A 72,089-nucleotide genomic window follows, 5' to 3' on the forward strand; every position below is an offset into this window, starting at 1 on the left:
AATGCAAGATTAAACGTATCCCCTTGACCGTAAGTCAACTTGCATTTTCTTGATGATTTACGATGAAATTTTGATATTTTGTTTTTTCTTTCCAAAATGCTCTTTAAACTCTTAAATTACTTAATCAAAATTTGGACGATATCAAAATTTCATTGTTAAAACATCGAGAAAAAACAATGTGGGCCTAAAGTCAATGGAGGTAAATCTAATATCATTAATTTTACAGGGGGTATTGCTAAAATACCCAAATAAATTATTGCACGTGGTGGGGATCAAAAGTCACGCACCACGCCTCACTGACAAATGGTCCGCTTCAAATAATAATTTTTTTCTTTGATGGGTAGGTACGAGTACACGACAAACTGGGCACAAAAGATCCTTTTCAAACTAGGTCAGAAAACCATTTGAAACTTTTAATTTTTAAATATTTTTTTTAATATATATAAATACGGTCCTTGATCCAAATGACTCATCGGGTCGGTTCAAATTGGTCCAGTCGAGTAGTTAAATTGATCTAATCTAAAAGTGATATATTAAGTAAGTATTTTTAACTTCTTCCATAAATCAAACATCTCCAACTTAAAAAAACGATCAAATGTTATAAGGATGTAGATCAAAAAATTTAATAACTTTAAAAAGATAATTTGTTAAAAGCACAGGACGTTCGTTAAATATGATCTAGACCATGAATTCTAAAAGTTTGTGGTGTTATTTTGCTGACGTCAAAACTTAATTAGTCACCTAATTTGTCAAGAGCACGGGCCGTTGGATAAATCTCTTGTTTTTTTTTTTAATGGTGCTTCATTATTGACAAACTCACCGTTTTTTATTTATTTATTGTCGAATTCACCACATTTTATTTATTGTTGAACTTGACGCTTTTTTATTTAGTGTCAAGTTCACAAATTTTATAGTCGAACTAAACGCTTTTTATCTACTGTCAAGCTCACCACTTTTAAAATAAAAAATGGTGGACTTGACATAGGTAAAACCCATTGATTTTCAATTTTCAAATTTCAAATTTTTTCGACTAAAATACATAGAAATATCAACTAAAAACTTGGGATAACGACTTATTTAGATGATTTCAACCCAAAAGAATCTTTCTTAATTAATTTTCATAAAAGATCTAAAAAAAAGTGAAAAAAATTATAATTTTTTACATACATCTTCAAAATGATTGAAAAAACCTTCAAAATGACTTCTTCTTCCTTCTTAAATACTTCCTGACGAATGGGGTCTTCGAAATTCAATTGAAATATCAAAAATCTAATTTTTTGAATGAAAATGATGAGTTCGAACAATCAAAACATTCAATCATGAGAAATATGGGAGATGAAGTTTAATAACCGTTAAGAAAAGAAAAATTTACTAAATAAACTATTAATTAAGAGATTGCCCAAAACTTAGGGATTATATTTTGAATTTGTATTTATTTTATTTAATTATATATAAAATAATTGTTCATATTCAAGAACACATTACTTAATGCATGTTATTGTAGTGATGATGTATATCTTATATCTATATATTATGGAGAGATTTACTATGCAAACCTATTTGTTGCATTTTTATTAGAACTCGAGAAAAAAAAAATCTTTTTTGAGCTTATATCATCTGATCATATTTTGGATACTGTAGATGCACGAAATTGCTCTACACTTTTTCCTCTCTTAGCTCGGGGGACCTGCAAATCAGCCCACTCCGACGATCAAGTTAGACAAATTGGTCAGTTTAATTTTTAAGAGAAGAAGATTTCGAACCTCTTTTACTCATAGTTTTCCTCATTATATAGGCGTTACACTTGATCGTTTTCTGTGCCACCCTCTGAGGTGACCTAGGGTAGTTAGCTCACTCCCTGACATGTCAGCTGCAGGTGTTGTTGCAACTGCCCTATCACTTCTGAGAAAATCAGAGTTGATCTGACATGATGTGGGTTGTCAGGACTGACTGTCTATCATTGGCACATCTGTCAGATCTGTCCTACCGACCTACACTGCAGTTGCCCGGACCACTTCATCGGCTGATGGCTTAGTTCCGAGCCTCGAATCCGTGCATCCGTCGAGGTTAATAAATCGAGCAAAAGTCACAGTTCGTCCGACCTTAAAATCGTTAATCCTGGCTCTTATTTGAGCCACGTGTTTGTGCTCAAGAATTTTCCCCACAGATACCACAAATTGATATGGTTAAGAAACTTTCCCTAGTGACTTAGTAATTAAAGTGTACTTTTATATATTAAAATGAACAAAAAGATAAATCTCTTTATACTATATATATAGGAATGGAGAGATGGGGGAAATTGCCCACTTGTAGTTGAGTTGACTACATGCATGTGAGAAAGAAATTAACTACTTTCTTTTTACACGTGTCAAGCATGCAAAGTGCAACTGAACATATTCCTAAGCAGCTTAATTGCAGGAGATAATTTGTGACTAGGACTAGGAGTACCTCACGAGTCACGAGTTTACTTACGTTAAAAATAAAGTGTTTTTGTTTTTTTTTTAAATGAAAGATACAACGCAAGTGGACCTGTCGAAAATAGTGATCGGTTGGGAAGATAAAGCCCAGAACCAGAGATATTATATTGTGTGGTATGGCCCACCATAATAGATAGCTACCACTGACTCAGATCCTACTTGGGCATAACGCATTAACTGGTTCGGTGACAACGTTGGGAGGGCCCACGTGTAGGAGTAATTAATCCCTATGTTTGGTTAGGTTCGAGAAGAAGAAAGAAACAGCAAGAGTAAGGTACACTGAACCGGTTTGACTCGCTCGAGTTGACTTGTTCATGTTAAAAAGAACTTGATAGGTACGGATCCGATCCCAAAAAACCAAATTTTAGAACCATAGGATCGGAGTATGATTTCAAAACTCGTTCGAGATCGAGACGTATAGCCCAAATCGTCTCGATATCAGGCATGGACGAGATAAATTAACAAGTGAAGTTTTCAAACAAGACTTAAAATCTCACGTTCATTTTTCTCAGTTTTGAATGATGTATTGAAAAACTTGTCCGAAACAACTTGGTATCTGGCATGGACAAGATGAGACCTGAAACCGAATTTAAAAACGATGGATTGGACTTGGACGGACAACCGTTGTCCTCATCTTTTTGGATGATTTAGATATATCCCTCCATGTTTTGCAAATATTATAGATACCTCTTGAGTTTTAAAAGTGATGACATGATGCCTTGATCATGGATTCATGGTTATGTCTAAGAGAAAAATACAAAATGACCAAAATCCCCTTATTTATCTCTAGCAAAAGCTCCTTTATTAATTTCTTTTGTGGATAATTTAGTAAAATCCCTTTAGAAAATTAGTAATATTATACTTACCCTCTGCAACATTAGGTTTAACCCTTGACCAAAATTCAATGTCCCTATTTTTAATGAATTAATTGTGAAAATTTGATTTCGTTTTTTCAAATTTTGACTTAATAATTTAAGTTTTGATTAGGGGTGCCAATGGGTACCCATTTAACCGAATCAGAATCAAAATTATTAGGTTCTATCTGTTGGGTACCCGAAATCGATTTATTTTGCCATTTCTTTTTATATTATACTAGAAGGTGGCATGTGCAAACATACATGTATCTAAAGAGTTTATTTGTAATTTAAAATATTAATTAAAAGTGATTTTGAAGATTACATAATAAAAAAAGGTTATTTTTGTAATTTTAAAAACTAACAAATGTGATTTTTGGGATGCAGGGTTGTAATTTTCTTAGTTTTAACCAAAATAACCCTGATTATATTAAGTTCAAATGTTGAGGTGAGGGGCATTTTTGATTTCCAAATTTTGGTGTCAAATCACTTGTATTCTGCCTTATAATAGTAAATATATGATTTAATATATTCTTTAGTTTCAAAATTAATGCATGATCTAAAAGATTTTCAATTTTTCATATAAACTATGGATTGGAGCTTAAAATAAATTATCTCTTCTAAATTTTTTACTTAAAAAAAATAATTTATATCTCTTTTTCTTTTTTTTTTCTTGGATTGGTAAGTTTGTTTTTAATTATTTCAATAACTCGATGCTGGCGGAATTTGAATCCTATTCTCTAATATCTTCACTCAAAGACTTTACCAACTAAACTAGTTGGCACCTACAATTAACTTATATCTCTAGTATAATAAATTATAACTAAATAGTTAGCAGATAATATGTTAGTTTTTTTAAAGAAATTTTTTTTATAATGATTTGAAAAATATGTTTTCATTTAATTCTTAAGAATAAGAATTGATGGATACTCGTGTTTTTTGATGATTCTGGTTCTGATTCCATTTATTTTAGAGCCAAAACCAACGAGAATCGAAATCAAAAAAATATATAATGATCATGATTTTGAGTGCCTTAGGAACCGACACATGGATACCCCCCAATTTTGATGTGTATTTTGAAAAATAAATCACCATTAATTCAATAAAAAAAGGGATGTTGACTTTCAGTAATCTTCCTTTTTTGGTAGGGTGTAAACCTAATATCACCAATTTTGGATGGTTTTTACTAAATTACCTCTTTTTTGCGCATGCGCACACTCACACACACAAAAACAAACAAAACAAAAAACAAAGAAAACCGCATCTTTTTTCTATATTAGGTCTATTTTAAATATATATATATATATATATCATCTTCAAAGATTTAATCACAAATAATACGAGAACTTTCTCCCAAAAATCCATCAACTTCAATCTCACAAGGTCCCAAGGGCAAACGTCATCAGTTTGGAAACACAAGGGTATCTAAAATATTCACAAAAATATGGAGTAGTTTGTCACTTTGTGTAAAGGTTATGATTCATTGACTTGTGAGAAAATACATGATCCCAACCATTTAAATACAAAATTCAACAATTAAGATTTATGCGTACTTTAATAACACAAATCTCGAAGATACTTATTTTGAGGATAAAATTCAGAATTTTGTGTTTAAACGATTGGGATCATGCGTTTTTTCCATGAATCAAGGGATCCTGACCCATTTAAATACCTTTTAAGAAAATATATTAAATAGATGCAATTTAAAGGCTAGCCCCCCTAATCTAGGATATATATATATATATATATATATATATATATATATATAAACCAAAATCTAAATGATATTTGTGCGTTAAGTTCAAGTTTGATCTCATTCTTTCCAATTAAGATGACAAACGCGAGGCTCTAGGTCTTGGAAAAAGTTGGGGTTTTTCATTGATGGAGCGGTTGTAGCATTGGAAACACTCTTCAAATGGAAAAGAATAATTCAAATAAGACTATTGCTACCTAACATTAGGGTCCAGAAACCAAAAGTTTACTCCAAATTTGAATAAGGTCATAGTCTCGATCCTCAATTCATATTAAGGTAACATGTATTAGATTGTGGAATCATAGAAGTAAGGTACTCAGACCCCCAAGGGTTGGTGTGATGGCCAGACCACACCTCAAGAAGTAGAGGTATTGAATTCGAAGAATTTATCCTATAAATTAAGGTGAAGGGAGAGAGAGACTACACGTGCCTTGAGGATTAGTCGGGTACCCCCAAAAGACCCTATACCTTAAAAAAAACAAAACAAAACTCATTGAATGATCAAAAGATCACTTAATGGATGCTACTCATCTACACCAAGATACATTCAACCCACTCGAAACTTTTGGGGTAAGACTTCTATGACTACTTAGATCCTTCTCTCTTCCTAATTCTTTTTACCAAAATGAGTGAGTGAGATTCCAAAAGTAAGCTCATTGGATTACCAAACAAAATAAATACAACCGGCTCCATTCCCTCCTCTCCCAAATAGAAGAGATGATTAAAAGTAAAATATCATTTAGAAACTATTTTTCTTCATTAAAGAAAAGAAAATATTTTGTTATGAGTCGTGCTGGAGTGACCTCAAAATCGTACCTCATATCGCTCATCCTCACTTGAAAGTGTGTAGGAACCATTATGCTTTTTGAGTTGTATCTTGGAGAAAAGCATGTATAGTTCCTACACACTTTCACGTTAAGATGTGCGATATGTTCTTGATGTCACTTCAACATTATTATTTCCGGATAAAGTCGTGCTGGAGTGACCTCACGATTGTACCTCATATCACATTTTTCTTATGTAGAAGTGTGTAGGAACTGTAAATGCTTTTTCACTCGTATGAAAAGCATTTATGGCTCCTAAACACTTCCACGTCAGGAAAGTGCGATATGAGATACAATCTTGAGTAAGGGCAGATTTACAATGGGGGCACTTGCCCCCACGATTGTACCTCATATCACATTTTCCTTATGCAAAAGTGTGTAGGAGTCATAGATGCTTTTTCACTCGTATCTCGACGAAAAGCATTTATGGCTCCTAAATGCTTTCACGTCAGGAAAGTGCGATATGAGGTACAATCTTAAGCAAGGGCAAATTTACAGTGCGGGCACTTGCCCCCCTCCCACCACCCACACACACACGAATTTTCAAAGTTATAGATTAATGAGCTATTGTAGAAGATAAAAAAATCCATCACTATTGTCCCCACAAAATAATTTCTACTCTTAGTTCCCCTACATGGGAAAAATCCTAACTTCGCCCATGATCTTGAGGTCACTTCAGCATTATTCTTCTAGATATAGTTGGAGAAAATGTTTTTTGAAAAAAATATTTTCTTTTAAAAGAAGATATTTTACTTTCCATTCGTACTAGAAAATATCTTCTTTTAGAAGTTAAAAAAAATACTTTCTAGAAAACATTTTCTAAAGCCAAATATGCTTGCCATTTTGTTAACTTCATATGATGGTTTGGGCTATTTCTCAAAAAGACCCAATAGAAAGAATGGCTTCTTCCACACTAGCCGTTACAGGGATCAATTTCCCGCCAAAGTCAAATTCAAGAACCAAGAACTCCCCAGTTCGGAACCAAATCATCTCTCTGTTGCAGAGATGCAGAAACATCAATAAAATCCCCCAAATACATGCTCAAATAATCAAAAACGGCCATGAACAAGACCCTTTTCTTCTCTTCGACTTACTTCGTCTCTGCTCCAATTACAACTCCATGGATTATGCTTCCAAAATTTTTGAACAAATCGAAAACCCAAATGTCTATCTCTACACTGCTCTCATTGACGGCTATATCTCCTCTGGTTCTTACCTAGACAGTATTCGTTCTTACGTTGGAATGGTTGATAAATCGATCGAACCTGACTCTTACGCAATTGCATCAGTCCTCAAAGCTTGTGGATCCCAATTAGCTTTAAAAACCGGCCGTGAAGTTCACGGTCAGGTTTTGAAGATTCGGCTCAGTTCAAACAGATCCATTAAGATTAAATTGGTTGAATTATATGGTAAATGCGGGGAATTTCACAATGCTAAACAGGTATTTGATGAAATGCCAGAAAGAGATCTTGCTGCTTCAACAGTTATGATCTCATGTTACTTCAATCATGGTTTGATTGAAGAGGCTTGTGCGACTTTCAATTACATCCAAGCAAAGGATACGGTTTGTTGGACAGCGATGATCGATGGGTTCATTCGAAATGGGGAGATGAGTATGGCATTGGAGTATTTTAGGGCGATGCAAAGAGAGAATGTGAGACCTAATGAAGTTACCATTGTGTGTGTTCTATCTGTTTGTTCTCAATTAGGAGCATTGGAGCTTGGAAAATGGGTTCATTCCTATGTGGGTAAGTATAAAATTAAGCTCAATCATTTTGTCGGATCTGCTTTGATTATTATGTATTCGAAATGTGGTAGTTTGGACGAGGCGGAACAGGTATTTATCGAGATGGAGGAAAGAGATGTGACCACGTATAATTCGATGCTTGTTGGGCTCGCCATGCATGGGAAGAGCACCGAAGCTATCAAGGTATTTGAGGAGATGATGAAGCAAGGATTGAAGCCCAGTGAGATTACCTTTGTGGGTATTTTGAATGCTTGTAGTCATGGAGGATTGGTGGATTTGGGTTTCAAGATTTTCGAATCTATGACGAAAGACCATGGGATTGAGCCGGGGATTGAGCATTATGGATGTATAGTTGATCTTCTTGGACGTGTGGGTCGTCTTGAAGAGGCGTATAACTTTATTGGAAGAATGAGAGTGGAACCAGATCATATAATTTGGGGATCTTTACTTAGTGCTTGTAAAATCCATGGAAACCTCAAATTGGGTGAACGGGTAGCGAAGATTATTGTCGATAGAGGGGTAGCAGATTCGGGAACTTATGTTCTATTATCGAATGTCTATGCTTTGTCAGGGAATTGGGATAAGGCAGCACAAGTGAGGGCGAAGATGAAGGAAAGAGGAATTCAGAAGGAACCAGGTTGTAGTTCGATCGAAGTGAAAAACGAGATCCATGAGTTTCTTTTGGGGGATGTAAGACATCCACAAAGGGATGAAATTTATAGGAAGTTAGAGGATTTGAGTCAGATTTTGAGGTCGAATGGGTATTCTCCTGCTACAGAGGTTGTCTTGCAGGACATCGAGGAGTGGGAGAAGGAATGGGCTTTGGCAATCCATAGTGAGAGGCTTGCAATATGTTATGGGTTAATTGTGACTGAAGTGGGGACAACGATAAGAGTTGTTAAGAACCTAAGAGTGTGCGATGATTGTCACTCAATGATCAAGATCATTGCGAAGATCACAAGAAGGAAAATTGTGGTGAGAGATCGGAATCGGTTCCATCATTTTGAAGATGGGTTTTGTTCTTGTGGGGATTATTGGTGAATCAGAAGAGTTCCATAGTTAGGGATATTAATTAATCAGATCAGACATGAAATTCGATTCATTCCGTTCAAAATTTTAGGTCCAGATTGAAGATTTGGGTTCTAGTAAATGTCCAATCTGTCAAATTATTTTGGATGGATGAAAATGGAGAGGATCCAGAAGAAGTGTAAACAATACATGACTAGAAAAAATTAAGCATTTCTTATGCAATTCCAAGCAAGGTGAAGGCTTACAAAATGACGTGATTTCTTTCACTACGAGGATTATCATTGCATAAATCTAACTATTTCAATAGTTTAGATTTCTCAATTTTCATAATGTTAGAAATGTCAGAATGGACTGAATTTTTGTATTATAATAATGATCTCTACATAAAGTCCCGCAAGTCGGATGACAGGTAGGGCATCAAAACATGACCTAACTCTACTATTGTGTAGTTCATTGTTAATTGTAAAGAATCGACTTTGTAAACTCTCATTATGGGAAATTTTCAAATTGATGAGTAATTACTTTAATGGGTACCACTCCAACAATCTCAGCAAGGATAGTTTAAGTATTTATATTTTTATCACAAACAAACTCTCAGGTTGAAAGTTATGATATTTTTAAATATCTAAAAATCAAAATCAAAATAAAAACAAAAACAAATCCAAGATAGATGGAAAGGAGGGACATGTGACTTGATACAAGTTGTAGGAATGAAGTGGTTGGGAAGTTTTATGAGTTTTGCCAACTTAAGGATGATTTTATTTTGTGAAGAATTAAAGAACAAAATACCCTAAATTAATTGTGATTTAAGAATCGGAAGAAGAGAACTTCGACGAGAAAACTCCTCTCAATATATTAAATATGGTTGAGTAAGAGTAAGAGTATTTGGGCTCAACAAATTATGGAAGAAAATGATATAACAAGCATTGGCACAGAGGAAATTCAAGAAGTATAGATCGGAACCATCAATCCCTAGAAGAACGTGAGAAAACAATGAACCTAGCTAAAAAGTACAAGACGAATAGTAGTTTCATCAAACATAAAATACCCTTATACAAAGAAGTGAGGCCTATCAAACAAGATTCATCGAAGATCAATGAAGTAAACAAACAAATTAATTTAAGATTCTTCGCCATCACGAAATATCCTGAAAGGTTCACAAACATTATGCCTGCATAGACCAATGATGCATGCTGACTAAAAGTAGTGCCAAATGATTTCCGTAGAGAACCTAGGGGTCTGCAATGATTGCCCCTCAGAGCAAGCAATCAGAAGGGGAAAAATTGTGGTGAGAAAATTAAAAAAAATAAAAAAAAAATTCCTTTGGGCTTGATCCAAGGTTTTGAAAATGGAGGACTACTGAACTTCCACCTAACTCCTAAAATTAAAATTCAATGGTGAAAAATAACTTTTTTTGAAAAAAAAAAGTTTCAAAGTTTATAAAATTTTGTACTCTACATCCTTAAAGCATCAGAGGATGATTTTGGATGCCATAAGGTGAGCACAAGGACCCTTAGTAAGGCTAGTTGGACCTATTTTAAAAATATTGCAAAAGCCATATGGAAGACCGGGTTACAACTTACAAGAGTAGGGAATTCGGCTGGAATTTGGAGTTTTGATGGTAACTTTGAAAATGAACAACAATCTTTGGCTATCCGTGTTACACAAGCAATACAACTTAGGGGATGCATGCATGTATATATATTTTGAATTAATCAAGATTAAAATGAAACAGTCTAATCCTTCGAGTTTATAAATCTGTCACCTTGTAATCTTGACTGTCAAAATCCCATCTACTTCCAACCCCCAACGAAGAATCTACGGCGGAAAGCAAACTCTCACGCTTATTGAAGGTACCTCCATCTTCGGAATCAATTTCAGAACCTGACAAACTTTCATCAGCTTCACTTCCTGACAACTCCTCATCTTCAGAATCATTTTCAGTTTGCAATAATTCTTGATCTGTGGTATCGAATTCCACCTCAGAATGATGTGTTGAAAAGCCATCATTTTCTGTCTCCACCATTTTATGTGATTCTGGTTTGACAGAGCCTTTTATTGTGCTGATAGATGTCTCATCAGAATTCCGATTACTTGGGTCGCCATAAAGTGCAACATGCCTATAATAGAGCTCAAGTTCTTTCTCTGCTATAGCGATGAAGCGCCTCACGGACTCAAGTGATTGCTCATACTTGGATTTTTCCAACGCCTGGAAAAAGTTCAAAGATGATTTAGGCATATAATTGTAAGTGAGAAACCAGTTTCTACATATATATTAATGAGTGTAATTTTATTAAGAAAAGAGAGGCTACAAAGATATTGAAGGCAGTCAAGATGACCACCCACAAAGCAAACAGTACTAACTACTACACAATGTATCCCATCTAAAACAAAATCCTCAAAGAACACGCCTTTAAAATCACCACAATAGACCTAGAATGTTAAGAATGAGATCCTGGTTAGATGTCTCCAAGCCTTTGAAGATCCTCCTATTTCTCTTTAACCCCCAAGTAATAGCAAAAGAAAGAATATTCCAAAGAATTTTCGTTCTCCCCGTGAACATAGAAAGATCCCAGCTCTGAAAAAGAGAGAGTTGAACTAGGAACCACCTAGGAAATCTTGAAGAGGCCGAAGAAATGAGACCACACAAAAGAGGAGACATTACAGTGAATTAAAATGTCAACAGTGATTCGTCATTCAAGTTGCAAAGGAAACAAAAGTTTGGAGTCACAAAACCCCTTTGAATTAAAAGATCAAGAGTGAGCAGTTTTCCGAGCACAACTAGCCAAGTAAAACAAACTCACCTTGGAGGGGATCTTCGAACCCCAAATAAGAGTTGTGGGAAAATGTTTGAAAAAAATATTGGACGTGTGCAATCTGGAAGCAAAAGACTTAATAGTAAATATATTACCTCTAATATGACTCCACTCCCTTCTATCGTCGTGAGTTGTCAAGTCTGCCAAATTCTGGAGTTCCCAATCATTAAAGTCCCTCCTGAATCCCAGGTCCCACGTAGGCTCAAATCTTTCAAGGTTCAAGAAGGCAGTTCACAACATTCATTTTTTTGAGGAGAGCTCATAAAGTCTTAGGAATTGATGGCATAAGGCTGAGGCACCACCCCACCAGTCCTCCCAGAATCTCACCCTATTGCCTCTACCCAACTTGAATCTAATTCACTTTCTAAAGTCCTCCCCCTACTTTCAGGATCCTTTTCCAAAGATTGTAACCATACGATAATCTCACCTCTTCACTTTCCTAGCCAAACCACTCTCCCAATACTTTGACGTAATAACCTTTCTCCACAAGATAGAAGTTTCCACTCCAAACCTCCAAAGCCACTTCCCTAGCAATGCCTGATTCGATACCCTGAAACCCCTAATTCCTAAATCTCCATTCTTATTAGATTCACGAATCACCTTCCAATTCACTAAATGAATCTTCTTATCCCCATTTTTATGATTCCGAAGGAAGTCTCTAATCTATCTTCCATACTCGGGATTGTAAACAAAGAAAGGTGATAGATTGGGATGCTTGCCAAGGTACCATTGATTAAAGTGAGCTTACCCCTCTTAGATAGGTATCTTGTTTTCCAAGAACTTAGCCTCTTGTCCATGCATTCCAAAACTGAATCCCAAATAGATTTGCACCTATACTCCGCACCTAAAGGCAAGCCTAGGTAGGAAGTTGGAAGGGACTCCCTTTGGCACTCGAACATTGCCGCCCATCTAGAAACTCCCGTATCACAGCTAATCCCAAAAAATTTGATTTTCCTAAAGTTAATCCTCAACCTTAACACAACCTCGAAATAGCACAACACACCCATTGAGTATCTCACTTGGTTATCAGAAGCATCCAATAAGACTAAGGTGTCATTGGCAAATTGAAGGAACAACATTTTCGCTCCAACAAAAATGCCGAAAATCTCTCCTAGGTTCTCGGCCTTTCTAAGGAAACGACCCAACCACCAAAACAAACAACAATGGAGATAGGGGGTCCCCCTATCTTAAGACCTTGAGAGCTTCTAAAAAAAATCAGTCGGGCTACCATTCACCAAGATTGAAAACAAGTCATGGTTACATATTTCATCATCCCCTCTATCCATTTCTCCCCGAAGCCCATGTGTTGCATCAAATAAGTCAAGAAATTCCAGTTCATACAGTCGGAAGCTTTGTGCATATCAATTTTGCACATAAGCCCCGATTTCATCAACTTTCTCCTATAGTCAATGCACCCGTTAGCAATAAGGACCTCATCTAGGATGTCTCCCATTTACAAAAGCCCCTTGCTCTAGACCAATCAGAATCCCCAACACTACTTTCAGCCTATTTGCCAACACCTTACCCTCTAACTTGTAAGTTGACCTGGTCTAAAATCTACTAGTTCATCGGCTCTTAGTTTCTTTAGTATCAAAGAATTGACGGAACTATTAAGGCCATAATCCAGGTATTTCCTTTCTTGAAGATCCACAATCACATTCATAAAATCCTCTTTTAACGTATCCCAACATTTCTTAAAGAAAGCCATGGTGAAACTATCGGGACCAGGAGCTTTTTCCCCACTCATCGAAGCTAGCACACTTACAACCTCCTTCACCTCAATTTTCCTCTCCAACTACTCTCTCTGCTCAACAAAAATTGAACCTAGATAAAAGAGTTTTAGGACATGCCAAAAAAATTTATCCTCCTCGAACATTTTCTTATAGAATTCTACTATTTCATCCTTAATCCTTTAATCCCCCCTCAATTTGCACTCCATTGATCCTAAGCTTTCAAATGATATTTTGGCTTCTTAGGGCATTTGCTATCTTGTGGAAGAATTTTGTATTGTTGTCACCTTTCAGCCACTTCACTCTCGATTTTTGCTTCCAACTCACTTCTTCCATCAACGCCACCTTTTGAAACTCATCCATCAAATTATTCTTCCTCATCTTGTCCTCCCCTGAGAGCCCAACGGTTTCCTCCTTCTTCAATCCTCCAATTTCCTCATGGATTGATTGCTTCCTTAGCTTTATGCGCCCAAAGATTTCCACATTCCATTCTTTGATTTTTCCTTTCAGCGCCTTAAGCTTACTTTTGAAGACAAAAATCAGGATCCCCGCTAAACTGAAATTTTTTCCACGACTCATCCACTTTTTCACAAAAGCCTTCGTGCAAAAGCCACATATTCTCAAATTTGAACGGTCTAGTGTGAGTAACTCCTATGTAACGAACAATTGAACGGTGATCTAAGACTGGGTCAGAAAGCGAAAACTGTGACAAGCTAGTAAAGTGTTCCTCCCAATCACCCCAAATCAAGAATTATCCAATCTTGATATCCTAGCCACCATTTGATTATTGGACCAAGTATAAGATCTTCCTTCCAGAGTAGGGTCATCCAAAGAGAGATCATTTATGAATTTTCCAAAGTCCCTCATGCTTTTAGAGATGCGATTAGTGCTACTCCTTTCATGCGAAAATTGAATTGTATTGAAATCCCCTCCTAGGCACCATGGTTTGTCCCAATAACCAGCCACATCACTCAATTCGTCCCAAAATTGTTCTCTCATGAGATTTAGTGGGACCGTAGATGTCCAAAAAAACCCAAATGAAGTCTTCTTCAACATTCTTACACAAATGAGACATCGAAAACGCTCCAATCAAAAAAATCCTCCACAAGAACTTATCTTTATTTCACAACACAATTCTTCTAGAAGCACTTATTGTCGGTTGCCAACACCAACCTAAATTACTAATTCAAAGATTCTTGATAATTGAATCATCGTACTCTTTCAAGTTAGTTTCCTGAAGGGCCACAACATGAGCATTACTAGATTCGATAACTGCCGACCTTTTCTTTCTATCCCCCAACTAGCTAAGTCGTAAGACTTGTGGAGGTTGTTCCCAGGTTCTACGTTCAAACCCGTTAAACCCATACTTCTTATGCTAACTATTAACAATTAAAATATTCATGTACTAACCAAGCATTTACCTAAAAAAAAATATTTATTATGTAAAAGACTAAAAGAAAAAATCAAGAAGGGTATTATTGGAAAAAATGTGATGGAAAACACTAACGTGCCCCTGAGGTCTTGGACATTAACATTCCCTTACATACATATCGAGTCGGGTTCAACAGCCAATAATGTAACCAAAGTTGTTGTCAAAGTGTTTTGTCCTATATGGGCTAAAAGTTTTGAAATGGGCTGATTTTTTGTGAGAATGATCTCTATATGATGAGGAGATCATCCTCACAAAAAATCAACCTAATCCAAAACTTTTAAGTCATATAGGACAAATTTTGTTCACAACATTGTCCCCTTAAGATTGTTTGTTGAACACTTCCCTATATATAGATAAATATGTATGGGTAGCATTCGGCAGCCAAAATTGGGAGCCAAGTTTTGTCCTATATGGCTAAAAGTTTCGGAATGGACTGATTTTTTGTGAGGATGATCTCCTCACCATAGAGATAATTCTCACAAAACATCAGCCCATTCCAAAACTTTTAGCCCATATAAGACAAAACAATTTGGCAATGTTATTGGCTGTCGAACCCAACCCTATATCTATATAGGGGAATGCTAACGTCCAAGACCTCCTAGGCACGTTAGCGTTTTCCACCTCATTTTTTTTCTAATAATACCTCTCCCAATTTTTTCTTTCAATCATTTACATAATAAATACATTTTTTTTTTATATAGGTAAATGCTTTGTTAGTACATGAATATTGTTAATTGTTAATAGTTAACATAAAAAGTATGGGTTCAAGGTGTTTGAACCTAGGACCTAAGAACAAACTCCACAAATCTTACCATTTAGCTAAGTGACATATCTTATAATAAATACATTTATTATGCCCTTAATAAATGCATTTATTATGTTGGCATTGATTGCCAAATCATTTACTACAATAACGGCATTTAAATAAAAATACTAAAATACCTTTAATATTTATTATGTAAAAGACCAATATACCCTTGTTTTTTCACCAAAAGACAAAATGGAGAGGAGTGTTATTGGAAAGTGAATTTGATGGACAATGTTAACATCCCCATGAGGGCTTGGATATTAACATCCCCTATATATATATAGGGTAGAGTTTGGCAGACAATATTAGGAGACAAAATTTATCCTATATGGCATAAAAATTTCAGATTGGACTGATTTTTTGTGAGGATGATCTCTAGATAATCTCTATGGTGAAGAGATCATCCTCACAAAAAATCAGCCCAATTTGAAACTTCTAACCCCTTCTAACCCCATCAAAAGTGGTTTACAAATTAACGGTAAACAATCGATGGTCCACAATTCTAAACCACTTTTGATGGGATTAAAATTTTCAGATTGGGCTGATTTTGTGTAAGGATGACCTCCTCACCATAGAGATCATCCTCACAAAAAATCAGCCCATTCTGAAACTTCAAACCCACAAAAATCATCCTCACAAAAAATAAGCCCAATTTGAAACTTGAAACCCACATAGGACAAAGGCATTGGCTACGTGATTTCTCCCTAACGTTGTCCGAATCAGGTGACAATCCAGTTGACAGCCCTTTGCCTTATATGGGTTAGAAGTTTTGCAGTGAGTTGTTTTTTTGTGAGAATGATTTCTATGGTAAGGAGATCATCCTCACAAAAAATCAGCCCATTCTGAAACTTCTAACCCCATCAAAAATTGTTTACAAGTTAAGAGTAAAAATTGACAGTCAATGATTCTTCAACTTGTAAACCACTTTTGATTGGGTTAGAAGTTTCAGAATGGGCTGATTTTGTAAGGATGATCTCCTATATTTCAAAAATCAGCCTGATTGACAATTTCTAACTGTTGGATTCAAGTGTGTTTTTTTTTTTTTTTTTGGTTCTGTTATAGACTTAGAGTCTAGTGTTTTTCATCACACTCGTATTCAACGAATGGTAAGTGACATGGCATGATTTATGTGTCCTACACAACTGTAGGAAAAAAAAATCAACTCGTAAAGTGCTTCCTATTTTCTAGATTGATTTAGTTTTCAAAAGTCCACTGTTTTCTATTTTATTCTTCTTCTTTTACCCTATTTTTCTAGCTCTTTTAAAAAGATATAAAAAAGAGTTTGAGGGTGGTGAATAGAAGAGAAAAGGGTACAGAGGTATGATCTCAAATTTAGAAATAGCAAAAGTCTACTTTACCCTTAAATGTATTATCATATAAACAATAATGTAACTAATTTTATAAATAGATGAGGATTTTTTGGAATGAAACAAGAGGTTTCAATGACCTACAAAGAAGTATGCTGAACACACAAAATATTAGGTTAAGAGTGTTAGCATCCACCCATGGTAGTCAGTGTAGCAAAGTTCGCCCATGGTCCTAGAAAATCACACCACACAAATAATGTGTTATTTTGTCCTAAAATACTTTTTTAGTAAAGAGGCCCTAAATATAGTAGAAACTAGGCCATGTTTGAAACTTTAGAGAAAAAAATGGAAAAATATGTTTTTCCCAATATAATATTTCTAATATCCAACAGAGTTTTCTTCACAGATTTTTTGTCGTTCTGTGGGCCCAAGAGAAACTTGGTAAAAAAATTCTTCAAAACATTTTGCACCAAACAACAGAATTTTTTTTTTGAAATTTTATGGAAAAGTTTTCTAGGAGCTACCATATGGAACCTAAAAATTACAGCAAAAGAAAATCTATGCAACCTGGTTGAGCATAAAGGTTTCAATTAAGTGTGGGTCAAGGTGTCCAACTTGTTTGACCCTTGAATATCAAGCTATAGGGACACACTAAATAATAAGACTTCCATAATTTCATAATAATTTTTGACTTTTAAATATTATTTTGACATGAAATTTTCAGATATTACTTTTGTAGCATCCACTTGAGCTTAAATACAAATCCCAACAAGAGAAGATGGAGTTGGTTTATATTACTAAATTAGATTGCAGCCAATATAAAACTTGATCCAAATCCTTTGCATGAATAACAATTTGTGTTTTTAACTCATGCCAGGGAATCCCCTCGAAGTGGAGCACTGTAACGCAACCCGCATGTAGTATTAAGTAACAGACCAAAGGTTGGCTCAAGTGTTCTCTAGAAGCAATGCACAACAAGGATCCCACACTACGCTTAAAGAGAGTAGGTGAAAGTTCTAGTCCATGAAAACAGGATTCATTTAGCCATTTTGAAGGCAAAGTGAAGAGGTGGAATTGGTGGATAATATGTTTATAGGAGATCAAATATAATAGAAGATTGCGCTCTAGGATGACTACAAACTTTTTCACAAATGAGATAAAAATGCTAAAGAGAATTTTGGGGAAGAATGAGTTAGTGGACACATGCATGGTAGCAAATGGAAATGAAATTCGAGTCATTTCCCCTCCAAAATTGTTAGTTCTCTCTAATCAATAAGCGCAACTCCTACAAGTCAGCTGATTTTGATTTTATCTACTTATACGTTAAATGACAGATCACGAACATTTAAATGTATGGATGATAATGAGATTCCAGGTCTCATCAAATAATTGTGTGAACATGTATGGAATGCTATTGATCTTCATTTTGTTACTCCAAATGGTGGTTGTTTGTATTATTACGAGTTACGAAAATGTGCTTTAGTGCTTGTTTTACCATTTCGCGAACTTTTATTATTTCTTTTGTTTCCTATGATTCTAGAATATTTCTATAATTTTTTAAATTCAGAGGTATTTCCACACATATCAAAATACTTCCATTTATAAGCTGACCGAAATATAAATCCAAATCAAAATTCGAAACCTTTATAAGCCATTTTTAGCCTATCTAATTCAGCAGTTTCTCTCTCTCTATATATATATCTATTTTTTATTTTTTTTATTTTGTTTATTTCCTTTTAAAAAATGGGTTCTCACTATCACATGGACTAAAACAAATTTAAAGAATAACATTTACATGATGGAAGTGGGGAAATTTGCCAAAAAAACAAAACAAAATAAGGCAACGGGAAGACATACCCTTTTCTTGGACAATGTATCGATAGGTGACATCACTTCGGGCTGAACATAATCCTTTCCTCGATAGAAGATTATGGTGTCATCTCCAATTATTTGAATTGGGGTCCCACCACTCAATCTAGCGATCTCCTTCGCATACTCATGTACCTGACCAGGTTTACAAGGCTTGCAGATGACCTTAACAGTTTCATGTTTCTTCCAATGTAGATGCATATTAAGAATAACACCACCAAAGACACCTCTTCTGCCGACTAATACATAGTTGGACCTTTTCTGGGCCATCTTTTTCATGTAGAATCGTTCCTCGCCGGTTAGGTTTTCAGGTTCGACCAAAGGGCCTTGAAGTTTACGAACTTCATACCTCTTGAGTCTCTCAATCAATAAGGCTTCCTTAATTTTGGCCTGCAATGAAGAATTAGTAATAACTAACATAATTATGTTTTGGATTATTCAAAATTACTCTTAACTATTGCATCTATTATGTGACAAAGAAAATTGAAGGTTAGATGGCTCTGTCTTAGGAGATCAGTTATGTTTAAAATGGGGTTTGGCCCCCAAACATTCATTATATCGACCTCTGGGACCATTAACTATATCCTACCTAAATTCAAAAGGAATCATGGATAGTATGGTTGTAAAAAAAAATTAATAGGTATAAGGTTAGAGGTTAGCAAATGAAATTGGGTTCAAGGAGGTTTGAACCTAGGACGTGTCCCTGAATTTCCTCATACAATCATTCCAAAAAGTTCAAAATATAGGACTCAAGTGAAAATGTTAATCTAGATTTCAAAGTTTGAGCCAACCGTCCAGCTTAACTGTGTTGATTTAGCCAAGATCTGAGTCGACTAGAATGTTCTAGAATATTTTCTATTCAGTAAACTAGACTATCAGAACCAATGTTCAAGTAAAAGAAAAGAAAGGAAGGTAGGTAGGAAACTCATAGAATTGTGATCCCCTGCTTAATTTAAATAGAAGAGGAAACGGAAATGTGGTAATTGGTTCCCAGCTGACACAGCACAAAGAAAAAGAATATTATTAAAAAAATTACAAATCAGGGAGAAACTATAACTAATTAATACCATGCACTTGAACCCTAGTTTTCCTATAATGAATACATTACACATTACAAAATGTCACCACTTCAGAAAACATATAACCAATAACTGAATAATCTAAAATCTAAATCATCCACCCATGACCCCACAAACAGGAGAACAAATAGGGAGTGGGAACATGGAGTACATCTATATATATGGGAATGCTAACATCCAATGAGCCTTTTAGTGGACAACAAATGCAAGTACATTATACTTTATGAAGGTATTTGGTAATTATAAAAGGAAACCCATTTTCCTGCTCAAAGAGTCATTTGCGAGGGCAGGGATGCTAAGTGAAGAGGAAAATAAAGAGATTTCGAAGAAGAAAAAGAAGAAGAAGGAATTTGGTTCTAGGTCTTTAGAGGTACGAGTTTTTTTTTTCTCCACCTTGGATTTTTTCTTGTTCATCCTTCGGTCATGAATCAAGAAACATGGATTCAAAGTAGTTTTTTTTTTAATTTGATATTTTTTTTCTTGTTCACCTTCAACCATGGAATCATTTCAATGGCATCGGCATCAAGTAAGCAATGTCAAGGAGAAGAGGCCTAAGCAAGTAGGGACCAAATAACAACCTGGCCACCACTCACATAACCCAAGTGTCGAAGCAAGAATTCAACAACGACATCTACATAAGTGGGGGAGAGTGTCCTGGTACCATGTGTCAATACCATGTCTTATATGTGTCAAGTGTGTCATCGTACGTATGAGTATTTCACATGTCCTTGTAAATTAAGTTAATTGGATGTTTGCTCTGGGCTTGGGCCTCCATAAAGCATAGTATGATTAGGCTCAAATGTCGATGTTTCCTTCTTGAGACGAGTGAAAGACTTAACATCTTCTTTGAAAGAGAGGTGTTGACTTAAGTGAAGCCAAGTGCTAAGCATGTCCTACATCCTAGCATGTGACAGGCATCATTTACCCAAGCCAATATTAAGAAAATTGCATTATTTTGGACATTGGCAACTTGCGTTGCCTATCGTTGCTTTTGCATTTTGTATTATGTGGTTTCTTTAAACTTATTCGTAGGTTGTTGCCTACAAGTGTTGCACGGTAAGCTATCTCAACGATCACGGCCATGACGTCCAAGCAAATTGAGCATTGGTTGAGAAGAATTTGTAGAATAAATTGTCAAGTCCCAAAAAGAGCTTGGTAGAGTATTTATAATAATCAGAGTGAATGGACATAAATGCCCTTATAGGGAAAAATAAGAAACATAACTAAAAGGCATAAAACTAAACATAATATATTCTAATATTCCCCCTCAAGCTGGTGCAAATACATCAACTAAACCCAGCTTGACAAGATAAGAATTGATAACTAAAAGACCAACAGATTTCGTAAGTATGTCGGTAAGCTGATCTGAAAAAGATACAAATACTATTTGAAGAACACCAGATCGAACTTTCTCCTTAAGAAACTGAACATCAACCTCTATATGCTTGGTTCTCTTGTGAGGGGAAAAGTCAAAAGCAAGCATAATAGCAAACTTATTGTCGTAAAACAGTGTGGAGGAACTAGAAACAAGAAATCCCAGCTCTGTCAATAAAGATCAAAGCCAAATAAGCTCACATGTGCCAAAGGCCATAGCTCAATACCCAGCTTCAATAGAAGAACAAGAAACCACACTATGTTTCTTACTTTTCCACGAGATCAGGTTACCACCATGAAAAGTACAGAAATCATATGTAGATCTCTTATCCGTAATAGAACCAGCATAATCAGCATCATTGAAGCAAGACAAATAAGGTTGAGTAGTGGATGAATAAAAAAGGCCAAGACCTAGATGCTAATTCAGATAACGAAAAATAAGATAAGCTGCATCAAGGTGAGAAGTGAGCGAAGTATATGCATGAACTAACTAATCACACTTACCGCAAAAGTCAAATCTAGTTTAGTGTTAGTCAGATAAATCAGGCAGCCTACAAGTCTTTAATAAGAAGAGGAATCAGATAATAGCTCACCAGATTCAGTATGAAGGCGATGAATCTAATTCATAGGAGAGGAAACAAGACAACAACCAAGCATATCAGTGTCTTGAAGATCTAATGTGTATTTGCATTGGGATAACAAAATACCATGGCGAGAATAGGTCACTTCTATCCCCAAGAAGTACTTAAGAGGACCCAAGTCCTCAACCTTAAAGGCACGCCCCTATATCATCTTTACCTTGTCAATCCATTGGGCATCATCTTTAGTCAAGATAATATCATCCACATGAACTAGAACAATAGCACAACAACCATCCAAACCTTAACAAACAAAGCATGAATGATCTGAATGGTATCAAGAAAACTTCATAGATAAAATGACCTCAAAAAAATGCTAAAATCAGGCTCGCGGAGATTGTTTCAGGCCATACAAAGATTTAAGAAGGCGACATACTTTCCCAGAATACTCCCCTTGAAGAGGAAATCCAGGAGGGAGGTCCATATAGATAACCTCAGTCAGATCACCATTCAGAAAAGCATTCTTTACATCGAGTTGGTGAAGAGGCCATGAATGACATGTAGTTAAAGAGATAAGGAGGCGAACAGTAGAAAATTTAGTCATAGGGACAAATGAAGCACCAAAATCCTTTCCTGGAGTCTACGTAAATCCCTTAGTTACTAAACGGGCCTTGTATCGATCAACGGTGCCATCCACAAGATACTTAACAGTGAAAACCCATTTACAACCAACAGTCCACTCCCTGGAGGAAAGGGGAACAAACTCCCAGGTATGATTCTTTTGTAAAGCATTCATCCTAGCAGTCATGGCTGCAGTCCACTGAGGATCTCGTAAAATCTCTGAAACAAGCCGGGGAACTCGAATAGAATTAATGGCAATAAGTTACACCTGATAAGAAGGAGAGAGTCCCTGATAGGAAAAAAAACTGGGCAATACGATAATCAGTAATACATCCCTATTTACCTTTGCGAAGTGCAATAAGAAAGTGATAATCAGAAATAAAAAGGATAGGAACAAAGGTAAGAGAGAATATACCTGAGTCCAAAGAGAAGGTTGGCTAGGTTGAAGAGAGGCGAGGGCGACGAAAGTAAACCTAAAGCGTCGATGAAGATGGACAAAAGATCGGATAAGACAACACTAGAAGAGAACGATCCTGCAAAGGAAAAGAGTCTTCCAAAGACGATGGTAACACAAAACTAGGGAACGTTTTTTTAAAAAATGACATCAAGGGAAGGTATGTCACGATGTGAAACGGGATCATAATACCGATACCCCTTTAACATAAAGGAGTAACCTAAGAAAAAATATTGAACGACTATCATCTAATTTCGTACGATGAAGGGTCTTATCCTAAACCAAACAAGTGCACCCAAAAATTCTGAGTGTAATAGGAAAAATTGTGCTATTAGGGTGAAGAAAATGAAGAGGCACCTGGGCCCCTTAAGGTGCAACTCGGAACACGGTTAAGGAGGAAAGCTATTGTGAGGACGGTCATGTTCCAATATAACTTGGGAACATGCATTCTTCGAAGAAGGCAGTGGACAATATTCATCAAGTGGCGATTCTTGCGTTTCGCCACCCCATTCTGCTCATAAGTGTAGGGACAAGTCAATTAATGACTTATACCATGCTCATGAAAATGATAATGAATCCCATTAGAAATATATTCCCCTTTATTATCAGACCAAAGAGATTTTACAATGATGTTGTCCTGAGTCTAAATCATTTTAAGAAAATTAATAAAAATAGGAAGCACTTCAGAACAAGAACGTATCAAATAAACACGTGTACAACAAGAATAATCATCTATAAATGTAACATAATATCGATGACAAGTAAAAGTAGTAACAGGGGAAGGCCTCCACATATTAGAATGACCTAAATCAAACATTGTATTAAACCGATGCATATGAGGAACATAAGAAATACGTGTGTATTTAGAAAACTCACACATAAAGCATTAAAACTTGTGTTCACTATAAAAAAATTTTAAAGCAAGAAATAAAGAATATAAATGTTGAAAATTAACAAGTCCTAAACGAGCATGCCACAAATCTAAGAACTAAGAAGAAAAAGTATGAATTTCAGAGGAGGGTAACACAGAAGCAGAAGCAACAGTATGCGGAGATCCAAACAAATACAATCCATCCCGCTCATATCTCTTGCCAAAAATCCTCCTCGAAGTTAAGTCTTGAAAATACAATGAGAAGGAAAAAAAATCATTGAGAAATTTAAAGATTTAATAATATTACTCACAAACAAAAGTTAAGAGATAAGTGAAGAACATGAAGCATAAAATCAAGGAAAACACCAGAGGATAACAAGATGGTATCTTTACTATGCATAGGAGTAAGAAACCCATCAGCAAGGCAAACCTTCCTATGAGTAGTAGGAAAATAGATGAAGTAAAGTGACTAGACTCACCAATCATATGATCAGAGGCACCAAAATTAATAACACATGTTAAGGGAGCAAGACCCAACTGGGTGACAAGGAAGGCAAAGGATGTACTTGGAGACATGGTAACTAAGGCCACAGTCCAAGATAATCAAGTATGAGCATGGATCTAATCACAAACAATAGTGAAAATCTAGGTCTGAAGCTGCTGCAAATCAATAGTACCAGGCGTAGTAGGAGAGTCAATGATGGGAACTGGTAATGAATATACAACAACAGCACAAGGAGTAGAATGCCCCAAAGAAGGAGTGGCAGTAGATCGTAACAAATGAGGACAGAGTTGAAAGCATCAGACTTTCTTATGGCCAGTCTTCCCAAAGTGACTACAAATAAGGTTACTCTCTCGACCATGACCCCCTCTCAGCCACTACTCCCAGACCCCTGGGTACGAGAATCGAAAAAATCTGAATTGGTTGCTAGTGTCATCTGATTTATTGTTGGAACAAAAAAAATACTGAGAGCCTGAGTCTGAACTACACGACGGCGATGCTCATCACTATCAGTCGTCGCAATGGTCTCAAATAAAGAATGTAAAGGAGAGGTGTTAAGAATTTGTGTCCGTAGTGCCTCAAACTCAAGAAGTAAACCCATGAGAAACTGGTATGTCTGATGTTGAGCAATTCTCTTAACCGCATACCTGATTGCCTCCATGGACAACTCGACCATAAACTCATAATGAGAGAACTCCTCCCATCGAGACTGAAGAAACTTAAAATAACCAGTCACTCTGAATCCCCTGAGTGGCCTAAGCAATATCTTGATAGAGCTCATAAATCTTCGAATCATTCCAAGCATGCGTATAGGTCTGAGTGAAAGCTGACCACAAAAATGAAACAATCTTATGATACATAAATATAGTATAGATGCGTTGCTCCTTAGAATTAGACAACCATCCAAGAATAGTGCAATTATCGATATTTCATTGTTCAAATTTGGGATCAGTCATAGAAGACTAATTAACAGTACCCAAAAGCAATCCAGATTTGCCTCTACTTCCCAAGTAGAGTCTCACAGACCGAGACCAAGACTGGAAATTGCGACCATCCATTAGAGCATTGGGCCGAAGAGTTGTGCCCAAGAAAAGTATGAGATTCCTTGTTTTCTTGATTCGATGCCATAACTCACAAAGGCAAAGGGATAAAATATAGTAGAACAAGGAAAGGTAAAAAGACTCTAAGAGATCGCGAGAATTCTAGAGAAATGAGAGAAAAAAAGGAAATCAAGGCACTCACAATAGCCTCACATAAAAAAAGTTCTCCCCAAATTCGAAGATCAAAGCATATAGCTGAAAATTTGGTTTGAAGGGTGGTTTTTACAAACCTAAATCCAATGTGCAATCATCAAGGGAGGCAAAAACAGCACTATTCCATAGCAACCAATCACAAAACAATACCACAAAGCAGTCCACAACACTCTTACTTTAACCAGTAGCCTTATTGCAGTAGTAGCCAAGTCGCAACTAATACAACCTTATCGTAGCCAGCCACACTGTTGAAATAGTCTCATAACAGCCTTATCGCAACCCTACAACGCAAGTTTCTCACAAAAAACAGCCTATAACAACATGCGATTAGGGTATCTTGGGCCAAAAATAATCAAAATAAGAAAACCCTGAAGGGGAAGCACCCACACAAACCTGCTGCAAGGTTTTTATAGTCTCAAGATCTAAAAAATAAATGGGAGGAGAAGAAAGAGAAGAGGGGAGGGAGGTGAAGGCAGTGGAGCTTCAATAGCCCAAAACCGAAGCTAAAAAAACCCAAATAAGGCTGCCAATGGGTTCTCTAGAGGCTCTGATACCAAGAAGAATTTGTAGAATAGAATTGTAAAGTCCCAATGAGGGCTTGGCATAGTATTTATAATAATTAGGGTGAATGGACATCAATGCCCTTATAGGGAAAAACTAGAAACATAACAAAAAGACATAAAACTAAACATAATACATTCCAATAGGTTGAAGGAATCTAAGGACTATTTGAAAGACCGAGATCGGGTAGTATCTCTTACTTATAGGAAATGAATTCTAAAATTGATGCTTATGAAAATAAAAAATGGAGAGGATAAGTATGAATATTCCTATCATGAGCTTCTTAGGCTAGTAAGGTAGGAATTTGTGGGAAATCAAATGGGTTTACCAAGATTTCGACTTAAGTACAAGTTGGGGGTTTGCCTTCAAAATCATTGTAATCTATTTTATTTTGTAACCATGGTTTTAAAATTCGTCCGACACCAAGACATATCGCTCGAGTTAATTCGGTATCGGGGTTGAACGAGACCAACTCACAAATCTATTTGATATATCCGCGTATCGTGAGATAAGCGAGACAAACGATACCTAATAGTAATGAATAAATCGTGAAACAAACGATAGGTATCGAATGAGATTTTCAAAATCTCATCCGAGTTAAACAAGAGAAACGAGTTAAACGTTCCCACCCCAATATTCTTTCACCCAAATCGATTTTTCTTCATCTTCTCAACCAAGTGAACTAAAAAAAGTAAGGTTTTGGAAGAAAACTTCATCTTCTTCATCCAATTTAATAGGAATTATTTCTGAATTTTTTTAGATTTTTTAAATAGTTAAAAACCATTGTCTCAATGCCAAATGAGACGAGACGTATTGTCCTAGTTAACTTGGTATTGGGGTTGAACGAGACGAGACCTGAAACCGAGTTTAAAAACCATGTTTGTAACATTAATCATTTGCTATACACATACACATGTTGGATGATCCAACCACACAATGATCATCAAATAATCATCTTTTTACAATGTCAATGCACGCCTTTGTCAATCTCCCACTTAAGAGTCTTTAACTATGCAACAAATTTATCTTTACCGGTGCTATTGTTGGCATCCAATTGACATTAACCATGTAATCTCAATCAACTATTTTATTGAAGCTATGCCTAAATTTAAGGATTTTAGTCATTCCCAATTTTTTCGTTCCTAGTCTTTCCACAAATCCATCCAAACGTCTTCATTCCTACAACAACCACTCTAAAAAATATTGTTTCTTGACTACCCAACAAAAACATATTATTCTTATAGTTTCCTTGTTAAAAAATCTCCATTGTGTAATCGGCATGCACTATCCGTGAAGCATTTTGGAGGCACGTCCACTTTAGCCACCGAACTTTAGTATTATGTGCAACACCTCTACTTCAATCCCTCCATATTTATGGACAATAAAAATAGTATGAATTGAATAATCTCACCAAATACATCACCAAGATTGGGTTTGGCAGAAAGTATCCTACATTTCGTCATTCTAGTCTATCTAGAATGTATTTTCCTTTCTAAGTCTTCTACCCATCCAATTCAACATCAGCATCTCTCAATTAAAGAATGTAATACTCTTGACCGCCCAACATTCAACAAGCTAGTCTTATTGCTTTTCTTGTAAAATTTACATTCAGCTTGATTGGTACTCGTTGGCCATGTGAAATTCTAGAAGTACCTCCACTTTATTCACCAAACAAATTCTATGAGTCACGTCCTCACCAATCTCTCCATATCCAAGTACAACTAAACAGAAATAACAAAAAAGGTATCTCTGAGGTAAATTTTTTCCCGTCAATTTTAACTAACATTTTCATCCCAAGGAGTGCCCTTATTAAAGTTGCATTACATATATTCTATCTTGGTCCTCATTATCTTAAAACATTAGTTTCTAAAATTTTCCTTCGTAGTTGTGGTTTTCCGTTACTCTCTACCTCATTTTATTGACCAATGCTATATCATCTAAAAACAACATATATCAAGGGACCTTTCTTCTAATATGAGTAGAGCTAATCCATGCATAACATACATAAAAAGGTATAGACATAAGGTAGATTGCTCGTCAACCATTATATTTGAAAGCTCCCTTGTCACTCCACATATTGTTCTCACTACCTACATTACCAGACAGCCAGCATAAATGTCCTTAATAATTTTAAAATAATTGCATAGGACTTAGTTGTTTCTTAATGCCTATCAAACTAACTCTCTAGGAACTCTATCATATGCTTTTTCCAACTCAATAATAACCATACAGAGATTCTTCATCCTTTCTCAAAAGTCCTCCATTAATGATCCAAGTTAAAAAGACAGGCACCTCCCAATGATGAAGCCAACTGATTCACTAATCCTAAAAATCCCATTTTTCCACTGAAATCTCATTTCATAACATTAAAATCAACTTCTTAGATAAACCCAATTTTTCAAATTAATATAAAAACATATGCAGTAGTGCTAGTACTATCACATTCTTGATAGTATGATCCTACTATATATGGAGTCCAACTTAAGGAACTTATCTAGAAGATATACAAGGCTAAAAGCCATCCTTAACTGTTGGATCTCAAACACCCAACCAACTATATCCCTACTCAACAAGCACAAATACAAGTGTTGCAATGTTGAGAAAAGGGTCTTTTATGAAACTTTTAAATCATCCAATCAAACTGATTGGTCAATCAAAATTGATAAAAATCTGCACCATTTTGTTTTATATTTATGCCAAATGTTTCTCATCTTCATCTACATTTCCTACTGAAGAAAACTACCAAGTATAAAACAAGAGAGATGCTATTGGCACCCCAGATTTTACTTATTACACTACAATTTCTTAAATTATGTATCACCCCCCAATTAAAGATTAAAACACACTCTTCAAACATTACCAAGGTTTGGCTCAAATTATAATCTCAACTTTACAATACATAATAACACTCACTCAAACAATCTCAGCAATAGTTTAAAATTATGATTAAGCTCGTATAAAAAATCCTAAACCCAAAAAATAGAAATCTAGGGGGGGGGGGGGGGCTTTTATTTGCACCCCAAATTTTACTCATTCACAACCATTCACTTATTTTCTTTATTTTTAATGGGGGTGTAGTAAGTAAAAGTTGGGGTGCCAATAGCAACTCTCTAAAGGGTGGCTCTATTTGAACACAACGAAATGGCTCATTGCCCACTAACTCGCGATACTCACCTTAAATATAAATTAACTATTTGCACACACCGAAATGGCTCATCTCCAAGACTATGATGTAGGTAAATCTAAGCCTAAATTGTGTTTTATATTGGAAATAATCTAGTTGCTATTTTAGTCATAATTATTTAGTAGTGATAGTTTTTTATTTATTTCTTATTTGTAAGGCCTTTTCTATTTTTTGGCTCTTTTAATTAATATAAATTTCTGTCAAGCTCTCACAAAGAGACTGGACTTAATTCTTCTCAAATTCTTCTTGGTATCAGAGCCAAGGAATTCCCCCCCCCTCCCTTTCCTCCGCGTTGGTTCCTCTCCTTCTTCTCTTTATTCACTAAAACCTAACCTAGAGTCAGCCTCATTCAATCTACTCTCCTTCGGGGGGCCTTTTTTGTTTCGTTTTGTTTATGACTTCCTTTATCGCATGTTGCGATAGGGATTTGATCGCATGCTGCGTTTCTGCACTGTGTCTTTTACCCTACGATAGGGTTTCTATCTATCATAGGTGAATTTTTCCTGCCTACGACTAGAGTTTCTGTTTGTAGGAGTGCCTCATTTGCCTACAATACAGTTTGCAACAGCATAACTACTGTTTGAGGACCTGCAATATAGATTCTGGACTGTTTAAGGTGTGCGGCAACAAGACTTAGTTTTTGGATTGTTAGAGGGTGCGACAGTAGTAGGCCTGCTCGTACAAGTTGTTTTTAAGGACTTGCAACAGCATAAATGTTGTTTGAGGGCCTGCGATACAATTTCTGGATTGTTTAAGGTGTACGACAGCAATAGGACTGCTTGTACAGGCTGTTGGTCCTTGCGATACAATTTTTGCGATAGCAATAGGACTGTTTGTACTCTTTGAAGAGGTGCAATAGCAGTAGGACTGCTTGTACAGGCTGTTGGTCCTTGTGAGGGTGTGCGACAGAGTTGCTAGACTCTTTGAAGAGGTGCGATAACAATAGGACTGCTTGTACAAGTTGTTGGTCCTTGTGAGGGTGTGCGACAGAGTTGTTGGACTCTTTGAAGAGGTGCGACAGCAATAGAACTTCTGACTTCCTGTGTGGATTGCTGACAGCAGTGGGCTGGTGTCTATGTGTTGTGCTGACTGCCCTCCTTCGACTTGTGTTTTGTTTTTATGCATTGATATCCCTTCAAATCAAAGTCACTTCTAGCCTAGTAAGTAATGACGACAAATCCAGAGTCTAAGGATTCTAATACGACTCTTGGGGCAAATCTTTCAGCCCAAAGTATCACCACTGTTCTTCTTGATGGTCAAAACTTTAAGTCCTAGTCCAAATCTGTGCCACTCTATCTAGGTAGTAGAGGAAAATCTAGATAACTCTCTGGGACTGTTACTAAACCACCACTTACTGACCCTAAATTTAAATCATGGGAGATCAACAACTGCACTATCCTTGGATGGCTATTTAACTTCATGGAGCAACGCATCTATACCATGTTCATGTATCATGAGACCGTTCCACCTTTATGGTCAGCACTTACTCAAACATACGCACATGCCAAGAATGACTCGAGGATTTATGAGCTTTATCAAGACATTGTCAAGACTACCCAAGGGATACCCAAGGGACTTAGAGTATAATCGATTACTTTGGAATCCTTCAGCACGTTGGGAGGAACTTTCTCAATATGAGTCTATGGCTGAGTTGTCTTCAGCGGCATTCGGTTATGTGGTTAAGAGGATTGCTCAACATCAGACCTACTAGTTTCTTATGGGTCTACATTTAGAGTTTGAGGCACTTCGGATACAGATCCTCAACACGGCTCCTTTACCTTATTTATTTGAGATATTTGCAACCACTGACAGTGATGAGCGTCGTCACCATATTGCTCTTCCTTAGACTCAGGTCCCTGGCACTTTTTTTTGCTTCAGCTATGGATTAGATGGCCTTCACTACCAACTTGAGTTTCTCCAACTCTCATACCTCTAGATTAGGGAATTGTGGCCGTGGTAGCCATGGTTGTGGTAAAGAGAGTGGCTTTACAATCATTGTGGGAAGATTGGCCATGAAAAGGTCTACTATTTTCAGATCTATCCTCATCTGACACCACGATCTTCCTCCACTTCGTCTTTGAGACAGACTGCTCCTTGTGCTGATACAGTGGAGCCATCATCTATTTCTCCCACTGATCCTTCTTCACTTGGTACGATTAACTTGCAATAGCTATAAACTCCAATTACCACTATTGTTCGGGATCAGATTCATGCTCACACTCACCCTTCTTCGACTGTGGCCTCTGTTACTACACCTCTAGGTATATCCTCTGCATTCAATGTCACTCAGTCTGGCTCTACTCCTCTGACATGGGTTATTAATTCCGGTGCCTCTGATCATATGACCGGTGAGTAGTCATTTTACTTCTACTTTTCCCACTACTCATAAGAAAGTTTGCCTGCTGACAGATCTCTTACACCTATCCACAACAAGGGTATCATCCATTTATCCTCTGAGATTTCTATAGATTTTGTACTTCAAGTCCCTCACCTATTTCTTAATCTTTTGTCTGTCAAAAGTATTACTAAATCTCATAATTGCTCGATTATCTTTTTTCCTACTTACTTTATTTTTCAAGACCTGACTTCGAGGAGGATTTTTGGCAAAGGGTATGAGAGGGGTGGGCTGCACTTATTTGGATCTCAGCCTACTGCTGCTTCGGCTTTTGTGCTTCCATCCTGTGGGAGCCACACGTTTTCATCAGACTCTAGATTTATGGCATGCTCGCCTAGGACATGCCAATTTTCAACACTTATGTTCTTTATTTTTTACTTTAACAAATGCATGTAGTGGACATAAATTTCAGTGTTTTGTGTATGAACTTTCTAAACACACGTACTTTTTATATTCCTCGTATGTATCGAATTAATGCAATATTTGATTTACTTCATTCTGATGTGTAGGACTTTCCTCATTACTGCCTTTAATAATCATCGATATTATGTTACATTTATAGATGACTATTCTCGTTGCACTTGGGTTTATCTAATACGTTCTTGTTCTAAGATGCTCCCAATTTTTGTTAACTTTCTTAAAATGATTCAAATTTAGTACAATATAATTGTTAAATCCCTTCAATCTGATAATTGGGGGGAGGGGGATATATATCTGATGGGATTCGCTACCATCTTCATGAGAACGAGGTGACGGAACGCAAAAATCTCCACCTAATAAACATTGTCCGATGTCTTCTTCGTGGAATGCATGTTCCAAAGGCATATTGGAATATATGGCAGTTCTCACTGCGACTTTTCTTCTTAACCGTGTTCCGAGTCGCCCTTTAGAGGGATAGGTGCCTCTTCATGTCCTTCAACCTAATAATATTCTCTTCCCTATTACACCTCAAGTTTTTTGGGCACTTGCTTTGTTCAAGACAAGACACTCAATTTTATAAAATTGGATGACAAAGTCATTTGATACGTTTTCTTGGGTCACTCCTCTATGTCCAAGGGGTATCGGTGTTATGATCTAGTTTCTCACCGTTTCATCCACTCTTTTAATGTTACCTTCTTTGAAAATGTTTCATACTTGCATGCCACATCTACTTTGCAGGACCCATCTCCTATAGTACTGCATTCTCCAGTTTTTCCTTCATTTTCGCCACCGCTTAAGATCTACACTCGTCGCCCTCACCCCTCTACACCCTTGCCAACCTCCTTCTTGGATTTAGGTATACCATTTTCTATCTCCACACATATACCTGTTCTTATCCCTTCTATTTCTGACTCTCACTTTCCTATTGCCCTTCGCAAAGGTAAGCAGGGGTGTATTACTGATCATCCGATTGTCCAGTTTGTTTCCTATCAAGGTTTTTCTTTCTCTTATCAAGCCTACCTGATAACTACTAATTTTATTCGAGTTCCTCAGTCTGTATCACAAGCTTTGCGAGACCCTCAGTGAACTGAAGTTATGACTGGTAAATTTGATGATTTGCAGAACAATAATACCTGGGAGCTTATTACTCTCCCATCTGGAAAGCGGACTGTTGGTTATAAATGGGTCTTTATTGTGAAATATCTCGCAGGTAGTACTGTTGATCAGTATAAGGCACGTCTAGTTACTAAGGGATTTATACAAACCCCAGGAAAAGATTTTGGTGCCACGTTTGCTCATGTTGCTAAACTCTCAATTGTTCGACTTTTTATCTCTCTAGCTGCGTGTAACTCCTAGCCACTTCACCAACTTGATGTGAAGAACGCCTTTCTAAATGGTGATTTGACTGAGGTTATTTACATGAACCCTCCTTTAAGATTTCGTCTTCAGGGGGAGTATTCTGGGAAGGTATACCACTTTCTTAAATCTCTGTATGGCCTGAAACAATCCCCACAAGCCTAGTTTCAGCGGTATTCTGAGGTCATTCTATCTATGGAATTTTTTATATGTCACTCAGATCATACTTGTTTTGTTCATCGATGAGTGGATGGTCGTTGCACCATTGTTTTGGTCTATATGGATAACATCATTGTGACTAGAAATGATGCATGGTAGATTGACAGGGTTAAAACGCTATTGGGTCGTACTTTTGAGGTTAAAAACTTGGGTACACTCAAGTTTTTCTTGGGTATAGAAATGGCCCCGCTCTCGCCGTGGTATATTATTATCTCAGCGTAAATACACATTGAATCTCCTTCAGAACACTGGGTTGCTTGGTTGTCATCCTGCTACCTTTCCTATGGATTAGAATCATCGTCTTCAAACTGATTCTAGCGATTTTTTATCGAATCTGTTTTCTTATCAAAGACTTGTAAGTCGTCCGATTTATCTGACTAACACCAGACCAAACTTATCCTTTGTGATCAGTGTGGTCAGCCAGTTCATGCATACTCCGCGTACTTCTCATCTTGATACAATTTATCACATTCTTCGCTACTTGAAGTCACATCCTGGTCTTGGACTTTTCTACTCTTGCACTACTCAGACGCATTTGCCTTATTTTATAGATAATGATTATGCTGGCTCTCTCACGGATAGGAGATCTACCTCTTTTTTTTTGTATTTTTTATGATAATAATCTTCTCTCGTGAAAAAGTAAGAAATAGAATCTGATATCTCATTCTTCTATTGAAGCTGAGTATCGTGTTATGGCCATTAGTGCATATGAACTAATTTAGCTTCAATCTTTGTTGATAGAGTTGGATTTTTCTGTTTCTGACTCTTCTACTTTGTTCTGTGATAACAAGTTTACTATTATACTTGCTTCTGACTCAATTCTTCATGAAAGAACTAAGCATATTGAGGTTCATATTCACCTTTTCAAGGAAAAAATTTGATCTGGGGACCTTCAGACAATCTTCGTTCATTCTTCAGATCAGCTTGCTGATATGCTTACTAAATCTGTTGATCCGTCTATCACTAATTCTCACCTTGTCAAACTGGGTTTAGTTGATATATTCTCTCCAGATTGAGGGGGAGTATTGGAAATAATCTAATTGTCATTTTAGTTATAATTATTTAATAGTGATAGTTTTTTTATTTCTTTCTTATTTGTAAAGGCTTTTCTGTCTTTTGTTTATTTTAATTAATATAAATTCCTACCAAGCTCTCACAAAGAGACTTGACTTAATTCTTCTCAAATTCTTCTATTTAATCACTTATCCTTGTATGATTTAGACACATAATTGTTTTTTTTTCTTTGGAAAACCACGAGTTTCTTATTGTGGTGTATAATGCATTCCAATTAAGTTCAATTACTCTATCTAAACATAATTTTGATGTTTCTATAAGTCATATGGTTTGAATCACATTTTTTTTACAGTTTTTAGGTTTGTTTGGTAATCCAGTAGCGAATTTTGTACAATGTATTCAGTAGATACCTACTGAGTGGTCAATGTAAATTTCGGTGCAGGTGTACCGTACAAACTTTAATTTTACAAGTTTCTATTCAATACTCCTGTACCAAAATTTGCATTGCCCACTTGGTAGGTACCCACCGAGTATGCTTTATTCAAATTGATATTGTAGTACCGAACAGAGATCAAACTTTTTTAAATTTTGATTCCCATCAAAAAAATTTTCACTTCATATACTTAATGTTCACAAATAACGACGACATAAATTATATCATGTCAAATTGTTACATGTATAGTTATCTAACATAAATTAAATGACTCGCAGACCCCAAAAAATAACGGCTTGCATGCCTAAAAAAATAACGAGTCGTGTACATGCAAAACAAGAACATAATCAGTCACTGTCGAGGTCGAGGATCATCGGACCTTCATGTAGTGCAACATCTAATCCAATCATTTCTCTAAATTGTTCAATCCTATCAGAGAATATAATTGCCCAATTTGATGCCAATGGATAATGGTGCCTTCTCCAAACCTCGGTGATAGGAGGTATCGGACATCCTTCTTGCATAAAAAGCTGAATGAAATGACCATCTATGAAACCGATCGCAATGATTTTCGGTTCCACAGTTGTTAGCATTGTTGATCGTAATGGCAAAAAGGTTAGGCATTGTTGTCTTGATATGTGAAGTACGACAACGTTGTAGCGCGAAGCAATGAGATGACCCATATCAGGCATAGTCATCCAATACTGACTGGTACAAAAGTTGTCAAAAAAGTTTAGTGTTTTCTGCATCTTATCAACCCGTGCATCACCCCCAAATATTTGACAGTAATGAGCCCGAAATAAGATCAACTCATCCATCAAATCACGTCTTACTTGGATCCAAGAATTATCATCACTCATATCTAGAAGTCCAGCAACTGCTCTAAACCCACAATTTCCATCCCCGGGTACATCCTTCACATCTACAATATATGGGGATACCTTATTAGGGAAATATTGGATATACCTGGCACGATCAGATGACCTTGTACGACGAAATAGATGCTTCTTGACCGATGGCTTATTCATGTTACGTATAGAAGAAGATGGACTTTGTCTTTGAAAGACACTGTCACCTAAAGAAACCTTAGGTAGATCTCTCATTGTTGATGTGTCAGTACCCGACATATCATCTTTCTTCATCTTTGACCGCGCATTATACATGGTCTTTAATGTTGGTGGGGTTTGACTTTGAAAGACATTGTCACCTAAGGAAACCTTAGGTGGATCTCTCCTTGTTGATGTATCAGTACACGACATGTCATCTTTCCTCATCTTTGACAACGCGTTGTAAATGGTTTTTATTGTTGTAGCATTGTATTGATCTCTTTGCTTGATTGCTTGGAGAATGTGTCTTGGATGAACACCTGTCCTTGTCATTTCAGACAATAGTTGTTTCTCACTCGGTAATAGTCTCCCAGCAAATGAATGCCCCTCAAAATGTTCGGCAATGTCGTGATTGTGAAAACCACATATCACCATGATCTTCCACTGATCATCCTTTGGTAGTTTCAAACTTCTCAAAGAAAAGGGGCATCCACATTTCTTGGTACCCGACCGCCTGTTAAATTTTTTATCTCCTCCCTTTTTGGACCCTTTACATGTTCCACCCCTCTCACAACCAAAGAATATTCTAGGACTCCTATTGTTTTGACGATCTGATCTTGAGACTATTAGGATAGTCCCAACAGTCTTACCAGTTTCTTTAACCCATCTACATAGATCATCTCGACTATGAAATACCTCATCTGATTCAAAGGTTCTCGTATGATCGATTATTGTAGGTAACTGCATTGACGTTGTTGATGAGGTTAAACAATTAGTAAAGAATTAAAATAACTTTTTAAAAAAATCAGTTATGTTCGGTAGATACATACCAACATTTTCCAAATACATTTGGTAGGTATGTACCAAACCTATTTGAACAAATTCGGTACTGGGGGTCCAAACAAAATATGACAAGTATTCTAATTTGGTTCAATATCCCTCCATCAAACTTTGCAAGGTAGATTTGGTAGGTAACCACCAAGTTCCAAGTCTGACAAATTAAGTTAGGTGCCTAACGATTACATATCTATAGCATTTTTTACCATTATCAATTTATTCGATATATACATCCCGAATCTAGTCTTCCACATTATATCTGAACCTATTGGGAGAAAAAATGATTTTTTTTTCTAACCAATGTAAATAATACATGAAAATGAAAAGAAAAAAAAACAATCATGTCATTATGTTCTTTGGTCATTTCATATGAGATAAAACTATCAACAAAAAAAAAAAGATGAATCGTAAAAATGCTATAATACTTACCTCCAGTGATTCAAATCTAACAAACTCTGAATGAGGTGAAAAATACTTGAGTGTAATGGCCATTATGCCGTTATCCACGCCCAAAAAAAAAAAAAATGATTTAAAATCTTTAGCAGAAATGTATAGGTTTCAACTGATAGGGGTGAAGGGTTTGTTCCGATCAGTGGGGATTTAGGTATACATCCTTCAGTTACTGAAGGTGGGTACAATGAGTAATAATGAAGGGTAAAAGGGTAATTTGCCTTTTTATTAAAAATTCACATAAAGTGGGTGCAATTAGCCATTTTGGTGTGTGCAAGTAGAGCACCCCTCCTCTAAAACAATCTAAATAAGCTTAAAGTTCGTAGTGTGAATCCATTTCTATTACATGATCCTTGCCTCTGCATTTGGGATTTTTGCTTCTTTTTCCTCCTTTTAACTCCTACAAACGTCTTGGTTCCTCTTATTAGCTGATTTTCTTAATAGAAAGCTGCTTTTGGCACCCCAAATTTTACTCATTAGTTATTACACTCCAATTTCTTAAACTATTAATCACACTTCACACGCCAAAACTAAAGATTAAAAACACACACTTCAAACATTACCAACGTTTGGATCCTAAACCCAAAAAATAGAAACTAATGAAAAAAAATCTTCTATTGACATCCAAACTTTTACTTATTCTTAACTATTCACTTGTTTTCTTTATTTTTAATTGGGATGCACTAAGTAAAAGTTGTGGTGCCAATAGTAGCTCTCTAAAACAATCTCAATAAGCTTAAAAGTTCATAGTTTGACACACACACCTGTTCTATCTTGTACTTGATCCTTGCCTCTGCATTTGGGAATTTCTGTTTCTTCTTCCTTCCTTTGACTCCTATGCGTCTTGGGTCTCTCTTATTAGCTGATTTTCTCTTATCTTTCTCTCTCTTTCTCTGCATCTTCAAACGTTTCTTGGTCTTCCACTTATTCTTCTTTGGGGGGTCGATTTCGTGTGTTTCGAACTTGATTTTTCCTTGAGAGATAGCAAGATTTACAGAACCGAAACTGAAATTCTTGAAACCCCACAATGGATTCCATCGATTGAAGGGAACAATAGCTTGAGATGGACGAAGAATCGATTGGGAAAGTCTGGAAATCGAACTGATAACAGAAAAAATTCAGGAAAAAATAAAAATAAAAGGGTTGATTTACAGGGATGACAAGTGAAATGGGTAGTTTAGAAAATAGATTAAAATCGAAAGATTCGAATAAGATTACCTGAAAGATTGAGGGTTTGAAGAGAAGAAATGAAGAAGAGATGTGAGAGAAGCTCTTTGGTGGCTTCGAAATAAACGGCTTGCCATATCATGTAAGAAGGAAATATGAAAATGGACTTTATAGAAAATGAGAAAATTAAAAATGCCCCTGACTTTGTTGGAAATTACAAGTTTACCATTTTTTACTTTTTTTATTTTTTATTTTTTTTTTATTTTTTTTATTTTTTTATGTAAGATTAGGGAATGTTAGTATAAATCCAACATCAAATTTCCACGATTTTCATAACTTCATCAATTGCCATTTTTAGAACTAGTAAATTGCACATGGATAAACATTTATTTTACATAAAAATGGATTCCACCATTTGGTGTGGTAATAAAAATAAGAAAAATGAATATAAAAATTAGGGGTGCAATTTGGTCCGGTTCAAACCGAGAACCGAACCAAACCGATGGCTTTGGGGTGGTTTGGTTTGGTTTGGAACAAGTTGCGGATCGGTTCCAAGTTACAAAAATGGAGAATCGATCAATTTGGTTCGATTCTCGAATCAAGCTTGTATAGAACCGAACCAAACCGAGAACCGAACCCCTATGCAATATATATATATAATAATTATTATGAATTATTTTAAGAGTTATTACATAGCTTAGTAATTTTTTATGGATAAACAAATTATTTTTTATGGATATATTTGTGATTTATTATATGAAATTTTATGTTTATTTTTTTTATGAAAAAATATTACTTATAATTTTTAAAATATTTGCAATCCGTGGAACCGAACCGAACCGAACCAAACCGACTTTAATTTGGTTTGGGTTGGTTTGGTTCCAATGGAATTTGGTTCAGTTTTGGTTCTTATTTAGTGGAACCGACCTATGTTGGTTCGGTTCCAATTTGACCTCAAACCGAACCAAACCAAACCAAATTGCACCCCTAATAAAAATCTATGGCTTAAATTGTATATCAATTGCCAATGAGTTATTTTAATATTAGTATTCCATAGAAATAGAATTATAACAGTTTATCTTTTTCTTTTTTTGTCATTTCATTTTTCAAACTATGTAAGAGTTATCTTTTTATTCTTTGAATCTTCATTTTGAAGGAAAAAAGCATTGATTTTTTTTAATTATGCATAAATTGATAGAGTGAATGATTTATAAAATATTATTGAAAAACATAATGTCCATATTTGGTGGAACATGACATATCTTAATCAACTCCGTATGATCTCATATTGAGCTTGCATGGTCTAGTGTAAGGTTGTCAATTTGACTCATTTTAACACTAATCAACTCACCTTACAAAATAATTTTTTAATAATAATATCTTCAAATCCTCATTTTCAAAAACCTATAATCTCTAATTTTAAAGATGACTCATTTTGAAAGAGAAAAGGTCTAGCTTTTTACTAAAGGACTGAAGAAACAAGCATTTTGGTCATTTTAATTATTCTATCACAGAAATTCAATTGGTTTTTTTTCTCTATGAAACATGAAAATCATAGACAATTTTTTTTTTATTGATGATAGTGATTCAATTTGGGTGTATCAGTTGACAACCCTAGTGAAAGACACGGCATTGGGTGTATCTTTCTATTGATTACAACTAAATAAAAACTCGAATCAATTACTTTTGAATCACTCAAATATCATATTTGGGCAAGTATTTAGTAATAAAAGGTACTTGAAATCAAAGAATGTTACAATCTAATAAAAGGTTATAAAAAAATGAAATAGAAAAAATTGAAACTAAAAATTTTACAGACAAAAAGTTTATCTTTCATCATTTCCATGTAAATGTCTATGCCTTTCATGCTTGCAAAAACAATTGAAGGTTTTTAATTATGCCTAATTTGTTCTATTTTTATAGCTTTGGTAGCTATACATCAAAATTGGCAATGTGGCCTAAACAAAATCATAGAAAACAATACAGAGATGGAGAGAATAGGAGATTCTTAACTTAATCAAAGAACTAATAAAATTTTTGAGATAATTTACATTTGAATAAGTTCTTGAGATAAGCTAAAAAAACATAAAATAAATGAAAAATAGGAGCAAAACAAACTTTTTTTTTAAAAGGCATTTAACCCACATCAACAAACAACAAATCAATAAAGATTGAGGAAAAAAAATCAAAAACCAAATTTCCATGATCACCAACAATAATGAAAATGCCAAGAAAAGAAAATTGAGAATATAACAAAAAATGCATTCAACCCATCTAAAAAGCCAAATTCGCATGAAATATATGAATTTCAAAATGAAGTATAGAACCACAACCCCATCGTTTCCTTGATGAAGTAAAACATAGTACTAACAAGTCTAACCATGCCACAAATTTAAATCCTAATAGTGAGCAAGGCTAACATCTTGAGTCAAGATATTCTCCATGTCTTTGAACAAAGACCTTATAATTCAGATTATACTTCTTGGAGTTGTTCAAGAGTCGTTACAACCTCTCTTTTTCACTTTAAGTCAAGCAAGATAAAAAGAAAAAAATTAAACCAAACAATACACCAAAAATATTAGCGTTAGTTTTCAAAATAATAAGAAAAAAAATGAGTGTAAAGGGTCATATATTTTCATATAATTTATTTGATGGTAACACTATTAGTTTGCTTTATGGTTATAAAGGCAACCTAAACCAAAAAAATGTTTGGAAAAATGAAAATTATGATTAAGTATTAGTCATTTATATGTTTACAATCAAATATAATTAACTTCTTGTCTATTTACCCATTTTTAATGCAACATTGTTTCTTTTGTGCAAATGAATAAATTATAATCAAAACAGATAAAGAAGTCAAAGGATGGAAGGGGGAGCGTATGAAACTTATAAATTACCTGCTTTACAATTTAGCTTCTATAGATACAACTTCTCCAAGAGAAGCAACCTATGAAATATTGTAATAGTTTAAATATAAAATTCACTATATGTTTTGTTAGAAGTTTTGTGAATGGCTTATCATAATATCTAAAGGAGGGAAACAAAAATTAAATAGTTTAAACATAAAATTCACTATCTGCATGTCTTCATAGCAATCCTTCTTGGAAACAAAAGTTTAGCATATTACAAATTCTCAATCCAAATCCAAATCGTATAAAAGAAAAAAAGTTTTTTCCAAAATATGAAAATGAGATTATAGAAATAAAAATTAACCAAAATTCATAGATAGTCCTCTTGATCTAAGTCTTGACTTTCTTTCATTGCAAATGTTAAATAAGAAATAAGTTTATTATTTTCTTGTGTTCTTTTGAGGATAAGGTAATACCAAATTGCACTTCTTGATTGTATTTTTTTAATTTCAATATTTATCAAGTTCGATTAGTAAACTCTGAACCTTTCTTCAAGTTGGATTTTATGCTCAAATCATTATTACGCACATGATTATAAGAAGACTCATTTATTTTAATGGAATTAAGATAACCATAGACTGGATAACTTAACTAAAGCTAAAAATGACCAACATAACTAAAATGACTGACAGAATTTAACGATTGATGCAACTGAATTGAAACTAAAAGAAAAACTCATAGAAGTTTTACTAAAAAATAGGGATATCATTATGAATGGATGGACGTGATATTGTGGTTTATGTCGTTTTAGATATATTCCCGATGGACGACTTGAACTCATCAACTTTTTCAACCCCGTTATGTTTTAATTCGAGGATGTTAGATGTTGAATAACCTATTGTTTCGACAAATTCTTTGTCTTCCAAGTTTGTCCTTGTCTCAAGGTAAAAGAGCTCATTTTGATATAGTGAAGATAGATCATTATGGCCGATTGGGTGAACAAAAGAAATTGGGTCAACTGATTCAGGTTTGACTAAGGAAATTAGTTCAATGCAGGTGGATGTTGATTTTGAAAAGCAAGCAAATGATTAGTTTTAACATTGGGAGTGGTAAGGGGGGATATGGTGACTTTTCATTGCTCAATAAGGTCTTGACTTGCATGGCGGAAAATAATACACTTATTAAAAACATGGCTAAGCATTTGATGGAATTCGTAAAACTACCCATTGTCCAAGTTTGAAGGGAGATAATTAGGTAAAGGCTTATGTTGCAACGGTGTCAATAATCTATTTTTATCAATTTTTTAAAGACAATACTAAGGGATATTCCAAGATTGGAGAATTATCTTTTAGATGTTAATTGCAAGGGTACAGTAGTTTGAGGAGTTAGGACAAAAGAGGTATCAACCACTTGTGAGGAATTGGTATTAGATTTGAAAATTTTAAGTTTGGATTTGGACGAGTTACCAAATAATCCTTAAAAAAAAAGGCATCTCCAACCTGATTTCAAATTTCAAAAAAAGATTGAAAAGTAAGAAGATACTGAGACATCAAGTACTTGGCATAATTCGAAGTGAGATTCATAAAGATAATCTTGACCTGTTCATTCTCTTAAGGTCGGTCCCATAACTAAGCGGCCTTAGCTCTCCATCGGGACAATGAACTTAGTGAAGGTTTCCCTAGACTTCTGCTTAATCATTTCAAATCCCTTATATGAGTTCAATTTTTGTATTGAATAAATATCAATCGATAAATTCCTTCATCAACTCGTGTTATGTTCTTACTCGAAATGAGTCTAGTGAGATGAGCCAATGTAAAGCAGGTCCTATGAGAGTTCTCTAAAAAAGTTGAGTTATTTGCTCCTTGTTCAGTCCTTTAGATTGTATGATTCCAATATATACTTTCAAGTGAGTTTTAGGTCATCCAATCCCTTCGAACTTATATATATTTGGCATTGTAAATTTTTTTAATCGATAGATAGTAAGAAATAACGTTATTATCCTTAATCCAAGACGATATCCTCTAGGTCCTTGACATTTTTCTGAGTAGTTCCAACCTGAGTTATTCGGTGAGCTAAGACAAGATCAATATGTACTTGATCCTCTGGTTGATCTTCAATGATGTCAAACACAACCTGAGATTACATAGCGTTGTCTTTATTCTTTTCGGTATTTAAGCTCTTAATATGTATTTGAATAGAGGCAATGATTAGTGCTTGAAATGATTTCAAAATCTAACAGAGTGTTGTTTCGTCTATGTTAATTATTTTTTCTTGTGACAATGGTTGATTACTTGGACTTGACGATGATACTCTAACAAAATAATTCTTCTAACGGATTCAAAGTGGCACAAACAGTGGTTTAAAACTTCTAGGAGCAATTATTACTTGATTGAAATAAAATCAGATTAACCATCGAATGATCAATTTTTAACTACATGATTAAAATTTTGATATAAATTAGTCCAAGTCTAGTGGCAAGCACCGAGTCTAAATACATTATAAGTCTATAATGACCACATGAGTAATGAAGGTTGGTTGCGAGTTACCCCCGATTGGGGTTGAACTTTTGGTCAGACAAATTAATTTAAACACGAGATCAAATCCTTTTAGTGTGAATTGGTTTGAGTCTTTGAACTTAATATCAATTGGTCCAACTAGTTTAGTATCGATCGGTTAAATCTATTTGTCAATTGGGCCAAGAGGTTTAATTAGTTTACATTGATAGGTTCATTTTATCAATTGGGTCTGACGGATATTGCAGGTTTGATTTGAACGATTTGGACTGATCTACCCACTTACCTGCTGCTTGGATTAAAGAATTGCAACACGAGAACACCCATAGTCAGTTCGAACCATGGCATAATGGGACAGCACCCAAGTTTAGATTTCTAAGTTTACTTTATGATTGAGACTAGGATAGGATAAAGTTTGTAAAATCCTAAATTTTTTATTCATATCTCGAGAAAAAATAAATAATAGAATTTTGAAAAAATCTTGAAAATGGGACTTAGGGGTAAAATTTTATGATGTTTCTGATTATTTTTAATGGAATCTGACCTCACCATTAGATTCAAAATGATTGAAAAATATACTTTAAGCTTTAAGCACGCTTAAATGCAAGTCTGAACATAAAAATTATAAAATCCTCGGTTACCGAGTCGGACCAGGCTAAAATAATGACTTTTTTTTAAGTAAGAATTGTTAAAATTTGATCATACTATTAGGTATGTAATGAAAAATTATTGAATATGAACTATTTACTTGTCATTTTTAGAGCCCAAAAAATCGAATTATTGACAAAAACGAAAACGATGTCAATTTTACGATCCCATTGGGCTAAAAATGTAAATTTTTGTTAGAGATATAATTTATATAAAGTAACTACACCATTAGATCCAGAACGAAAAATTAGACGAAATAGAATATTCATTTGTCACTTTTGGAGTCTGGATGGTCAAGTTATCTTCGATCGAAATAATAGACAAAATACCGATTTCGTCCCAAGACTTTATATAAATAAGAATTTTAATTTTTTTATTCTTCATCATCCTCACGCAACCAAAACCAACGAAGGTTTTTTTTTAAAATTTTTTTGTTTTTCTTTCGATTTTCTAACTCCAATTCATCGCGAACGGTCTGTCTTCGACCTTCGATGCAGAAGAGAAAATTATCCGCAACCTCGTTCTCTACAAAATCCATCCAATTTTCTTCTGTTTTTTTTCTTTTTCGTCCCGTATCGTCAAAAAATAGTCGTATATATATACAGAGGTTTCGCAACTTCAACCTCAGATTTCATCCGTTTCAAGATCAAATCGTCATTGGTCGTAAAAGGGAGAAAGGACGACGTTGTCGAGATCTCCGAAACTACTGGGTTAGATTAGAAAATCAACCGTCTCGAAATTCAAACCGTTTCGATTTTCATATCGATTGCCTCGATTTCCCTGCACATGTTTCAATTTCGTCACTTAGAGATTTTAAGAAACTCTCAATTTCTATTAGTAATCGTAGATTGTGAAAATTGTATTTAAGATTTTATTAAAAATTTGTAATGTGTTTCCAAAAATATAAAATTTAATTGGTTATTTCAAATTCACGTCAAAACTTGCATATTTGATATGTTTAATTATATTTTATAACAAATTATACGTGGGTAGGATATTTCATCAGGTTATTTCCGTCAGTTAGGTCCTATATACCGTTCGAACCCCGTTTTGATCTAAGTTTTGAAATTTTTCGATCTTATTGATGAAAAATGAATTTAATAGTTGGAAAAATGATTTAATATTCAATGAACTCATATTGAGTTGATATATATCAAAAAGTGGATATTTTCTTTAAGAGATTGAAAACTATAAAAATCATAAAAAGGGTATGAAACGGTAAAATGTCAAAGTCATACTCGAGGGTAACATCCGTTTTTTACATTGTTGTATTGTGTGTAAGTTGTTGAACGGATATCTAGAGATAATGTTACTAGTTGCATGTTTATTTACTTTCTATTAGCGCGAGGCGCTGTTACTTTTTCGTTTCGTTATTTATTTTAGGTTGGGCACAATTACATAGTAGAAAATTGGATATCTATTCTCAACCTTGTATTATTAATTTCTCTTTTGCTTTCAAATGAGAATAATATATATATCTGGCTATTTTGTGAGTTGTTAAAGAGTTTGTGAATGCCTGAAGGGATAGTGCGTCATATTATCCATAGTGGTGTACTACCTGGGATGTACGATAGGGACAACCAAACTCATATGTGGTATGAGACGCGTATGAGAGTGGAGTCACAACTAGAATCTAGATTTATTCCTCTTACCTTTACTAGTGAACTTGTAATGTAAAGGTGGTCATATACGAATGGTTTGTATATTTGGGAATCACATACACGCCTGATAGGCATAGACGAAGATAATTAGTCAGTGATCACTAACAATTTATAGTAGTCAAACGTTCTGACACATCGAAAAGAGACTCATTGCTTACGGTCATGTTAAATGGCCAGCCTGAGCCGGATAAATGATCTCACAAGTGTGGTAAATAGTGACCAACCACAAAATCAGGAACTATTACTTTATTTTAATACTCCACCATTGTGTATTATGTATCTGTTGTCTTATTTTAATATATAAAATGAAATGCATGTTTAATGTTTCCATTTGATCAATTAGATTTGTATAAAAGGATAATGTTATAGTAAGTACTGCTGATCGATGTAATGTAAGTTTTAAAATATTTGGTTGCTCATCCCTAGCTATATGTACCAATTAATCGTAATTCTTCTATAAAACTTTGCATATTTTAAAATAATTTAGTATGTTTATTCGTTAATGTTAGAAGAAGTTATTGGCATAAATTGTTTGCTTTCCTACTGGGTAATCATTGTTATTCATCCTTTCTTTTTTCATTTTTTTAGTTTTAGATCCGAAGCTTAGCGAAGTAGGTGTAGAATGAGTGAAGACTATTTAGTAAGTCAAATAGACGACCAGAGTTTATTACTTGGTAAGTACTGGTGTTATATCCCCTAGTGGTATCAGTTCTTCTAGGTAGTCATATGGATTTTGTCTTTAGTGTTAGGACTTCTATTAGAGTGATGATGTTTGTATAATCCTGTATAATTTTTTCTTTCGCACTCTGATCTATCATATGTTATTAGATATATATAGGCTTCTGCTAGTATTATATTTTGTATGTTTATATGCAAGATTGTATGTTGTTTATCAGGTGCAGGTTAAACACTTTAGAATGCTAGCATAAACAGAGGAGACCATGCCAAAATTTCGAAGTGCCATCTTGTGCCTCAAGATCTGACATGGGGCTTTGTGTTAGCGTTTAGTGGGGCACCACAAAGTTCAAGTAACTTCAACTAGAAACATCAATATACCTCTCAATTTAACCTGGTTAGATAATACATGGTGCTTCAGTTTGTTATATTCAAAGGTATGATATTAAAGTTGTGGCATTCACGTGTGCCCCCTCATGTTGAAGAACCAAGTTAGTTTGGATCCGATTATAAGGCTAATAAGGATATGTCATGATGTAAGTATGGATATGCATACTCGTAAGTATGTGTAAAAGTACATGGTGCCCGAGGCACTTTTACGAATCATCACCAAAGCAATTCACATATGCAAGTAATCATGATCTCAAAATTACAAGAAATAAATATACCCACAAAAAAAATACAAAAACTAGTCTATTTTAAGTCTTCTTTGAGTCAACTAGGTTGACTCAAGGGCCTACCTAAGGAACCCTAAAGTCTCTTAGTGGAGTCGCCATTGAAAGCGCTTTGACATTTTTTTATGAATAAATAAAACATGTATAGTGGATAATTAAAGAATTAAGAAATAGGGAATCGCCACCTAGTTTAGGTCTAAGAATCATCAATAACTCCAAAAATAGATTAGGTCGGTCAACGAGTAAGAGACTAAGGTAAATGGTCAAATTACGGGTTTTGGAAGGTGTTAAGGATCAAACCCTCCCAATTTAAGTGATCGATCTCGTCTACAATCCAAGATCTTTAAGTCAAATGAGGAAGATTACAATCAAATTATGGTCCAATCATTATCATCATTTTATTTCAAAAAGGCCAAATAAATCCTATGGATTAGATTTTTAAAAAAAATTGAAATTACACAATTTTCTCAAATTCCGCACACAATAAGAGAATGAACAATTCAAAAAAATCCAAAATCACATGGCAAGTTTCTATAAAAACGAATTCCAACTAAAGAGCCACATGCGTGAATAATTTTCAGATTGGTTGAAAATTTCACATGCATAAAAAATTTCAAATCATTAAAAGTTCAATGCATAAATAATTTTTAAATTGCAAATATTCACAACATGCATAAATGATCTCTAAATTAATTATTCGGCACATACATAAATGATTACCCAATTGATAAAAAAATTATCATCACACACTTAATTAATTTCCAAAATAAATAATATCATCAAATGCATAATTAATTTTTGAAATAATAAATGTACCACATGTATAAATAATTTTTCAAATCGATTAAATATTTAACACATGGACACATAATTTTCAAGTTGGTAAAATAATATCACATTCATAACTAATTTCCAAATTAGTAAAGTGATATTATATGCATAATTGATTCCTAAATTAAAAAATTCATAACATGCATGTTTCATTTTAAATTGATCAATGATTTTCAAATTAGTAAAGTTTATAACATGCATAAATAGCATCAAGCCAACAAAATTATCATAAGTATGGGTATCATCTAATTAGTTAAGCCACTGTGAACATGAATATCAACAAATTAGTCAAGTAAAATTACCAAATTGATCAAATGTCCTCATAAATACAAATATCATCAAATTAATCAAATCATCATAAGTGTGAATACCATTAAATCAACCAAATCATCATAAACACAAGAAAATGTCGAATGAAAATTCTTGATATTCGAAAAAATTAACGTAATGGTGACTTAGACATAAATTACTGAGATAGTAATGTCGTCAATTTATGAATACAAAATTGTCACATAGAATAAGACATGCCTTAATAAAAATAAAGGAATTGAAAAATGAGAACAATCACACGTCCATTAAGAAAGAAAGGAAAAAAAATGAAAGATGATTCATCCAACTCGATTTACTTTCGAATGTTGTTTACTTGAGGTGAAACGAACATTATATCAAAGATAACCGATCTCACATAAAAATTATGATGCGTTCCCATGCCAAAAGAAATAATTCTAAAGTTTTAAAAAATCATAAATAAAATTAAGAAAACGCTGAATAATATCAAAACATGAAGAAAAAAATTTTAAGGAAAAAAATCAAACTTACTTGTATAATGAATGTGTTATTGTTGTATGTTCCTTTAAAATTTATTTCGACAAAAACTTGCAAAAATAGTGGGATCCTGAAAGGTGTTCGTGGTTGTTGAAATATAGGGTGAATAGGGGTATTTGGGACTGATAATGAAGTACGAAAAATGATGATTCATGACTGTTATTTAGGGGGTTAAGAAAAGATAAAAAGTGACTGTTATGGACTATTATTTGGGGTGTTAAAAAAAGAAGAATGAGGGGTTGTCAGAGGCTGTTTGAAAATTAAAAGAAGATAAAAAAAAAAGTAACTAATGGAGATTGTTACTTGGGGTGTTGAAGAAAGAAGTGAAGAGGGAGATGGAAAGGTTTATTTGGGGTGTTAAGAGAAGATTAAAAAATGACTAATAAGGATTCTTATTTGTGACACTAAAGAGAGAAGAATGAGGGGTTGTTGGGGGCTATTTGAGGGGTTAAAAAAAGATAGAAAAGTCACTAATAAGGGTTGTTATTTGAGGTCATGAAGAGATAAGTAAAGATGAAGATATAGAGAGTTGTTTGAGCGGTGTAGACACCCCAATTTGCACGAACCCATTAGAAAAATTCAATTTTTTTCGAATTGATTTCGATTTAGAACTCGAGCCTCTCAACGGACCTGCATTGCCACTTGGCATCATTACTCATGGATACATATATACATACATCATGTCATATAGTTTGCACGCTCAACCTTATCCCTAACCCGTAACCATTCTCCATTCACCGCTCCATTACCCATACCGTAACCAAGGTCCATTTCCTCCTCCAACCTAACCCAAGTCCAAAACCCAAGTCCATATCCTAAATCTAAAGTCAAGTCCATTCTAAGCCCAAAATCTAAGTCCATTTTCTAAGCTCAATACCAAGCCCCACTCTAAGCCCATTCTTTCACATCCCCTCAAAAGATGACATATGTTGATCTCCCATAAGCCCTCAATACCCAATGCATTATCTAATTTGAGGGTCAACACTCCCTTTTTGAAAATTCAAGAATGCCCTTCTCAAAAGGTGTGGTCAAACAAAAAGATACTTGGTGTTTGGTAATAATTCATAAAATTGATAGAACTTCCAATCATACCCTCAAAAAGTGAGAATCTTCAAGTACATACATAGAGTTCTCCCATTAGTCAATTTCAAAATTATACTTCCACCCCTTGCTTTATGTGTTATTTACAAATGAACTAAGGTCTACTTTTCACCTACCATTTCACCTTTACACATATCATTCTCTTACTCACCCTCCCAAAAGTACTTTTGTTTTTCCATTAGTTCATTTCAAAATATACTTCCACCCCTTGCTTTATAAGTTATTTACAAATGAATCAAGGTCTACTTTTCACCTACCATTCCACATTTACATATGTCACTCCCTTATTCATCCTCCCAAAAGTACTTTTTGTTCTCTCACATCTATTTACCAAAAAATGAAAGACCAAGGAATGTTTTTAGGGTTTCTTCACAAATGTAATCTTTACCCCCATACAAATGAAAAATCCAAAAAGAAATAACATAAATCTCATGTTTATTTTCTTTATTTTTAGGATTAGACCACTTTATCTCCAAAAGTTCTTCAAAAACTCTATAAATACCCTTATTTTTTAAGAACAATTCATGCTTTCAAGCCCCCATCTTTCAACCTAAAACTCTACCAAAATTTTTACTCATCTTTCAACCTTCAACTCTCTCAACCCTCAACTACATCCTTCAACTCTCAAGTTCAAGTTCATTCAAGACCTCCAAGGGGACAAGGTAGGTATAATAATTGTTATTTATTTTTTAACTTACATCTTCTTCTTCTATCCCTCTATTTTTCTTTTTAGAAACCTTTACGATGTGATGGAAAACCCTCTTTCATTTCAAATAGATTGAACCTCAACCTTGGGCATGGAATGCTTGAGGCGGTTGAAACCCTTTTTAACCCATTCTCATCTCATGCATCATAATGTACACCATTTACACACACCACACATGCTTGGCAATGATGAAAAATTGTGTAGCTCTCTTGATGGGGTTAAAATACTAAGTTTTTAGTTAAGCATGCATGCATTAAGGTTGTGGATCTAAAGGGAACTCCATTCATGAAACTTCTCTAACATCCTAAACTAACATCCCAATTCATGTAAAAATGTGATGACTTTATGGGATATCCTCTCCTATAGGATATTCCTCATGTCTAAACAAACATTAAATCCTCTTTCAAAGGGGTACATACACACTATGTGCATACACACTATATGCACCCACCCATTTCATGCATCTCATGCATTTTACTTGTTATGTTAATCTTTTAAAAAATGGTCAAATCTAAAAGTAACCATCATAGGTGGAGAGAATGGGGTGCTTAACACCTTTCCCATTCTCTAACCGAATCCCCTTACCTATATCTTAGGTAGACCATACATTTTCCATGATTGAGAGTCACTACAAATGCCATGAAAAATGATTTTCAAAAAAATTGATTCAGGTGCTCATTCACACCCATTTCCAAAAAAGAATGGTGACGACTCCAAACAACATAGCATTGAGGTTCAAAGATGAACATTCTCATGTGTACAAGGGGTTAAAAAAAGATTAAAAAAAAGTAATTGTTGGGCAGTAATGGGTCTGGTACATTTAGAGAAAATGAATAAGAATGAGGGCGTGTTGTTATGTTGTTATATGAATGAAGAAGATGATGAAGCTTCAATAAATGTCAATGATGACTGAACCAAAGATAGGCCATGAAAGAGATGAACTGAGATAAAGGCAACTTCTTATTCTTCATTTTTTTTTATTCTTGCTACTACTAATAAAGAATAAAGATTGATAATTCGAGTTATAAGAAAAAATTTGAAGACATGAGAATGAAAGAAAAATAGCTGAAAGCAGGGTTTCCCACGTCAATCTAAGTTTTTTTATTATTATTTTGTATAAGTTTTTCTTTTTTTCTTTTGATTAGGTTTTTATTTCTATTATTATCTTTTTTTTACTTTCTTTTGATCAAACTAAAAGAAAATATAAGGTTTTTTTTCATAAGAATCATGTGTAGTATATAGAAAATAGGGAAATGGGTTATCCTATGTATCTTGTGACCTATAGTAATTTAATAACTTATAATCAACTTATTAATTGGTTTGATGGATATAAGAAGTTAAATCGATTTATTTTAAGATCGAATGATTGTATCTAGATGAAATTTATTTTTGTGATTGATTAATTGGATTGATGATTAACCAATTGGTGATTTTTAAAGTTGATCAAAAAGAGATAATTAAATATTTTTAGGTTGGGTCATAGATTGGATTGATCAGTTTAAGGTTGATTGGATTTAATTATATTTTATTATGATTTGATTTATGATGGGTTTGATTGGTTTTTAGATTTTAATTCGTGATTGGCTAAATTTTTTAAATTGATTAGTCGATGCTTTAATCTGTCGGTCGATTAATGGTTTAAATTAGTAATTAATTGGTTGATGATGAATTGATAAATATAAAAATTATTTTATTTTTAATTTTTTAGTTTGTGGATAACAAATCTTAGCAATTACTATTGACACCTCATTTTTGTTTCATTTGACCTTTCAAATTGAAGTGTAATAAATAATTTAAAATTTTTATCGGTAAAGATTCGATATTCGATTTCGTGATTAAAATTTTAATTTTAACCTCATTGTCTCTTCACGATTGATTAGTGTTATTCTATGCGATGAAAATCATTATTTTATGTGATCAATTGGTGTCATTTAACGTAACGAAAATCATTATTATATGTGAAAAATCTCATCATTTTATGTGAAATTTTTTTAATTTTGTAAGTGTGGAGATTTTAAATTTATTTCGATATATGTGAATGTTATCAAAAATTTATTTTTAGTTATGGTTCTTAGGAATTAAAATTTCAAAATAAAAGTCAAATACCAAAAAACATATTAGTCACTTTTGTAATTCTTCACAAACTTCTTCGTTTTTATCCATTTTAGTCTCATTAGATTAAAAATCACATTCTAAAGACAACATTGGTATTTTTAAGACATTTTAAAAGTATGAAACTTACGAGAGTATTTTCATCTATCTGCTAAAAGTATAGATGTTCTATTGTTCTACTAGCATTTGTAATCTGTGGAAATTAAAAATAATGAGAGTTAAAATTAGTTTTTTGAAAAACTTAAGTGATAGTGTAATGGATTTTGAGTCTTCATTTATCTTTTAATTATATAGGAATTCTAGCATTCTCCATGTGATACATTGTATTCTTCACGATGTAATTCACATATATTGTGTTTTCACATAGCAAATAACATTTCGAGTAATGATAAAGAGATTAAATAGAAATTTCAAGTAATTGTAGATGCTCTCAATGAATTTAATACAAATGGATAATGATTTTTATAAAAATAAAAAATCTAAATTTTTATTCTTATATAAATGTGATTGGAAAGGAACATTTGATAAACGCGCTCAAACTCGGTATAAGGTTTAATGTCATTTTTAGAATCACATAAAAAGTTGGAATAAAATGATACTTATTATAAAAGAATTATTAGTCATTTCCTTTATCAAGAAAATCCATAGTATTTCTTCGAATCACTTTAATCGGTATAGAGAAATTAGAAAAAAATATGAAGATTACGTTAATTTCATAAGCAGAACTTTATATATTAAGACAGAGAAAGGCATTTAAGTTACTTCAAATCATTCCATCATTTAGTTTGAAGTTTATTATCATCGATTCGATAAATTTGAAAAATTGTACTTAAACATGTAATTGATTTCAAATAATAAGAATATTGTGTGGGCAAACAGTTAAATGCATCAATTAAAATAAACTCGATGTCTATAACTATTATGACAAATTTTATTCTGTGTATACCTATCAAGAAACATATAAAGACATATCGATTCCAAAAAAAGAAAAAGAACAACGATAAATCAGTGAGACTAACAAAAGAATAGTTCTTTCAATGGAGAAGATAATGTCAGGTCATCATAATAAAACAAAAAAAAATAATTTAAAAGAAAAGGAGTTTCGGTGCAAAATAAATTATGTTTGAATTGTAAATGTGTGGGCGCAATCGTAGATCTAGTAGCAATCGCTAGCTTGATGAAGCACTACTACCTAATTTAATTATCGTATCTTATTTTACTCGATATATGAACGGTATTATAAAGATAATTTTTAAATTTTTTTTTATAATATCGTATTTATAACTTTTTTATTGTTGTATACAAAATAATAATTATTAAAAATTTATTAATAATTGATAAAAATGTAAATATATATTGATAAATATTTTTTGTTCTTTTAATAAATGGTTGATCATTTTGTTAATACAATGTTATGTTGATATTTTTTAGAAAATATATTTTTATTTTATAAATTATATTTTTATCTTAAATTAAAATGATTACAATAAAATTTGTGATTATATTACAAATTTATAAAAGTATATTGAAAAACTATTGAAGTAACGTTTATAATAGTACTTTAAATATTGACAATATTTCTTAAAGATGTTATAGATTTATAACATATCACTTATGAAATCTTAATACAATTATTTAGTAAACCTGTATAGTTAACATGCATTTCAACGAACAATCATACACAAGTTAATATTAATTTCGAATATCATTCACTACAAAATATTAAAATTAAATTATAATAAAATACCAAAAAATCCAAACTTTCAACCAAAAGAAAAGTTTAGATATCATTGCTTTCTTTCCCACATTTTAATAAATCCATAATAATACAATATCTCATATCACTGTTGTTCTTTTAAATGAATTTTTTTAATTTCTTATCTCTAATCGAATAATCAATGTACAAAATCACAAAAATATCACAATCATATCTATTATTTTCTTTGGAGTACCAATATAAAATTTTCTTTAATTTACTTTTAAGGATTTGCAACAATCATTAACCGATATAGTATTATTTATAATATTTCAATTAAATTCTCTTAACATGTCTTGCCAACTTTTATAATCGAATAAATAATTGTAATCATATAAGAAGAAAAAAAAATGTAGTATATAATTCAATAATTCTCCTTGATATTGATAGGAATTATAAAATATTTATACTATCCGGGATGAATATTGTTAAATGGTTCTACATAAGATATAATCGTGGCATTAAAGTTGAAAAATCCAACTTGAATGCGATGATCTACAATATTTTTCAAAATGTAGAATCAATTTTTATTATCTTTTTCTATATGTTAAAATCTCTTTATAAAAATTTATGTTTTTATCATAAATTAAAAAAAAAATGATTAGAAGATTAAATTTCATTTATTAACTCAAAGAGAACAACTAGCATAATCTCATTGATTTAGTTTAGTTTGATTTAAAGCATTGCATTTTTTGATACCTTGATATATTTATTTATCTATAATATTTAAAAAAAATTATTATAGTAACTTATGCTTCTCATTATAATGTCTTAGTTTCATATAATGTCAAAAAAATAATTTTTTTATTAGTGTTTTCGCTAGCATTGTTATTTTTGTAACTTCACTAGTTTAGAAATAAACTAGGTCATGTACCTTTTGTGCTTTTACTTATGATGGTGCCTATGCATATGCTCCTTTTTGAAGTTATAGCATTCTATTTTTACGTTTAAAAAACTACATCTAATTGGAAAATTCTCTATATCAAAAGCTATAATTATGCTAAAAAATCTTCATTGGTATTTGATTGGAATAGTTTAATAATTTTTATAAAAAAAATCCTGATATTAATATCTTGATGAATATAAAATTTTCAAAATCTTATTGTTGTAGAAAATATAATTTAATAATCTCTCTTTTTGATATGATAGGTAATTGTTTGAAAATTATTTTGTATACAATAGGTAATTTCTTTTTCTTCAAAAAATCAACTAATATATAGATTTTACTAAATTTCTGACTTTTCTCTTGTAATTGGTGTGATGTGAAATATAAAGTAAGTTTCTTCAAATTTTTTCTAAGATCTACTTTTGATCTAATTATATATATATATAATGTTACTAAATTTACTATCCCAATTTTTAGGGATTTTAGTGACAATTTTTTAATTGTGACTAATAGGCCGCTTTTAGTCGTAGAGTAATTCAACACTAAATCTATCTCTAAATTTTTTTTTAGTGATGATTGATGATTGTGACTAGCAGTTCACATTTACCACAAAAAATAAATTATTATTAAATCTTGCATTTTAAGTGACAATTTATGGTTATGGCTAACTCTCTACTTTTAGCAACGACCTAAAATTGTCACTAAAAATCTATTTTTATCAATTAATTTGACAAGTTTTAGTGACAACTTTATATATTTAGTGATAATAATTTTTTAAATTAATCATATTATCTTTTATAGTTGAATATTATACTCTGTGATGATTTATTTGTTATAACTAAAGGTATAATTTTTAGTGACATTTTTTAAAAGTTGCAACTAAAATATTTAGCCGTGGCATTATCGCGATAAAAATGTTATCACTAAAACTTTTAGAAATAACTTTTGAATATTTAGTGACAAAATATCAAATTTCTTATAGTGATATATATGTCAATTAAAAATATTAAATTTATCATTATTAAGTAGTGGATATGTATATTTTAGAATTTTATATATTAAACATAATATTTGAGTCAATATAATTAGAACAATTTTTATATTTATGTCAAAATATAATTAGAATAATTTTTATGTTTGTGTCAATGTAGTTAGCAACATTTATCAATTGTATAATTTTTTAATTTAAAATTAGAAAAAAATATAATTACTCATGATGTTTTCATTCAAACTTTAATTGAGATCGAAAGAATATAATAAATAATGAATAAAATAAAAATATGTTAAAATTTTATGATTTTGAAAAGAATTAGACAATATAATATAATTAAATCAGACTCTCCATCAAATTTTTTTCCGTTAAATTACGAATAATGTGAACAACAACACTTAGGACTTCAATAAAAAGGGTGAAATCATATATTTATTTCACCATGCTTCCGATTTCATTTAGGATTTGAACACCTCATCAATTGGTTCCAAAGCAATGAAGAAGAAGATGAGAGTTTGGATTAAAGTAATAAAGAAGAGGTTGTAATCGATTTTTTACTTCTTTATATTGACATAATTTCATTTTGAATGGACTTTACATACACCATTAGATATAATCGATTATGTTAATAATCAAATATTGAAAATTTATTTATTTTTTTAAATTAAATATAATAATATGTATCTTGGTGACATTAAATAATTTTAAACACAAAGCATTATGTCAAATCCGTTATCATTATGTCTACAAATGTGAGCATAAACAACAACTTTGTTAGTTACTTTATGATGACAATCTTGTAATTGCAACCACAATAAGGGTCTTTTAATATTAATGTAATGAAATGAGAAGATGAAATGTACATGTAACATATGATTGGTAATATAAAATGTTCTAATAATTATATGAAAATTTACCCATTACACATTATACTATAATTAAAATTATTATTTTTAAAATTATATAACTACATGATTTATCTAAGATTATGATTTTTGAAGATTCTTGTTCTCTTCGTGTGACTTTGTCTTATTTTAAGTCATAATAGATTGGAGTGCAAAAAGGATAAACTTTTTATTAATAAATGAAGATCAAATTCGATGGTATTTGTGGACATGCAATCTTTTTAGTTACAAGTTAATGTTACTATAAAACACTTTACTTCTTGAAGGTCATGAATAAATATTTCATCCTGATCATAATATTTTAATCAAATATTTTTATTTTGATTAATATATTACTGACCTCAAAACATCAAATGCTTTGAAAATGTTCTAAACTATCTTAAAATCTATTAAAATATTTTTAATAGATTTCAGAATTGCACAAAAACCCATAGTGTTACTTTAATCTTCAAAAATCAATTGTTAGAATCATTATTATGTTCTATCAACAATGAGGTGAAAAAAATAACTCATTGCATAGTTGTACAATAAAAATAATAAACTGAAGAAACACCCTTGTCATTGTGATTCACTCGATCAAGTTTAGGTGGCGGGCTTCATTTATGTCACCGCAATCTGATGGTGCTCATGTTAACTCATGATTTAAAAAATCTTTTTGACATCTAGTCTTGTCCATGAACGAGATTAATTCGTCTGATTTATTCAATAATGAGCGTCATTCACCTTATTTGAAAGAAAAAAAACATCAGATTTGAGATGACTTGTCAACCCGTCACGTTGGTAGACAATATCGATACTAATCGGATGAGTAGTCTCGATCTTAGACGAGTGTCAATTTGGCCATAATTGTTATATATAATTTACATATAAAAAATCTAATAAATCAAAACTCAAGATAACCAACAACCTTGCTCTTTGCTTTTTGTTGTTTATTTATTTATTATCTATAGAGAGAGATTCGATAAATTTCTCATTTATATGTATAACGTAAAATAAATGGATGTTTTAGGCCATTTTGGTTTAGAGTTGCGATCCTATACTTTTTCTCTGTGCCTATAGATAGGATTGGTGTCTATGTGACACAATTTGATTAGAAAATAAGCGCTTTGGACTACATGCACAGGTTGATTAGGAGTCTAAAGAGTTTTAAATTCCAACTAAAAAGCGTACCACGTATTATTAGATCATGAGTCATTGTATAATATCTCAAAAACGGTCTCCGATTTCTATAACAACATTAAATTTCTACGATGTGCAATTTTATTAGAGTTCAAATACCTCGGGATGTGTGCATAGTTTCGTTAAGAGTAGTTTCGATCTTGGACGAGTGTCAATTGGCCATGATTGTTATATATAATTTAGATGTAAAAATTCCAATAAATCAAAACTCAAGATAACCAACAACCTTGCTCTTTGCTTTAACTAGATTTCAAGAGAAAAAAATCATAATATCTAAAACAATGATAATCTAACTCCATTTTTCGTACGCCCCCTGACCTAATAGTTCATAGAACCATAAATCTTTTTACATGTATATCCTGAAGCAAATGATCTATGGTTCTGTGAAGGGAGAATACTAAAAAATGAGTCAGATTATCACGAATCTAATATCTACGAAGTTCAATTCCTTCATTATAAAATGTCTCTTCTAACTGGATACACCAATTCAATTACTTGACACACTCAATGAAAAACTTAGATTACCTTATTTATATGATTGAAGTGTCGAATACTCGAATATAGTATGTCTTTCATATTGTGCTCTCTATAAGAGATCATATTCCCTTATTTTTAAGATATATCATTTTTGTTCACATTTTTAAAGAGTCTAATAGGGTTGCTGATTTGCTAACCTCTTTCCAAGATTTAATTGAATTTATCAAAGTGGATTGTAATTTAGTTAATGAGCTTTTCTGCAATTTTTTATTAGGATCGATATGGTACCTTGTACCTGAGGTTGTATCTTAATCCAATTAATATTTAAAAAAAAAAACCCTACCATGAGTCTTTTTAAATTACTACTAAATTTACCTAAAGAGTTATTTATAGTTTAAAATATTAATTAAAGCTTTTTTTAAAGATTGTATAGTAAAAAGGATTTTTTATAATTTTAAAAATTCACCAATATGATTTAAAATTTTCTTTGTTTTGATCAAAATAACTCTGATTATATTAAATTTAAATGTTAAGGTGAATGCATTTTTGGTACACAAATTTTGGTGTTGATCCCTTTCTACTCCGCCTTTTCTCATTATAATGATAAAGATTTGATTTCAAATAATTTTTCGTTACGGACCTAACTGTGTCGTCAAATTTTCCTGATTCTCCCTTTAATGAAATTTCACTATTTTGGTCTTACTCAACATGAAATTCGAGGATGTTATAATTTTTTCATCCGAACTCAAATTCGAACTTGTTTACAGGCTAAAGAATATATCTCGGCCTTTTTGAATTTAATGGCGAAGTTGTTTTTCCTTGAAAATGAACAGAAAAATATTCCAGTGTTTTACTCGAAGTCCTTTTTTCAAAATTTTTATCAAAATATCACCATTTAATTTCTTCGAGATACGAGTCAAAAACTCGGGGTATTACAACAAATACTTGATTGATGTGGCATAGACACGAAACTATATATTTCCTTGAGATACACAACTATACATCCTAAAAGATGTGTTATAATACCCCCAAATTCTAACATGAATCTCATGATTCTATGCTAAAATCCAAGGCACTAAGGACACTACCCAAGAATCATAATAGTATACATAGGTAACAAAGTGATATAATAATAATAATCATATAACGAAAAAATATAACTAAGAACTCAAACATATCATAGTATGGAATTAAACATCAATTTTAACCTATGATCTGCTTACAATACACCAATTACACAACCTAAGATCATCCTCAAGTAGATGGGGGCTGCAACTTATCAGTAAAAAGAACCTCAAATATATCCAGGAAATTTAACTCTTTAAATATGGACTCCTCAAAAGTTCACATATCTAAAATGGTGAAAGATAAGGTGAGTAATAGGGGAGTTATTCAGTAGAAAACAAATATATCAAACTAACAGTCTCTTAAATATGGAAAAAATCATTCTAAATTATTTTAAACGTAAGCAAGTTTTTTAGTATAAATAATAGTCAAAATTGTGTAATCATATTGGGCATTTAAATAACTGTGAGGTTTGTAATCATTATAAATATACCAGTTTTATTGTCAAATATATAATATCGTGCTTCAGCAATTTACAAAATATTTTTTTAATGTAATATAAAACATGCCGGAGACATAAACATAACATTATTTAAAATAATTTACAAGATAGATTTCAATTTAATCAAAATAAAATATGTTCAACAATTTAAGTATAAACAATGGTAGTATAGTTGATAAAAACGTTGAGAATCATGACTAGATACCTCTCAATCAGGATCTGAATTGTCCCAAAATTCACCCATGTGGAATCCTATCTTTGATTCATGATTTTGTGGTAAGTCGCTGCACTTACCACAATTGAGTAACAATTTATCTAGCTTAAGTTGAGCATTGACTGTGGCTATAAGGTACAAGTCATTTTACAAAATGTCAACACATTCAACTATTATATACTATTAATGATCATTGACTAGTCATCTTCATCTAAGCATATCAAGCGAACTTATAATTCTTTAATACTTCTCTACACTTCCAAAGGCTACTGTCACATCAGATAGTTCACCAATAAAGATAAAAAGGAATCTCTCGGATTTTAGTTTTGATGTTATTCCTCTATGCATCACATACTAAACAAAAATTTACCATCATCCTAAGATATAATGTCATTTGGGACATGATATGACAAAATATCCCTTCATATATGTACAAGCTTTTTAATGGATCCGAAAATAGATACGTATATATATATTTTTTCAAAAATAAAAATAAAACATATAAGTGTGTGAAATGGACATCCAGTTTCCTACCATGCAATGGTCCAACCCGTAAATATAAACAATATTGTAGACACCCCAATTTGAATGAATTCATTAGAAAAATCCAAACTGTAAAATCCCGAATTTTCAATTCTTATCTCGAGGAAAATAAATAGTTGAATTTTGAGAAAATATTAAAAGTGGGACTTAGGGGTAAAATCTCAGAATGTTTCTGATCACTTTTAATGGAATCTAATCTCACCATTAGATTCAAAATGATCAAAAAACATACTTTAGCCTGTAAGCACACTCAAATGCGAGTCCGGATAGAAAAATTATAAAATCTTCGATTATCGAGTCGGATCAGGTTAAAATAATAAATTTTTGTTAGAGTGAGAATTGTTAAGATTCGATCATACCATTAGGTTCGTAATGAAAAATTATTGAACATGAACTATTTATTTATCACTTTTGGAGTATAGAAAGTTAAATTATCGTCAAAAATGAAAATGACATCAATTTTAGGAGTCACCTCAGGCCAAAATGTAAATATTTGTTAAACATAGAATTTATAGAAATTGACTACACAATTAGATCCGAAATGAAAAATTAAATGAAATAAAGTATTCATTCGTCACTTTTGGAGTCCAGACGGCCACGTTATCGTCGATCGAAACAATAAGTAAAATACCGATTTGGTCCCAAGATTTATATAAAGAAAATTTTTAAATTTTAATTTTTTACTATTCATCGTTTTAAACCAACCAAAACTAGCCGATCTTTTTAAAAAAAAATTAGTTCTTTTTCTTGATTTTTCAACTCAGATTCATCGCGAACGGCTCACTTTCGACGATCGACGGAAGGGAAAAAAGTCTACAGCCTCAACATCTACAAAACTCACGCAAGATCTCTTCGTTTCATTTTTTTTTTCACCCCATATCGTCAAAAATCAGTCGTATATATATACGGGGATTTCAAAACTTCGACCTCGGATTTCATTCGTTTCGGGATCAAATCGTCCTCCGTCGCAGAAGGGAGAAATGACGACGAAATCGAGATCTTCAAAACTACCGAGTTAGATTAAAAAAGCAATCGTTTCAAAGTTCGATCTATCTCGATTTCTACGCACGAACTTCAATCATTTCACATAGAACTTGTAAGGAACTCTCAATTTCTATTAATAATCGCAGATTGTGAAAATTGCATTTAGGATTTTATTAGAAATTTGTGGTGTATTTCCAAAAATTTAGAATTTAATTAGTTATTTCAAATTCACGCTAGAACTTGCATATTTGATATGTTAATTATATTTTATAACAAATTATACGTGGGTAGGATATTTTCAACGGGTTATTTCCATCAGTTGGGTCTTGTGCATTGCTCGGACCCCGTTTTGATATAAATTTTGTTCTTTTACAATATTATTGATAAAAATAAATTTTATAGTTGGAAAATATGATTTAATATTCAATGAACTCATATTAAGTTGATGAATATCATAAAATTAATATTTTATTTAAGAGATTGAAAACTATAAAAATTGAAAAAAGGGAAAAATGGTATAAAATGGTAAAATGTCATAATCACACCCGAGGGGTGATGTTTGCATTTTACATTGTTGTGTTGTGTATAGGTTGGTGAACGGATATCTAGGGATAATGCTACTGGTTGCATGTTTATTTACTTTTTATTAGTGCGAGGCGCTGTTTACTTTTTCGTTTTGTTATTTATTTTAGGTCAGATGTCCACAGTTGCATGGTAGGAAACTGGATATCCATTCTCAATCTTGTATTGTTAATTTCTCTTTTATTTTTTAAGAAAAATAATATATATATATATATATATATATATATATATATGTATATATCTATTTTGTGAGCTGTTAAAGAGTTTGTGAATTCCTAAAGGGATATTGCGTCATATCATCCGGAGTAGTATACTATCCTGGGATGTACGGTAGGAACCACCAAGCTCATACGTGGTATGGAACGCGAGAGTGAAGTCACAACTGGAATCCGGGTTATTCCTCTTTATCTTTACCAGTAAACTTGTAATGTAAAGGTGATTATATACGAATGGTTTGTATATTTGGGAATCACATGCATGCCTAATAGGCATAGATGAAGATGATTAGTCAGTAATCACTAACAATATATAGTAGTCGAACGTTCTGACACATCGAAAAGAGACTTATTACTTATGGTCACGTTAAACGGCCAACCTGAGCAGGATAAATGGTCTCACAAGTGAGGTAAACAGCGACCAGTCACAAAATCAGGAACTAATACTTATTATGAAATATCATGTCCCAACTGGAAGCGATTCAGTCGTGAATTTCAACTCTAATTCCACTACTCCATCATTGTGTATTATGTATCTGTTGTCTTATTTTAATATATAAAACGAAATGCATGTTTAATATTTCTATTTGATCAATTAGATTTGTATAAAAAGATAATGTTATAGTGAGTACTGTTGATCGATGCAATGTAAATTTTAAAATGTTTAGTTGCTCATCCCTAACTATATGTACCAGTTAATTGTAGTTTCTTCTGTAAAATTTTACACATTTTAAAATGGTTCAGTATGTTTATTCGTTCATGCTAGGAGAGGTTATTAGTAGAAATTGTTTGCTTCCCTACTGGGTAACTATTGTTACTCACTATTTTTTTCTCAATTTTTTTTAGTTCAGATTTGAAGCATGGCGAGGCAGGTGTAGAAAATAAGTGAGAATCATCTGGTAAGTTAGATAGATAGTCAAAGTCCGTCACTTAGTGAGTATTGGGGTTATAACCCCCAGTGGTGTCGATTTGTCCAAAAGTACTATAGATTTTATTCTGAGCGTTAGGACTTTTGTTAGAGTGAAGAATATTTGTATAATCCTGTATTCTGGTTATTCTTTTGCACTCTGATCTTTCGTACATTATTAGATTTATATAGACTTTCGCTAGTATTATATTTTGTTTACATATATGTATGATTGTATGTTGTTTATCAGGTGCAAGTTGAACGTCTTGGAATGTTAACATAAACAGAGGAGACCATGTCGAAATTTCGAGGTGCCACCTAGTACCTCGAGATCTGACATAGGGATTTGTGTTAGCGTTTGATGGGGTGCCACACAAACTTTCTCAAGTCGATTTCAATTAAGAATTTAAACCCCTTCAAGGAGCTCACATTGTCACTTGACACATTTTTCATGCATACATACACACATGCATCATCTCATCTTATTTTGCATGCCTAGACCTTGTCCCTAATCCAATCTAATTTCATACTTACTTCCATATTCCAATCTAAATCCATATCCACTCTTCATTAATCAATCCATTATCTATACCTTAACCCAATACCAAACCTAACCCAAATATAAAGTTAAGCCTATACAAAGCTTATTCTAAGTCTATAATCTTACACCTTCCCCCAAAAAAGGATACACAATGCTCTAACTTAATTGGAGAGTTAACTCCCTTGTGAAAACTCAAGAATATCATTCTAAAAAAACATGGGCAAACCAAAAAGGTACTTTGATTTTTTATAAAAATTCTTAAAATTGAGAGAACTTCCAATTTTGCCCTAAAGAAGTTGACATATTTAAGAATATACATGGAGCTATCCCATTAGTTCATTTCAAAAGTATACATCCACCATTACTTTATAATTTATTTACAAATGAACTAAGGTCTACTTTTTATCTACTAGTTCACATTTACACATGTCACTCTCCTATTCATCTTCTTAAAAGTATTTTTGTTCTTTCACCTCTATTCATCTTCTCAAAAGTATTTTTGTTCTTTCACTTCTATTTATTAAAAAATCAAAGACTAAAAAATACTTTTAGGATTTTATCTCACAGATTTCACCTTTACCCTCATAAAAATGAAAATTTTAAAAAGAAACAACCTAAACCTTATGTCTATTTTCTTTATTTCTAGGGTTGGACCATTTTATCTCAAAAAGTTCTTCAAAAACTTTATAAATAATCACATTTTTTATGAGTAATTCAAACTCTCAAGCCTCATCTCTTAACTTCAAACCCTACTAAAATCCCTACTCAACTTTTTCAACCATCTTTCAACCTTCAAGCTTTTAAATAAAAAAATCGTCATTCAAGTCTTACTTCTAAGACTTAACTAAACTCTCAACATCAAATATCTCACTCAAACCAATATCATTTAAGACTATCAAAAGACAAGGTGGGTTAGGATCTAATTTATTTTTAAATTTGAATTTTCTTTTTCTATCTCTTTTTATTTATTTATTTATTTTAAAAAATCTTTAGGATGTAATGGAGAACTCTTATTCATCTTGAGTTGATTGAACTTCAACTTTGGGTATGGAATGCTTGAGGGGATTTGATCGAAAGGATAGAGGTTGAAATCCTTTTTAACTCATTTATCTCTAATATTTCATAATGTACACTATGCACACACACTACACATGTTTGGTTATGATGAAGAAATGTGTAACTCTTTTGATAAGGTTAAAATACCGAGTTTCTAGTCAAGTATACATGCATTAAGATTATGGATCTAAGATAACTCTATCAATGAAATCACTCTAAAATCCTAAACCAATATCCCAATTCATGTAAAATGTGATGACTCCATGGGATATCTCTTCCATAGAATATTCTCCATGTCAACACTAACATTAAATCATCTTTTAAAGATGTACATACTCATCATACGCACACATCCACTTCATGCATCTCATGCATTTGTGTTGTTTTATTAACTATTCAAAATGATCAAGTTTAAAAAGATAACCACCATAGGTGGAGAGAATGGGGTGCCTAATACCTTCCCCATTCTTTAATCGTATCCCCTTACCTAGATCTTAAGTAGACCATACATTTTTCATAAATGAGAATTATTATAATGCCATGAAAATGATTTTTTTTTAAAATTGATTTAGGTGTCCATTCATACCTATTTCCAAAAAAGAATAATGACGACTCCAAACAACGTAGCATTGAGGTTCAAAAATGAATATCTCATGTCTACAAATGCACATCGCCTCACGATAATAGAATGTTAAATAAATATGCAAACATCACCTCACGATAACAAAAATAAAAATTAATCTTGGAAATCCACTTGCTACCACACACAATAAAAAAGAGTCCATATTCTCATTTATAAAATATAAGATATCGCACCTATAATACAATCTCTCAATTTTTTTAACAATTCAAACCATTTTTTTCTCAAGCTCAACCAAATCTTTGAAATAATAAAAAATAAAATTTTCAATAAAATTTAAATATCAAAACTCATTTTATAAAAGTATTTGAAGAGAGTAACTAAAAAATGACCAAAAATATGTTGTATAGGCAATTCAGAGCTAAACCATCAACGATTAATTAAAATTATGAAAAGTTGGTAAAAATTTGGCTATGTATCAGAAATGTCATTTTTAAAGTTCTTCAAATGTAAAATGATTTTTTGGAATAAAAAGTTGTAATCATGAGATTTGACATCATGCAGTTTTTAAAACTTAGTTTGAAAGAAAAGTAAAAAAAATGAAAATTGAAAATCTAACAAAAACGTCAAAATTTATCTTTTGTTCTTAAACAAAAATATTAGATTTTGATACTTTTAGAATTGGATTTGTAAACTATTGTTATTATTTTTAAAAGGGGGGCATTGCCTAATTTTCATTAAATACCTTAAAGTGACATTTACTTAAATATTTTTAATGAAAATAAGGAGCTGGAAAGTGCATATGCTGGTGGAAAAAAATTGTGCTGAAAACAAGTTGAACTAAGGCTTTCAACATAAAGTCGGGTGATCGAGGTAAGTCAATCGATCTAACCCGAGAGTTGTGCACTCTCAAGTTCTTCATGGGACGAATGGTTGGTCAATCTAGGTGGAGAATGGATCAATCAAGCTTGTTGGGTTGACCGAACGAAGGGGACTTTTGTTACCTCATTCGATGATTTTGCCCCAAATTTATTCAATTATTCAAAAATCAATTTCAAATCATGATCCAATAAGAAAAGAAAAAAAAATCAATGTTAAGTATGAATTTGTAAAAAGAATAGTTTTTTTTTACTTTATAATAAAACATATAAGGTTTTGAATCAAAATTTACATGTATTGAAAACTATAACTATTAAAAAGATTCAGAAGTTCCCGACCTTAAATTTATGCCAAGAAAATTCATGAAGAATATGAGAGGTTGAGTTGGGTTGAAGGTTTCATATCGAATGTGGTCGTAAATCTTGGCTTTTCATTTCTCTTAAAAGATTGTGAGAATTTGATCATTTTTCTCTTCTACGTCGAAGTCCAACGGAAGCTCTATGTAGATGAAAAACTAGATGGAAAATGGAGGGAGGCTAGGGTTTTGTTTTAGAGGAGGATGTGTGTTTTGTGAAAAATCTATAAATTTTCTATTAACTTAGGTATTTATAATGTCCTGAGGGCGTAAAGGTCATTAATATAATTATTTTATTTTTAATTAAAAAGTCTACATCCCTAATTTTGGTTTTTGCAAACTTATAATTTATTTTAGTTAATTTTTCTATGTGGGTTTAATGGTATAATCGAATCTCTAAAATTTTATCTCCATCAAAACATCCATCTTTTAAGTATAACTTTAACATGAAATTCGAAGATTTGGAAATTGTTTCGTTCTACCTGTGTTTAAGGCTTATTTACATGCTAAGATATGTTTTTTGACGCTCTTAGATCTAATGGTGATGTCGGTTATTTTCAAAAGTTTATACATTAATATCCATACTTTTAATCCATCATAAAAATTCAATATTCGCAGAATTAAAGTTTTAAAATTTTCTTTGAGACACAAGTTGAATTTTTGGGTCATTACTTGTGCAATTGTGTATTCCAAGGAAAGATCTATGGTTTCGTGTTTGTGCCATGTCAATTGAGTATTGATGAGTGAAGACTTTCTAGTTAGAAAATCAACACTCTTTTGTAATTTCAATATGCAATTTACTTTGATGGTCTTTTCATATATATGCATATTACCGTGGTAAAGTCCCAACAAATATTTTAATTTGAATGTTTTCTTTGATTAAGGGCATTATGTGATTTCTAAATGTAAGGTTTTTTTTTTTAATGCTAAGCAAGTAAAAGTAATTTGTCAATTCATAATTGTGTAAATCAAGTAAGTCTTTTACCATGTAAATTACCATATATTTGATGGGAATTTTATGACTTTATATGCATATTACCTTGCAAAGAAGTATCGAGGGTGTAAAGGGTAAAATTGATATTAGACACATGGTGTAAATAAAGTGAATATCAATAATCAATCACACGACAATTAATATGTATCTTGAGGCATTGATTGATATATCTTGAATTGGATTTTATTTGGTTAAAGATTGTAATCTTATCCAGAAATAAAAAATTTCCTAATTGACAAAAGAATATTTATTTCTATATAAGAATAGATTTTGTAGAGAATCTTAAATGGTTTTACTTTCTTTTTAGAGTTTGACTTTTTATCTATATAAAGAAAGATATTAGGTAAAAAGATGAGACTCTAGGAGGAAGAAAAGAAGTAAAGGAGGCAAGGTTTTGTAAATCTTGTAATGACTCGAAGAATAGTGGAATGACTCTTCAGAGCCTGAGAACGTAGTTCGATTGTAGGACGAACCTCGTAAACAAATTTTATTTTTGTCTTCTCTCCTTTTCCCTTCTCTTTGATTATTTTTCTGTGTGATTTTTGATAATTTGTGTGTATCAAGAATAATGAAGATTGATTGTTAGGGTTAAATCTTGAGGAATCAACAACACTCAAAATTTTACCTCTACAGAGGGTATTTGTGTAAATTTGAATTTTTTTTTGACAATGGATTCTTTTTATAATTTTATTTTACAACTTACTATATTTTTATGAGAATATTTTCATAAATTCGTATGCATATATCATAGCAATATTGAATGTATTTTTCATTTTTTAATGATGCATATATTTGTAATTTCAATATATGAATTACTATATTAATGATCAATACTTGTAAACACGAGGTAATATTGTCATTTAAAATATTAAATATTTTTGTCTCATTTAAGGTCTAATTAAATAATTAAAAAATGTATGATTAAGTATCGGTGATAAAGCTCTAACACATGTCAACAGTATTTGTACAAAGTAAAAAAATGTGGTCCCATTATTAAGTTGGCCTACAAAGGCCCAAGACATGTGTAATCTTGTCATTTAAAATATTAAATACTTTTTGTCTCATATTTAAGGGTAGTTTTGTCATTTAAGGTCTAATCAAATAATTAAAAATGTATGATTAGATCAGATGGTGATAAAGCTATAACACATGTCACAGTATTTGTACAAAGTAAAAAAATGTGGGCCCATTAAATCATCAATCAGAACCGTTGAATTTGTGTCCCCACCACTTAAGTTGGCCTACAAATCCCTTAAACACATTAAGCCACACAAAGAAAAAAAAAAAAAAACACAAGTACAAAGCAGAGGTAGGAGGAGGAGCACCAGAACTTCAGAAGGACTCAAGTAAGTTTTTCTTCTTTTTTTTTCTTCTTCTCTTATTATAATATTCTACTGTGAAAAACACACGATCGTTTCCGCAAAAATTTAAAAATAAAAATAAAAATTAATAATGGACTGAGAGCCTGGAATTCTAGAATTCGAAGTTTTCGCCTTGTTTAAATCTCCAAACCCTAGAAATTCACAGACACTGATTTCTAACCCTCGAAATTCAAAGATGTTGGTGTTTAGTAGAGATTTTGACTCCGATTTTTCATTAAAAGGGTTTGATCGAGTAACAAAGCTTGATTTCGAAACCTAAATTTTGTTCATTGAGACTGTTACAGTCTTCTAGATAATATCGATTTCATGGCGGGAAATTCATGAATGGAATCTAAATGCGTTGTGGCCTGTTTGATAAAATAGCTGAGAGAGATCAGATCGTGAAACAGTGATGGTCATGGTCGTTAAAGATTCGAGCTTCGTTGAAGAAACAACCTAGGATCTGCATGATGAATCCTTGTTACGAACTTAAATATTAATTTTTTTTTCTTGTTTTTTTTTTGAGGGGTAAAACCTCATTATTCGGTCAATTAAAAAAAAAAATCACATTTCTTTTTAATATTGACATTTGAGAATCCTTTGGTTGAGATGGGTTGATTTAAAAAAAAAATAAAACATGATTAAAAAATTTCACCTTTATCAAAAGGATATGAAAAGAAATTTAAAATAAATTGGAAGTTATATAAAATAAAAAAAATCAAGGACAAAAATGGTATTTTAAAAAAAGATTGAATGGAGAGAAAATGACAAAAAGTGAAAGTTAGATAGTGAATAATGGATACAGAGAAATTTGAAGATTGGTTGGAGTTGGATTTTTCAAAAGCTCCACTAAATTTGAAGATATATAGATTGGTAGGAGATGCTCTAATGGTCTTATCTTCAATATTTATCTTTCTCTCAACCCAAAACCCTAAGCCCTTGTCCTTTGGTGGTATGTGTTTGCAAGATGAGGAAATGCCAACCACCTTCTCATGCATTGTCCTTTGTCGTTTGAGGTGTGGGTGCATTTTTTTAGCTTGTTTGGGTTGGAGTGTTGTTTGCTGGGTTCCGTGAGAGCTTTATTCAGGAAATGGCTTCAGTTGGGGTCCACCTTCCGCTTCTCCAAGAGGCTTTAGTGGAGATTAACTATTTTTGTGATTACATGGGGAATTTGGTTGGAAAGAAATGCTAGAATTTTTTAAGGGAAGATGCAATTAAGCCAAGAGTTGTTGTTGATGATTCTTGGGCTCTTGTTCTTTTGGTGTAAGATCTATAAAGAGTTTAGAGAGATGTTCTTTGAGGACTTCCTAGTTAGGTGGGAGAGCGTATGTAACTTTCAAACCCCCTAGTTTTGTTCTCTTCTTTGTTGTAGGTCACCTCGATCTACCTTTTTATTGTATTTTCCCCTTATCAAAAAAAAAAAACCCTAAGCCCTTGTTTATAACCTTTTTTTTCATAGATAAGATAGAAAAAGCCAAGGTATTGTAATAAATTAAAAGCACTAAGAATCCTCATCTAATAAAACACATCTTATTCGTAATTATTTAAAATCTAATCTAAGTCCTAACCATAGTCACTACATTTGGCAAATTATTAAAAAGTCACGATTTAATCTCAATTTTTTTAATAAGTCATGATTTTTACGACTTTCGCAATTAAATAGGGAAAAACAAAAATGGGGTGTTTCTATATTGTTTAAATGGGTGCACGCTTGATGGAAAGGAAACTTCTTTGCTCAAGTTAATTATTAGTATCCTTAGTTTGTTATTATTATTATTATTTTGTTGTAAACTGTTTAAGGAGTTTAGAAGGTTTGTTGTTTTGAAGACATTTTTTCAAGTGTGATCTTGTAAGTAGTGAGAGAAGTTAGCATGTATTTCTTCCTTGAGGACATCTTGTCCTCATTTTAACAAATTTTTACTTATCAAAACTAAAATTCAGCCTTCTCATATCCAGTCCCTTATGATGCTCTAGTAAGAGGAGATGACATCGATAAGATGATGAAGAGCATCTTACTGATTAAGTGCTGGAGAATGAAGTTGACATTGAATTTGATGTTTTT

The 72,089-nt window shown here is 32.9% G+C and overlaps 3 protein-coding genes across 3 annotated transcripts in view; 2 read left to right on the forward strand and 1 right to left on the reverse strand.

The window, feature by feature from the left end:
* Nucleotides 1-6,732: 6,732 nt before the first annotated feature.
* Nucleotides 6,733-9,211, forward strand: OTP80 (Tetratricopeptide repeat (TPR)-like superfamily protein). Its single transcript, XM_086429186.1, has one exon. It carries the CDS (start codon nt 6,765-6,767, stop codon nt 8,694-8,696), a length of 1,932 nt encoding a protein of 643 aa, XP_086285312.1. The 5' UTR covers nt 6,733-6,764; the 3' UTR covers nt 8,697-9,211.
* A 1,057-nt stretch (nt 9,212-10,268) lies between these two features.
* LOC147382298 (RNA-binding CRS1 / YhbY (CRM) domain protein) lies at nt 10,269-38,597 on the reverse strand. Its single transcript, XM_086429187.1, has 4 exons — nt 38,512-38,597; nt 38,058-38,394; nt 18,635-19,036; nt 10,269-10,893 (listed from the first exon to the last, which is right to left on the reverse strand). Exons 1-4 carry the CDS (start codon nt 38,595-38,597, stop codon nt 10,435-10,437), a joined length of 1,284 nt encoding a protein of 427 aa, XP_086285313.1. The 3' UTR covers nt 10,269-10,434.
* Nucleotides 38,598-69,860: 31,263 nt separating this feature from the next.
* The window catches only part of LOC147382299 (protein FAR1-RELATED SEQUENCE 6-like), a 9,953-nt gene continuing 7,724 nt past the window's right edge, over nt 69,861-72,089 (forward strand). Inside the window, exon 1 of the mRNA XM_086428398.1 lies at nt 69,861-70,012. Within this exon, the coding sequence (XP_086284524.1) occupies nt 70,012 (1 nt within the window). The 5' untranslated portion in view covers nt 69,861-70,011. The remainder of the gene's footprint in view (nt 70,013-72,089) is intronic.

The sequence above is a fragment of the Akebia trifoliata genome, chromosome 16 (assembly GCF_017979445.1).
Source record: "Akebia trifoliata isolate Shusen 1 chromosome 16, ASM1797944v1, whole genome shotgun sequence".
NCBI classification, from domain to species: Eukaryota; Viridiplantae; Streptophyta; class Magnoliopsida; order Ranunculales; family Lardizabalaceae; genus Akebia; species Akebia trifoliata.

Coding starts and splice junctions, on each gene's coding strand:
- OTP80 (XM_086429186.1), top strand. CDS start 6,765: ATGATGGTTTGGGCTATTTCTCAAAAAGACCCAATAGAAAGAATGGCT.
- LOC147382298 (XM_086429187.1), bottom strand. CDS start 38,597: ATGGCAAGCCGTTTATTTCGAAGCCACCAAAGAGCTTCTCTCACATCT. Junction 38,395..38,511: donor TCAAACCCTCAATCTTTCAG/GTAATCTTATTC, acceptor TTCTGTTATCAG/TTCGATTTCCAGACTTTCCC. Junction 19,037..38,057: donor TCAAGTACAAGATAGAACAG/GTGTGTGTGTCA, acceptor TCTTCATTGCAG/GCCAAAATTAAGGAAGCCTT.